This window comes from Leptodactylus fuscus, chromosome 11 (assembly GCF_031893055.1).
Source record: "Leptodactylus fuscus isolate aLepFus1 chromosome 11, aLepFus1.hap2, whole genome shotgun sequence".
In the NCBI taxonomy this organism is placed as follows: Eukaryota; Metazoa; Chordata; class Amphibia; order Anura; family Leptodactylidae; genus Leptodactylus; species Leptodactylus fuscus.
In genome coordinates, this window is record NC_134275.1 from 50,279,142 (window position 1) to 50,340,089 (window position 60,948).

Sequence of the window (60,948 nt, forward strand, 5' to 3'; positions counted from 1 at the left end):
AGTGGCCCCTGCACACAGTATTATGCCCCATAGTGGCCCCTGCACACAGTATTGTGTCCCATAGTGGCCCCTGCACTCACTACTATGTCCCATAGTGGCCCCTGCACACAGTATTATACCCATAGTGTCCCCTGCACTCAGTATTATGCCCCATAGTGGCCCCTGCACACAGTATTATACCCCATAGTGGCCCCTGCACACAGTATTATACCCCATAGTGGCCCCTGCACACAGTATTATACCCCATAGTGGCCCCTGCACACAGTATTATCTCCGATAGTGGCCCCTGCACACAGAATTAGGCCCCATAGTGGCCCCTGCACACAGTATTATGTCCCATAGTGGCCCCTGCACACAGTATCATGTCCCATAGTGGCCCCTGCACACAGTATTATGTCCCATAGTGACCCTGCACACAGTATTGTGTCCCATTGTGGCCCCTGCACACAGTATTATGCCCCATAGTGGCCCAGAGTATAATGATTGACGGTTCAGGGGAGGTGGTTAAACAAAAAAAAACAACAATGTTACTTACCTCTCCTGGGCTACAGCACAACTCCTTACATCAGTGTCATTATGCATCATAATATCGGCTTAGGGGGCGTGGCTTGGCCATGGAGGAGTGAGGACGTGTGTTGCCTCTGCTCCGTCTCTGGCCCTAGGTGAACCGCCTTATACTGCTGACCGACACGGCTCTACACCTACCTGGAGATGGGGAAGAACCGCAAGTCTTCCCAGCGCTCCTCTTCAACCCCTCCGAGACCGTCTGGATCCTCATCCATTGCCCGCTTCCTCCGGGTGCCGCGCTGTGAAGAGGCTCCCTCCCCGGCCGGATCCAAGATGGCGCCCGCCGCTGCAGCTTCTCCACGCGGCCGGCCCGCCGCTTCGCTGACTCGCTCCCCGGCTGTCTGTGATCCTGCAGGAAGCCGCTCTCCTGTCTCCAGCGATGACCCGGATGCCTTGCCACCTGGGGATCCCCGTTCTCCAGCGCTTCTCCTCAGCAGCCCCGCTCTCCTATCCCCTGGAGTGTGTGATGCCGGACAGGTAGGCCGCGACTCTCCTGTGCCCTCCCTCCTGCCTGTGGTCCGGACAGCTCCTGGCCGTCTCTGCCGCCCTCTCCTGCAGCCCCTCTGTTGTCCCCATCCCTGGAACCAGTGCCTGCTGCCTCCATGGACCTTGCCTGGGGTGAGGACAGACCCACCTGGCTCACTCATACGTCCCCCCCTTCGCAGTTGGCCCCTGCTGCCCTTCCAGGTTCTGCCTGTGTGTCCCTGGATCCTATACAAACAAGAAAATATATATATATACCGAGCAACCCAGATGATTCCCAAATATACACTTAAATATATTTGAAAAGATCGTGTACCAAACACAAGGGAGATTTACAGCAGCAGTAATAACATCCAAATACCCCTTAGGGAACGATAAATGAAGAAGAAAGACCGATGGATGCGAGGATAAACTGCGCTACTCTCTTGAGATAAAATACGTTCTTTATTCCACTTTTCTTAAAAACACGACGCTACATACAGCGTTTCGGGGGATTCCCCTTTCTCAAGTGTTACAGAAACACACAATGTACCAGACACAAAGTCAGGAGCAGGGATCAGGAGCAGAAGCTTCCCTGCTGGGGTATGGTTGTGATACTTGTGATACACAGCGTGGAGTGAATCCACCACGTGTGTAACGCGGACTTTTACCTGCAGGTAAAAGCCCGCGTTACACACGTGGTGGATTCACTCCACGCTGTGTATCACAAGTATCACAACCATACCCCAGCAGGGAAGCTTCTGCTCCTGATCCCTGCTCCTGACTTTGTGTCTGGTACATTGTGTGTTTCTGTAACACTTGAGAAAGGGGAATCCCCCGAAACGCTGTATGTAGCGTCGTGTTTTTAAGAAAAGCGGAATAAAGAACGTATTTTATCTCAAGAGAGTAGCGCAGTTTATCCTCGCATCCATCGGTCTTTCTTCTTCATTTATGGATCCTATACAAGCTCCTCTACTTCACTTGGCCCCGGACTGTGACCAGCCTGAGGACTGTGGCCTATCCCCCTTGTCTGTTGTTCCCAGGGGTTCTGGCTCCCTCCCTGTTTCTCCCTCCCGGCCTCTCCTGGGCCGTCCAGCTGTGTCTGTTTCCATGCCGGTCCCTCCTGGATTGCCTTCAGCTCCTGTGGATTGTGGGCCTCGATTTTGTATTGCTACTGACTCTGCTGGTTCTGGTGCTTCCCCTGCCTCCATTGCGGATACTCTTGTGGAGCTGCGCCGCCTTAGCGCCCACTTGGTGGCAGTCCCCACCAAGTCTGATATGGAAGATTATGTGGTGCGCCTTGAGCAGTCTTACAAATCGGAACTCTCCGCTGTCCGTTCCTCTGTGCAACAATTGGAAACCAAGGTGGATTCCCTTGAGGCGGCTTCTGCCTCCCACGAGTCTCAGCTTTCCTCCCATGAGGCTACCATTGCTTCCCACACTCAACAGCTGCGGTTTCTGTCCGATATGTTGGATGACCTGGAGAATCGCAATCGGCGAAATAACATTAGAGTGCGGGGTCTTCCTGAATCCGTTGAGTCACAAAATTTGGATACTACCTTGCGCACCATCTTCAATTCCATTTTGGGGGCCCCCTTGGATTCGCCCCTTGAACTTGACCGCGCGCATCGCTCATTGGGTGCGCGCCCTCCTGGCGACAATAGGCCTCGTGATATCATTTGCAGGGTTCACCGCTATCAGCTGAAAGAGGCGATTATGCGCAAAGCCCGGGAAGCCCCGAAGGTTCTGTTTCAGGACACTGAGTTGCAGCTGCTTCCGGATTTGTCTCGCCTCACCCTTGCTAAACGGAGGGCACTGAAACCCCTCTTGGAAGTTCTCAACCAGCACCAAGTGCCGTATACATGGGGCTTCCCTTTCCGCCTACAGGTCCGTCATGGTGGTCGTGTTGTCTCCATGTCCCATCTGGATGAACTATACAATTTTGCTTCTGCCTTGGGTCTCCCGTCGGTTCCCGCCCTCTCCTGGCCTCCGTTCCCTGGTGATCTTCTGTCGGCTCCTCCTGCTCGTCCTCAGAGGCGCTATGGAAGGCGTCGTAAGACCCGCTCCCCGGAGGGGGCGGACCTGTCTCTGGCTGCTTCTGGCGCTTCCACCTGATTGCTGAAGTGTCTGCTGCTATTCCTGTTTGCTAGAAGTGGACTCTCTTCTCCCCTTTTCTTTGGGTGGACATTCGTGGGAGGGTTTTGGGACATGTTTTGCTTGTGTCTTTTTCCTTTTTAGGGTTCCCACCCTCTCTACGGATTTGTTATTTTGTTTGGTCCGCCTGCATCATTCCTTCTATTTTTGCAAAGATGCCCTAGGTGGCGTCGTGCGGACCCTTGTTGTTATATTTTGTTGGTCAGCATTTTATTTTGTGTCAGAATATTCATGGTTTAGGTGTTTTTGCCTGGGGGCCTGGGATGGGGTGCCGGCTTCTTTATCTGGAAAAGCCCGTTTCCCACTGGGGTCTCCACGCTTCCTGTTTGCGTGGTCTTTGGCAACTTTTTTCTTTGCTGTCTCCCCACCTTCTTGTGTGGAGTTCTTTCCTCCACCCCACTTAGTTGGTTTTGTTTTTCTTGCTTTTCTTTCTTCTGTGTCTCTCTTCAGTTTGTTTTTCCTCCCCCTTTCCCCCTCTGGTTTGTACTCCTTGATTGTTCTCTGTTGGTCTCTTGGTTTTGTCCCTTTCTTCTTTCTGCTCTTTTCTCTTGGCCATGTCCTCTGTCAACTTTTGCACCCTCAATGCTAGGGGCCTAAATGTCCCCCAGAAGCGTAACCAGATTTTGTATCAGTTGCATAAACAGCGCTCACATGTCCTTGTTTTGCAGGAGACCCATTTTAAGAAGGATCACGTCCCGGATATCCGCAGTCGTCACTACCCTAAGTGGTTCCACAGCGTCAATCCAGTTGCTAAGTCCAAGGGAGTCTCGATTGCTCTCCACCGTTCTTTGCAGCATGAGGTCCTGGACTCCTGTATCGACCCCGAGGGTAGGTTCCTCTTCCTGAAATTGCGCACGGGCGGTACGGTTCTTACCGTGGCCGGTTGTTATCTCCCGAATCAGGGTCAGCTAGCATTCTGTAGGTCCCTTATCCGCAGATTGGCAGACTTCAGCGAGGGGGTTGTGGTTTTGGGTGGTGATTTTAACTTCGTCCTGGACCCTCAGGTTGACTCCTCCCCCCCGCGTCCCTCCCACGCTCCCTCACAATTGCGCCGTTTGCTGTCGGCCCTTCATAATTCTCAATTGGTTGATGTTTGGCATATCCTACACCCTCAGGGCCGGGATTATACTTACTTTTCCCCGGCTCATAACTCGCATAGTCGCATTGACTTTTTCTTGACCAGTCATCACGCCCTGTCTTGGTCCCCGGTAGTCCGTATTGGCTCGGCTCTTTGGTCAGACCATGCTCCTGTCCATTTGTCCTTGGACATTCCTGGTTTGTCGCGGCGTCCTTTCAACTGGCGCTTGAACGAGGGCCTACTGAAGGATATCCCTTTTAAGGAGGCTGTCGGGGAGACCATCCGGAATTTTTGGCTGGATCACGCTTCTGATCCTACTTCCCTCCCTATGCAATGGGAGGCTCTGAAATGCGTGGTGAGGGGGGTTCTTATCCAGCATGGCTCTCGCCTTAAGAGGGAGCGAGCCGTTGGGATTACTACCCTCCTGAATCGGATCCATGACCTGGAGTTGTCTCATAAGCAGTCCGGCTCTCGCTCAACCTTTACAGAGCTTATTAATGCTAGGGAGGAACTTCGCACCCTTTTAGACGGGAAATATCTGCGCTTCAGGGACCGCGTTAAAAAACATTATTATGAGTTTGCTGATAAATGTGGTCGTTTGTTAGCTCGTCGTCTTCATCCGCGAGATTCCCCAGCGTACGTCCCGCGCTTGCGTACGGGTTCGGGTGGTCTTGTTCATAATCCTTCTGACATTGCCGCGGAGTTCCGCTCATTTTACTCTGACTTGTACAATATTTGCGGTCATTACGCGGACTTGGTTCCGTCGGTGCTTAGGGATAAGATCCGTCAGTATGTCTTTGACACTGCTCTTCCTTCCCTCTCTTGTTCTGACGCGGAAGCCCTTGAGACGCTGTTCTTGTTAGAGGAAGTCGCCGCGGTAATCCAGTCTACACCTGCGGGTAAGGCGCCGGGTCCCGACGGGTTTACCGCTCGTTTTTTTAAGTGTTTCAGCCCTCTCCTTTCCCCGGATTTGGCGCGGGTGTTTAATAGTGTGGGGGATTCGTCTCCGTTCTCTGCGCAATCCCTGTCTGCTCTGATCACTGTGATTCCTAAGCCTGGTAAGGATCCTGTATGCCTGGGGAGTTACCGGCCTATCTCCTTAATTAATATTGATGTGAAATTGTATGCGAAATTGTTGGCGAATCGTCTTTCTCCCTTCATGCCCGCTTTGGTTCATAGTGATCAGGTCGGCTTTATTCCGGGTCGTGAGGCGCGTGATAATGTTTGCAAAACTGTTTTAGCCGTCTCTGCTGCCCGCTCCTCTGGGGTTCCTCTTTGCCTGCTTTCGATTGATGCCGAAAAGGCGTTCGATCGCATCCACTGGGGATTTCTTAGGGCGACTCTCGCACAGATCGGGGTTGGCTCGGGATTTTTGGGAAAGATCTTGGCTCTCTATGGCACTGCGTTGGCGCGTGTTCGAGCGAACGGAGTAATTTCGGATCCCTTTCCGGTCCGTAACGGTTGCCCCCTCTCGCCGTTGCTTTTTGCTTTGGTGATGGAGCACCTGGCGGTAGCACTGAGCCGTTGCCCCGATGTTCACGGTATACAGTTGGGATCCCGCATGGTGAAGGCAGCGTTATATGCGGACGACCTTCTGCTGTACGTCTCCAAACCGCGGGTATCTTTTCCGGCGGTCTTACGCGAATTTTCCCGTTTTGGTGCCCTTAGTAACTTTAAGGTGAACTTATCCAAGAGTGAGGCCCTTAATGTCTCGCTTCCCTCTTCCGAGGCTGAATTCCTGGCGCGGTCCTTCCCTTTCAGGTGGCAACCTTCCTCCTTCACATACTTGGGGATTCACATTTCCCCTGATCCTTCCTCCCTGTTCCAACTTAATTACAGTCCTATGAAAAAGTTTGGGCATTGAAATGAGGTTTATTGTACTAACAGAAAATGTGCAATATGCATTAAACCAAAATTTGACCGGTGCAAAAGTATGGGCACCTCAACAGAAAAGTGACATTAATATTTAGTAGATCCTCCTTTTGCAAAGGTAACAGCCTCTAGTCGCTTCCTGTAGCTTTTAATCAGTTCCTGGATCCTGGATAAAGGTATTTTGGACAAACAATTCAAGTTCAGTTAAGTTAGATGGTCGCCGAGCATGGACAGCCCAAATCATCCCACAGATGTTCAATGATATTCAGGTCTGGGGACTGGGATGGCCATTCCAGAACATTGTAATTGTTCCTCTGCATGAATGCCTGAGGATTTGGAGCGGTGTTTTGGATCATTGTCTTGCTGAAATATCCATCCCCGGCGTAACTTCAACTTCGTCACTGATTCTTGAACATTATTCTCAAGAATCTGCTGATACTGAGTGGAATCCATGCGACTCTCAACTTTAACAAGATTCCTGATGCCGGCATTGGCCACACAGCCCCAAAGCATGATGGAACCTCCACCAGATTTTACAGTGGGTAGCATGTGTTTTTCTTGGAATGCTGTTTCTTTTTGGACGCCATGCATAACGCCTTTTTTTATAACCAAACAACTCAATTTTTGTTTCCAAAATGAAGCTGCCTTGTCCAAATGTGCTTTTTCATACCTCAGGCAACTCTATTTGTGGCGTACGTGCAGAAACGGCTTCTTTCTCATCACTCTCCCATACAGCTTCTATTTGTGCAAAGTGCGCTGTATAGTTGACCGATGCACAGTGACACCATCTGCAGCAAGATGATGCTGCAGCTCTTTGGAGGTGGTCTGTGGATTGTCCTTGACTGTTCTCACCATTCTTCTTCTCTGCCTTTCTGATATTTTTCTTGGCCTGCCACTTCTGGGCTTAACAAGAACTGTCCCTGTGGTCTTCCATTTCCTTACTATGTTCCTCACAGTGGAAACTGACAGGTTAAATCTCTGAGACAACGTTTTGTATCCTTCCCCTGAACAACTATGTTGAACAATCTTTGTTTTCAGATCATTTGAGAGCGGGCTGTCCATGTTCGGCGACCATCAAACTTAACTGAACTTGAATTGTTTTGTAGAAAGAAATGGTCCAAAATACCTTCATCCAGGATCCAGGAACTGATTAAAAGCTACAGGAAGCGACTAGAGGCTGTTATCTTTGCAAAAGGAGGATGTACTAAATATTAATGTCACTTTTCTGTTGAGGTGCCCATATTTTTGCACCGGTCAAATTTTGGTTTAATGCATATTGCGCATTTTCTGTTAGTACAATAAACCTCATTTCAATCCTGAAATATTACTGTGTCCATCAGTTATTAGATATATCAAACTGAAATGGCTGTTGCAAACACCAAAATATTTAGAACTAAAAATGATTAAGATTAATAGGGGTGCCCAAACTTTTTCATAGGACTGTATATCCTGCTTCTGGATACCATTGCTACTGATCTACGTTCTTATGGCGCCCGTCTCCCCTCCTGGTTTAGCCGAATTCATGCCCTTAAGATGGATGTCCTCCCTCGGTTCCTGTATTTATTCCAGGCCCTTCCCATCCCTCTCCCACGCGCTTTTTTAGCTCGGGTGCAATCTCTGTTTGGGAAGTTTGTGTGGGGTTCCTCTCGGAGCAGACTTGGGTTTAGTACTCTTGTCCGGCGTAAGTGCAGGGGAGGTGTTGGCCTCCCGGATGTGCGCCTTTACTATCGCGCTTCGGTCTTGCTTCGTCTGTTTGATTGGCAGTTCCGTCGCCGTGATAAGCAGTGGGTTTCCATCGAATTCGATATGATTTCGTCCTCGCTGTCCTCTTGGCCGTGGATTCCACCGCATTTTCGTCCCAAATCCCCTGGCCTTTACATTCTCCCTTCGCATTTCCTGAAAGTGTGGGATCTGGTTTGTTCTTCTGGCCGCTTGGCCCGTGTCCCGGGCCCGTTGACTCCCCTCTTTGACAACCCAATGTTCCCCCCTGGCTGTTCGGTTGATCGGTTCCTTTGTTGGGACAGACTGGATTGTACCTGTCTTCAGGAGGTGGCGGGTGATTCCCCGCTCCTTCCCTTTGCCCAACTGTGTAGCTCTCACCCTGATTTGCGCCTCTCATGGTTGGAGTATGCCCAACTTCAATCTTTTCTGAAGCAGTTCTCGCTCTCCCCTTGCCTCTCTTCTCCAGCCTTAGCTCTAGAATCTTATGTCGGGCATCGGACCTCCCCCCCTCGTGCCCTTTCACTGTTGTACGACGTGCTCCTCTCGGATGTTACTGCGGAACTCCCCCCCTTCGTCGCCGCCTGGAATACCGACCTTCCTGTGAGTCTGTCATCTGCGGATTGGGACAGGTCCTTCTTGCTTTCTCACAAGATGGCCCTCCCGTGTAGCGCTCAGGAGAGAAATTATAAGTTTCTGTCCCGGTGGTATAGGTGTCCGGTACTTCTTCATAGGATCTTTCCTGCTGCTTCGGACTTATGTTAGCGCTGTGGTTCCGCTAGGGGTACCATGCTACACATTTGGTGGGATTGTGACGTTCTGCGCCCCTTCTGGGACGCGGTGTTTTCTTTGTATTCCAGGGTCAGTGGGCGCTCGGTGGCTGTTTCTCCTCAGCTGGCTCTTCTGTCGGTCATCCCTGGCCGTCTGTCGGAGATTAAGAAGGACCTTCTGGGGCACTTTCTAACGGCCGCCAGGGCTGTCATTCCGAGACGCTGGTGCAGCCCTACCCCTCCCTCTATGCTTGACTTCCTCCAGGAGTTCCTTCTTATTCAGCGGATGGAGTCTTTGGTGGCGGAGGACTCTCCCGCTTATTCCAAGTTTGAACTTCGATGGCGTCCCTGGGTTATGTTCCAGGAATCGTCTGCCTTCTCTACTGCCTTCGCATGAGTGTAACATGGCCGTCTGTTTTCTTTTCTCCTGTTTTCTTTTCTCCTTCTTTTCCTTGCTTTTCTTGTCTTATTTGTGGTTTCTCTGTCTATGTTTTGTGCTCGCTTGTTTGTTCTGTGTCCCTTTCTCGTTCCCCTTTCCTTTCTGTTGTTGAGCTGTATATGGTTTGTGCGGAGGGGGGTCTTTTTGGCTTCCCTGCCCGCTGATATGTATGCTCCTGCATTTTTGCTCGACTGCATTTCTTTTGCTCGTTCTGTATTTTATTGAAAAATCTTTAATAAAACCCGTTTAAGTATAATATCGGCTTAAGCTACGTGAGAGTCGCGTTGGAGCCCAGGAGAGGTAATTAGATAGAGGAGTAGGTGGGAGACAGGGACTGTTAATACCATCGATAACTATATATTCCCAGCAGTCATCTCCTGTATACTGTCCTGCAGTGATTATAGTACAGGACCGTATATATCACTGGGGGGGGCTCCTAATACCATATATAACTATATACTGCTAGGAGTCCTCTCCAGTATACTGTCCTGCAGTGATTATAGTACAGGACAGTATATACCACTGGGGGGCTCCTAATATCATATATAACTATATACTGCAAGGGGTCCTCTCCTGTATACTGTATTGTAGTGATTGTAGTACAGGACAGTATATATCACTGGGGGGGGCTCCTAATATCATACATAACTATATACTGCAAGGAGTCCTCTCCTGTATACTGTCCTGCAGTGATTATAGTACAGGACAGTATATATCACTGGGGGGGGGCACTCCTAATATCATATATAACTACTGTATATACTGCTAGGAGTCCTCTCCTGTATACTGTCCTGCAGTGATTATAGTATAGGACAGTATATATCACTGGGGGGGGGGCTCCTAATATCATATATAACTATATACTGCTAGGAGTCCTCTCCTGTATACTGTCCTGTAGTGATTATAGTACAGGACAGTATATATCACTGGGGGGGCTCCTAATACCATATATAACTATATAAGATAAGATAAGTGGGGAAATTTCAGTATGTTTCAGCTGCATAGTAATACAGATACATGATAATACACAGTAAATATTACAGAAGTAGTAGACACACATATGCTGAGAAAGATATACTAGGAGTCCTAAGAAACAGAGCAGCTACGAAACAGAGAAAAAAGAAGGAGGACATTCATAATCATTAGTTCTCTGTGCGGAGTGTCTCCGTTTGGTCTGATGTAGATTATACAGCCTGGTCGCAGTTGGAAGGAAGGACTTGCGATAGCGCTCCTTCTCACACTTGGGGTGAAGCAGATGGTCACTTACAGTGCTGCCAAGTGCCATCAAGGTCCCATACATGGGGACTGCTAGGAGTCCTCTCCTGGTATACGGTGCAGGCCCAGGTGACATTAGCTCATGTCCATGTAGCCTGAGGCTTCTTCTGCTTAGAGACCTTTTTGCTTTCATTGTGTGATTTCCATATGAAGCCTTACATTGCTTTGTCTGTATTATTTAGGGTCAGGGGCCATTACCTCTTTAGCTCCGGAGTCTTGTATGTCTGGTTGTATTGAAGCTTGTACAATGGTAGTTTGCATTTGCCTTTACTATAAAGTTGTCTGACATTAGCCCCTGACTATGCCATTAGGGTTTCTCACACTCCAATGTTATTCTCCTTCTTGTGCTAATGGGGAACTTTACATATACAAGGACTAGTGACAATAGGTGAGACTGAGTAATCCTAAATCTGCCATAGTACCTGCTACATATATTATGCAGCCAATGTACATATAGTTACATAGTCACATCGTAGATGAGGTTGGATAAAGACATTAGTCCATCAAGTCCAACCTATAATCCTACAATCCCTACAGTGTTTATCCAAGGGAAGGCAAACCCCCCCAGTAAACAGTCCATACATTATGTGCACAGGATATACACCCAACCTTTTCACATACTAGAATACTAGTTTTCATTGGGGCACCCCCCAAATAATTTACATTGTTCAACTTGTAAAATCGTAAAAATCCCATCAGAGTTTCCTGCATTTCTTTCAATACAGTTTGTAACTGCGCCCTAAAGGCAACTCCATCCTATACTTTCACCCCGCACACATACCAAATGTCCTTGTTTGCTTTGCAGACTCAAATGTACAGGGGTTTTTTATTCTTACTGGTCACTGAGCAAATCTTTATTATACGGATCCATATTTAGGACATTTATTTTAGTCATTTCTAATAACAGACATTCTCAGGCTCTGTTCACATCTGCAGCGCAGAAACCGCTAGAAATTGACAGAGAGAAAAGTCCTCCCTGGAGACTCTTCTCTCCGCTGGTTTCAGTCTTGTAGTCAATGGGGCCCCTCTGAAGGAAGTGAGAACTTCATGTAACCGTATGGTCATCAGTCTCCAGTATCAGATTAATATGTGAATTGCCCCTATGGCTTAGTCCTTACAGAGATTTGGGATTTCATTAACTGATTTTACCTATGAAGCCATATACTGCTTTGTCTGTATTTTTTACATGGCGGCTGTCGCTTGATGCCTAGAACCTCTGTAGACCTGGTCGGTGATATGTAGTGTAGTGATATGTAGTGGGGATCAGTAAGTAAGAGCAGCAAGAGAATTTGTTGAGCGAACCCCAACAAATACTGCAATGATTATACTCTGGGGTCTCTTCAGATCCCCGAATATAATGATCGAAGGCCCAGGGGACACTTAAGAATTCTCACTTAGTAATGCTCCCCAGTTCCCCCAGACACTTAGTATTATGCCCCATAGTGGCCCCTGCACACAGTATTATCCCCCATAGTGGCCCCTGAACACAGTATTATGCCCCATAGTGGCCCCTGCACACAGTATTATCCCCCATAGTGGCCCCTCCACACAGTATTATGTCCCATAGTGGCCCCTGCACACAGTATTATGTCCCATAGTGGCCCCTCCATACAGTATTATGTCCCATAGTGGCCCCTGCACACAGTATTATCCCCCATAGTGGCCCCTGCACACAGTATTATGTCCCATAGTGGCCCCTGCACACAGTATTATGTCCCATAGTGGCCCCTGCAAACAGTATTAGGCCCCATAGTGGCCCCTGCACACCGTATTATGCCCCATAGAGGTCCCTGCACACAGTATAATGTTCCATACTGACCCCTGGGGGGGGCTCCTAATATCATAGATAACTATACTGCTAGGAGTCCTCTTCTGTATACTGTCCTGCAGTGATTATAGTACAGGACAGTATACATCACTGGGGGAGGGGGCTCCTAATACCATATATAACTATATACTGCTAGCAGTCCTCTCCTGTATACTGTTCTGCAGTGATTATAGTACAGGACAGTATACATCACTGGGGGGGGGCTCCTAATACCATTTATAACTATATACTGCTAGCAGTCCTCTCCTGTACACTGTCCTGTAGTGATTATAGTACAGGACAGTATAGATCACTGGGGGGGCTCCTAATACCAAATATAACTATATACTGCTAGGAGTCCTCTCCTGGTATACAGTGCAGGTGACATTAGTTCATGTCCATGTAGCCTGAGGCTTCTTCTGCTTAGAGACCTTTTTGCTTTCATTATGTGATTTCCATATGAAGCCTTACATTGTTTTGTCTGTATTATTTAGGGTCAGGGGTTGTTAACACCTCTGTAGCCCCGGAGTCTTGTATGTCTGGTTGTATTGAAGCTTGTACAATGGTAGTTTGCATTTGCCTTTACCATAAAGTTGTCTGACATTAGCCCCTGACTGTGCCATTAGGGTTTCTCACACTCCAATGTTATTCTCCTTCTTGTGCTAATGGAGAACTTTACATATACAAGGATTATGACAAAAGGCGAGACTGAGTAATCCTAAATCTGCCATAGTACCTGCTACATATATTATGCAGCCAATGTACATATAGTTACATAGTCACATAGTAGATGAGGTTGGATAAAGACATTAGTCCATCAAGCCAAAAACTTTATGCGTGTTATAAGTTTCGATGTAGTTAGGAATTCTGTCCATTGTTATTCCCGTCCATTCTTATGTGCTGTAATTCACTCCTAGATGACCCACCCAAGGGCAGAGGTAACTAGTCAGATCTAGGATGTCCATTCAATTGTACATAATCCTATTAATAATGCGAAGAACACAATGTCATTGTCTGGAGTTTTGGGTGAGACAAAAGGACTGGGGGACAGTTGAAGACCATGAGCCTGCAATAGGAAATTTCTATATGAAACACAGGAAAAATCTAAACCATCCATGTTATAAATCATGTTTTATCCAGTCTACCTGCAGGAATATAGCTTGGGAACCCAGCACCAAGCTTCAGTACCAGGGTGTGGAGTCAGAGTCATAGGCCCAGATTTACTAATAGACAGTGCAAACGTAGACGGACAGTCTGAAAATACGCCAAATTTCTGGTAAACCTGAAGTGTCTTTAGACCGTCTAGTCTGCAGTTCTACCTCCCTTTTCGTTGGCTTAGTTTTAGAAAGACATTTTCATCACTAAAGAACCCGTAGGACTATCAAGTTGAAAGATTTTAGCCCAAACTAGATGCACCAAATTTATGTCAGTCAATAATATATCTGGGCCATGGAGTTTTGTGTCGGACTAGCTTTGGTTGAAGTCAGTACCTTGATGGCTTCCAAATCAAATTACATTATTTTTAATTATACAATATTTAATATTGAACAATTAATTAAATGTATAGTCTAATACAAATATGCTTCCATAGGGATCAATCACTGGATTATTAATGAGATTATAGAATTAGTAATAAATTAGATGTAGAGTCTGTTACATATTTACTATCATAGGGATCAGTCACTGGATTATTAATGAGATTATAGAATTAGTATTGTATAATCAGATGTATAGTCTGTTACATATTTACTATCATAGGGATCAGTCACTGGATTATTAATGAGATTATACAATTAGTAATGTTATAGAATTAGATGTAGAGTCTGTTACATATTTACTATCATAGGGATCAATCACTGGATTATTAATGAGATTATACAATTAGTAATGTTATAGAATTAGATGTAGAGTCTGTTACATATTTACTATCATAGGGATCAATCACTGGATTATTAATGAGATTATACAATTAGTAATGTTATAGAATTAGATGTAGAGTCTGTTACATATCTACTATCATAGGGATCAATCACTGGATTATTAATGAGATTATACAATTAGTAATATAGAATTAGATGTAGAGTCTGTTACATATTTACTATCATAGGGATCAGTCACTGGATTATTAATGAGATTATACAATTAGTATTGTATAATTAGATGTAGAGTCTGTTACATATCTACTATCATAGGGATCAATCACTGGATTATTAATGAGATTATACAATTAGTAATGTTATAGAATTAGATGTAGAGTCTGTTACATATTTACTATCATAGGGATCAATCACTGGATTATTAATGAGATTATACAATTAGTAATGTTATAGAATTAGATGTAGAGTCTGTTACATATCTACTATCATAGGGATCAATCACTGGATTATTGATGAGATTATAGAATTAGTAATGTTATAGAATTAGATGTAGAGTCTGTTACATATCTACTATCATAGGGATCAATCACTGGATTATTAATGAGATTATACAATTAGTAATATAGAATTAGATGTAGAGTCTGTTACATATTTACTATCATAGGGATCAGTCACTGGATTATTAATGAGATTATACAATTAGTATTGTATAATTAGATGTAGAGTCTGTTACATATCTACTATCATAGGGATCAATCACTGGATTATTGATGAGATTATAGAATTAGTAATGTTATAGAATTAGATGTAGAGTCTGTTACATATCTACTATCATAGGGATCAATCACTGGATTATTAATGAGATTATAGAATTAGTAATATAGAATTAGATGTAGAGTCTGTTACATATTTACTATCATAGGGATCAGTCAGTGGATTATTAATGAGATTATACAATTAGTAATATAGAATTAGATGTAGAGTCTGTTACATATTTACTATCATAGGGATCAATCACTGGATTATTAATGAGATTATGGGATTAGTAATGTTATATAATTAGATGTAGAGTCTGTTACATATCTACTATCATAGGGATCAATCACTGGATTATTGATGAGATTATAGAATTAGTAATATAGAATTAGATGTAGAGTCTGTTACATATTTACTATCATAGGGATCAGTCACTGGATTATTGATGAGATTATAGAATTAGTAATGTTATAGAATTAGATGTAGAGTCTGTTACATATCTACTATCATAGGGATCAATCACTGGATTATTAATGAGATTATACAATTAGTAATGTTATAGAATTAGATGTAGAGTCTGTTACATATCTACTATCATAGGGATCAATCACTGGATTATTAATGAGATTATACAATTAGTAATGTTATAGAATTAGATGTAGAGTCTGTTACATATCTACTATCATAGGGATCAATCACTGGATTATTAATGAGATTATAGAATTAGTAATATAGAATTAGATGTAGAGTCTGTTACATATTTACTATCATAGGGATCAATCACTGGATTATTAATGAGATTATAGGATTAGTAATGTTATATAATTAGATGTAGAGTCTGTTACATATCTACTATCATAGGGATCAATCACGGGATTATTAATGAGATTATAGAATTAGTAATATAGAATTAGATGTAGAGTCTGTTACATATTTACTATCATAGGGATCAATCACTGGATTATTAATGAGATTATATAATTAGTAATGTTATAGAATTAGATGTAGAGTCTGTTACATATCTACTATCATAGGGATTAATCACTGGATTATTGATGAGATTATAGAATTAGTAATGTTATAGAATTAGATGTAGAGTCTGTTACATATTTACTATCATAGGGATCAATCACTGGATTATTAATGAGATTATACAATTAGTAATGTTATAGAATTAGATGTAGAGTCTGTTACATATCTACTATCATAGGGATCAATCACTGGATTATTAATGAGATTATACAATTAGTAATATAGAATTAGATGTAGAGTCTGTTACATATTTACTATCATAGGGATCAGTCAGTGGATTATTAATGAGATTATACAATTAGTATTGTATAATTAGATGTAGAGTCTGTTACATATCTACTATCATAGGGATCAATCACTGGATTATTAATGAGATTATACAATTAGTAATGTTATAGAATTAGATGTAGAGTCTGTTACATATTTACTATCATAGGGATCAATCACTGGATTATTAATGAGATTATACAATTAGTAATGTTATAGAATTAGATGTAGAGTCTGTTACATATCTACTATCATAGGGATCAATCACTGGATTATTGATGAGATTATAGAATTAGTAATGTTATAGAATTAGATGTAGAGTCTGTTACATATCTACTATCATAGGGATCAATCACTGGATTATTAATGAGATTATACAATTAGTAATATAGAATTAGATGTAGAGTCTGTTACATATTTACTATCATAGGGATCAGTCACTGGATTATTAATGAGATTATACAATTAGTATTGTATAATTAGATGTAGAGTCTGTTACATATCTACTATCATAGGGATCAATCACTGGATTATTGATGAGATTATAGAATTAGTAATGTTATAGAATTAGATGTAGAGTCTGTTACATATCTACTATCATAGGGATCAATCACTGGATTATTAATGAGATTATAGAATTAGTAATATAGAATTAGATGTAGAGTCTGTTACATATTTACTATCATAGGGATCAGTCAGTGGATTATTAATGAGATTATACAATTAGTAATATAGAATTAGATGTAGAGTCTGTTACATATTTACTATCATAGGGATCAATCACTGGATTATTAATGAGATTATGGGATTAGTAATGTTATATAATTAGATGTAGAGTCTGTTACATATCTACTATCATAGGGATCAATCACTGGATTATTGATGAGATTATAGAATTAGTAATATAGAATTAGATGTAGAGTCTGTTACATATTTACTATCATAGGGATCAGTCACTGGATTATTGATGAGATTATAGAATTAGTAATGTTATAGAATTAGATGTAGAGTCTGTTACATATCTACTATCATAGGGATCAATCACTGGATTATTAATGAGATTATACAATTAGTAATGTTATAGAATTAGATGTAGAGTCTGTTACATATCTACTATCATAGGGATCAATCACTGGATTATTAATGAGATTATACAATTAGTAATGTTATAGAATTAGATGTAGAGTCTGTTACATATCTACTATCATAGGGATCAATCACTGGATTATTAATGAGATTATAGAATTAGTAATATAGAATTAGATGTAGAGTCTGTTACATATTTACTATCATAGGGATCAATCACTGGATTATTAATGAGATTATAGGATTAGTAATGTTATATAATTAGATGTAGAGTCTGTTACATATCTACTATCATAGGGATCAATCACGGGATTATTAATGAGATTATAGAATTAGTAATATAGAATTAGATGTAGAGTCTGTTACATATTTACTATCATAGGGATCAATCACTGGATTATTAATGAGATTATATAATTAGTAATGTTATAGAATTAGATGTAGAGTCTGTTACATATCTACTATCATAGGGATTAATCACTGGATTATTGATGAGATTATAGAATTAGTAATGTTATAGAATTAGATGTAGAGTCTGTTACATATTTACTATCATAGGGATCAATCACTGGATTATTAATAAATTGGAGGATTTTTACTGTTTCTGACTTACTTTGACTTGCTGCCATTTATAAGTCAGATCTGTTTCCAATCACCAAAGTGACATATCTGCGGAGCGATTACTTATTTCTTCTTCATGTTTGGTATGTCTGGACTTGTAAAAATATTCTGCATCATTTTCTGGGCATTTCATTCATATATCAGGTACAGACACAGAGTTATGGAATATCCTAAATTTAAGTCCTATTACTATTTACTTGTTGCATATCATTAGCCCGCCCTAGTCACAGGTGGGAAGTTCCCAAAAGAGGGCGGAGCTAAGGTCCCTTTAAAAGTTGGGCATGAACAAGACCTGCCTTCACATACCTGAGGATACAAGAGAGATTGTTGTCTGTGCCTTCACATACCTGAGGATACCAAAGATTATCATCTGGTGAAATTTTCTGCTAATCTCTACAGGGAATCCTTTGTCAGGCCCATTGGTAAGTGTTCTCTTTTAGTTCTTCCTCCCTTTTACTGTTTTGCTTGTTTGGATGTCTTTGCACGACAAATGTTCGTCTTTTGTAACTATTGACTTTTTGTCTTTAATAATTTTGAAATCGACTTTATTAACTAATGTTGGCTCTGTTCTGTTTGTATTCTTGTCTCTGGCTCCCTATTGCGAGCTGTCCCCACTTCTCTCTGTGTTCAGTGTATCTGCTTATATAATGCAAGGAAATGGATGGGGTCAAGGCAAACCATTATGTCTTGGGCATTGTAAAACATCAGAGAGTGCAAATTTATTTTCTTACAAAAGATGAAAAATCTCGTCTTTCATGCGACACAAGAAGCACCTTGAATGTTTTATAATGTTTAGGACACATAACTGTCTGAAGTGACCCCCTCCTCTTAATTTTCCCTGCACAATCCTGTACACTGTACACAGAGAGAAACCTGAGAAAGCTCTTGAGAGAAGCAAGAATATAGAAAGTAAGAAAGGGATTTACAGAAAGGAGATTTGTTAGTAAATTATATTGCAAAATGTAGTAATGAGAGATATTGACCGAAAATCTAAAGATGTCAAAGTTTAGTTATACTTTAAATGTAATATAGTTCTAAGGTCTTCCCACAATCCCAAAGAAGGAAACCACATCTTATTGTATATGCTAAGGTGCTACCTGTCCAGTGTGACGCCAGAGGGTGCAGGCCTGAGATGTCTTGGTAAATCAGTGTCTTGCCTACTGTTTGTGGTGGGGTTGGCAGCTTTTGGGGCGCTTCAGTCCTTTGTAATCTTCTGTTTACAGTCACATCTAGAGTCTCGTGTACTTGTGTGGCTGGAGAGTTGTTTCTATCCCTGAAAGGGAATATGAAATTATTAATGTACTTACAAACGTTTTTGCTTTCATTATGTGATTTCCATATGAAGCCTTACATTGCTTTGTCTGTATTATTTAGGGTCAGGGGCCCTTACCTCTGTAGCCCTGGTGTCTTGTATGTCTGGTTGTATTGAAGCTTGTACAATTGTAGTTTGCATTTGCCTTTACTATAAAGTTGTCTGACATTAGCCCCTGACTGTGCCATTAGGATTTCTCACACTCCATTGTTATTCTCCTTCTTGTGCGAGAGGCCAACTGGTTGTATACTTTCTTATAATCACCTTATGTTAAGCTCTTTATAATACTACACTTTGAGCGCTCGGTGTCTCTCCCCTTTTGTTTTTACACTCTTGTGCTAATGGAGAACTTTACATATACAAGGACTAGTGACAATAGGCGAGACTGAGTAATCCTAAATCTGCCATAGTACCTGCTACATATATTATGCAGCCAATGTATACAGTAAACAGTCCGTACATTATGATATTTAGTAATGCTCCCCAGTTCCCCAGACACTTAGTAATGCTCCCCAGATATTTAGTAATGCTCCCCAGATGCTTAGTAATGCTCCCCAGATATTTAGTAATGCTCCCCAGATGCTTAGTAATGCTCCCCAGATGCTTAGTAATGCTCCCCAGTTCCCCAGATATTCAGATATTTAGTAATGCTCCCCAGTTTCCCAGATACTTAGTAATGCTCCACCACATTATCCTCTGTACACCCCGCAGTGCTATCTCCCCACATTATCCTCTGTACACCCCACAATGCTATCTCCCCCACATTATCCTCTGTACACCCCGCAGTGCTATCTCCCCCACATTATCCTCTGTACACCCCGCAGTGCTATCTCCCCCACATTATCCTCTGTACACCCCGCAGTGCTATCTCCCCACATTATCCTCTGAACACTCCGCAGTGCCATCTCCCCCACATTATCCTCTGTACACCCCGCAGTGCTATCTCCTCCACATTATCCTCTGTACACCCCGCAGTGCTATCTCCCCACATTATCCTCTATACACCCCGCAGTGCTATCTCCCCCACATTCTCCTCTGTACACCCTGCAGTGCTACCTCCCCCACATTATCCTTTGTACACCCCGCAGTGCTATATCTCCCACATTATCCTCTGTACACCCCGCAGTGCTATATCTCCCACATTATCCTCTGTACACCCCGCAGTGCCATCTCCCCCCACATTCTCCTCTGTACACTCCGCAGTGCTATCTCCCCCATATTATCCTCTGCACACCCCGCAGTGCTATCTACCCCATATTATCCTCTGTACACCCCGCAGTGCTATCTCCCCCATATTATCCTCTGTACACCCCGCAGTGCTATCTCCCCCACATTATCCTCTGTAGACCCCGCAGTGCTATCTCCCCACATTATCCTCTGTACACCCCGCAGTGCTATCTCCCCACATTATCCTTTATACACCCCACAATGCTATCTCCCCACATTATCCTCTGCACACCCCGCAGTGCTATCTCCCCCACATTATCCTCTGTACACCCCGCAGTGCTATCTTCCCACATTATCCTTTATACACCCCACAGTGCTATCTCCCCCACATTATCCTCTGTACACCCCGCAGTGCTATCTCCCCACATTATCCTCTACACCCCGCAGTGCTATCTCCCCCACATTATCCTCTGTACACCCCGCAGTGCTATCTCCCCACATTATCCTCTGTACACCCCGCAGTGCTATCTCCCCACATTATCCTCTATATACCCCGCAGTGCTATCTCCCCACATTATCCTCTGTACACCCCGCAGTGCTATCTTCCCACATTATCCTTTATACACCCCACAGTGCTATCTCCCCCACATTATCCTCTGTACACCCCGCAGTGCTATCTCCCCACATTATCCTCTACACCCCGCAGTGCTATCTCCCCCACATTATCCTCTGTACACCCCGCAGTGCTATCTCCCCACATTATCCTCTGTACACCCCGCAGTGCTATCTCCCCACATTATCCTCTGTACACCCCGCAGTGCTATCTCCCCACATTATCCTCTATATACCCCGCAGTGCTATCTCCCCACATTATCCTCTGTACACCCCGCAGTGCTATCTCCCCACATTATCCTTTATACACCCCACAGTGCTATCTCCCCACATTATCCTCTGCACACCCCGCAGTGCTATCTCCCCCACATTATCCTCTGTACACCCCGCAGTGCTATCTCCCCCCATTATCCTCTGTACACCCCGCAGTGCTATCTCCCCCCCACATTATCCTCTGTACACCCCGCAGTGCTATCTCCCCCATTATCCTCTGTACACCCCGCAGTGCTATCTCCCCCACATTATCCTCTGTACACCCCGCAGTGCTATCTCCCCACATTATCCTCTGTACACCCCGCAGTGCTATCTCCCCCCATTATCCTCTGTACACCCCGCAGTGCTATCTCCCCCCATTATCCTCTGTACACCCCGCAGTGCTATCTCCCCCCATTATCCTCTGTACACCCCGCAGTGCTATCTCCCCCCCACATTATCCTCTGTACACCCCGCAGTGCTATCTCCCCCCATTATCCTCTGTACACCCCGCAGTGCTATCTCCCCCACATTATCCTCTGTACACCCCGCAGTGCTATCTCCCCACATTATCCTCTGTACACCCCGCAGTGCTATCTCCCCACATTATCCTCTGTACACCCTGCAGTGCTATCTCCCCCCATTATCCTCTGTACACCCCGCAGTGCTATCTCCCCACATTATCCTCTGTACACCCCGCAGTGCTATCTCCCCCCATTATCCTCTGTACACCCCGCAGTGCTATCTCCCCACATTATCCTCTGTACACCCTGCAGTGCTATCTCCCCCCATTATCCTCTGTACACCCCGCAGTGCTATCTCCCCACATTATCCTCTGTACATCCCGCAGTGCTATCTCCCCCCCACATTATCCTCTGTACACCCTGCAGTGCTATCTCCCCACATTATCCTCTGTACACCCCGCAGTGCTATCTCCCCACATTATCCTCTGTACACCCCGCAGTGCTATATCTCCCACATTATCCTCTGTACACCCCGCAGTGCCATCTCCCCCCACATTCTCCTCTGTACACTCCGCAGTGCTATCTCCCCCATATTATCCTCTGCACACCCCGCAGTGCTATCTACCCCATATTATCCTCTGTACACCCCGCAGTGCTATCTCCCCCATATTATCCTCTGTACACCCCGCAGTGCTATCTCCCCCACATTATCCTCTGTACACCCCGCAGTGCTATCTCCCCACATTATCCTCTGTACACCCCGCAGTGCTATCTCCCCACATTATCCTCTATATACCCCGCAGTGCTATCTCCCCACATTATCCTCTGTACACCCCGCAGTGCTATCTTCCCACATTATCCTTTATACACCCCACAGTGCTATCTCCCCACATTATCCTCTGTACACCCTGCAGTGCTATCTCCCCCACATTATCCTCTGTACACCCCGCAGTGCTATCTCCCCACATTATCCTCTGTACACCCCGCAGTGCTATCTCCCCACATTATCCTCTATATACCCCGCAGTGCTATCTCCCCACATTATCCTCTGTACACCCCGCAGTGCTATCTCCCCACATTATCCTTTATACACCCCACAGTGCTATCTCCCCACATTATCCTCTGCACACCCCGCAGTGCTATCTCCCCCACATTATCCTCTGTACACCCCGCAGTGCTATCTCCCCCCCATTATCCTCTGTACACCCCGCAGTGCTATCTCCCCCCATTATCCTCTGTACACCCCGCAGTGCTATCTCCCCCCCACATTATCCTCTGTACACCCCGCAGTGCTATCTCCCCCCATTATCCTCTGTACACCCCGCAGTGCTATCTCCCCCACATTATCCTCTGTACACCCCGCAGTGCTATCTCCCCACATTATCCTCTGTACACCCCGCAGTGCTATCTCCCCACATTATCCTCTGTACACCCCGCAGTGCTATCTCCCCACATTATCCTCTGTACACCCCGCAGTGCTATCTCCCCCCATTATCCTCTGTACACCCCGCAGTGCTATCTCCCCCCATTATCCTCTGTACACCCCGCAGTGCTATCTCCCCCCCACATTATCCTCTGTACACCCCGCAGTGCTATCTCCCCCCATTATCCTCTGTACACCCCGCAGTGCTATCTCCCCCACATTATCCTCTGTACACCCCGCAGTGCTATCTCCCCACATTATCCTCTGTACACCCCGCAGTGCTATCTCCCCACATTATCCTCTGTACACCCCGCAGTGCTATCTCCCCCCCACATTATCCTCTGTACACCCCGCAGTGCTATCTCCCCACATTATCCTCTGTACACCCCGCAGTGCTATCTCCCCCCATTATCCTCTGTACACCCCGCAGTGCTATCTCCCCACATTATCCTCTGTACACCCTGCAGTGCTATCTCCCCCCATTATCCTCTGTACACCCCGCAGTGCTATCTCCCCACATTATCCTCTGTACACCCCGCAGTGCTATCTCCCCACATTATCCTCTGTACACCCCGCAGTGCTATCTCCCCACATTATCCTCTGTACACCCCGCAGTGCTATCTCCCCACATTATCCTCTGTACACCCCGCAGTGCTATCTCCCCACATTATCCTCTGTACACCCCGCAGTGCCATCTCCCCCCCACATTATCCTCTGTACACCCCGCAGTGCCATCTCCCCCCCACATTATCCTCTGTACACCCCGCAGTGCTATCTCCCCCCCACATTATCCTCTGTACACCCCGCAGTGCTATCTCCCCACATTATCCTCTGTACACCCCGCAGTGCTATCTCCCCACATTATCCTCTGTACACCCCGCAGTGCTATCTCCCCACATTATCCTCTGTACACCCCGCAGTGCTATCTCCCCCCCACATTATCCTCTGTACACCCCGCAGTGCTATCTCCCCACATTATCCTCTGTACACCCCGCAGTGCTATCTCCCCCCCACATTATCCTCTGTACACCCCGCAGTGCTATCTCCCCACATTATCCTCTGTACACCCCGCAGTGCTATCTCCCCACATTATCCTCTGTACACCCTGCAGTGCTATCTCCCCACATTATCCTCTGTACACTTTACAATGATAGGGTTTAGTACATTTCCTAGTTTATTGGCACACTTGGGTTTACATGGTATGACTACAATTCCCGGCATTCCTGATCGGGCAGGGCGTGCTGGGAGTTGTAGTGTAACAGCAGAATGCCTTTGACCCTATTACCGCAGCGGTTTTGTGGTCTCGTTCTCATTTATCGGCCTCACCACAGGCTACAGTTAGCCAAAAACCAAGTACCGGCTCCGCGCCCACAATAAACATGTCCGCCGCTGCCTCCCCGGCTCACGTAACCCTAGCATGGAGGACGTCTCTCGAAGCCCCGCCCCACACGGTCTGCCGTAAAGGGGGCGTGGTCTTACAGAGGAAGACGCATGTTATTGAAGCCGGAAGTCAGAGCAGGGCAGCAGGTGAGCGGGGATTAGCAGGGGTAGTTACAGGGGTGTGTACAAGGGTGCAGGGGTAGTTACAGGGGGCGTGTACATGGGTGCAGGGGTAGTTACAGGGGGCGTGTACATGGGTGCAGGGGTAGTTACAGGGGGAGTGTACATGGGTGCAGGGGTAGTTACAGATGTGTGTACGAATAGTTGCAGGGGTAGTTATAGGGGTGTAGGGGTATGTACATGAGTGTAGAGGTAGTTGCAGAGGTGCAGAGTAGGGGGCGGTCATGCTGTATACAGCCTGTGGGCTGCTGCATGGTGGCGCAGGTAGTGGTTTGGCACAGATGATGGGGCGGGTGTTCTCTCTGACGTTCTGCCTCGTGTGTTCCTCTGCAGCTCTGCTTGCTGTCAGTGAATGTGCACATGGTGCTGTTATCTGCTCTGGATAGAATTGTAGCAAACCCTCAGCTGCATGAAATTATTTATTATGCTTATATAGCACCATCATATTCCGCAGTGATTTACAGATATTGTCAGTCACTGTCCCATATATAGGGCTCACAATCTACATTCCATATCAGTATGTTTTTGGTGTGTGGGAGGAAACCGGAGTACCTGGAGGAAACCCACGCAAACACGGGGAGAACATACAAACTCCTTGCAGATGTTGTCCTTGGCAGGATTTGATCCTAGGACTATAGTGCTGCAAGGCTAACCACTGAGCCACCGTGCTGCCCGAAATGAAACAACCCCCAGCTGGTATCCAACAGGCTTCAATTTAGATAAGGGCTTCATGGCGGCTTTGGCTGTGGCTCCCATCGCCTGATCAAAGATCTGTTACCTGCGACTCCTTCACTAATGTCACATCAGCCCCACGACCTCTTTAATGTCTGACATTTCTAGTACATCGGCTTCCTGTCACTGCATTGAGATTATTACTCGTCACAGCTGAGGGTTTGCTACAATAAGGTTTATAACTTTGCCTGTCGCTCCTGTTATGTTGTCAAAGATTTGCAGGTCACCCCATGACTCCTTCCTTAATACTAGTGAACGTCATTGCATTGTTAACCCCTGGAGTGCCACAACTTCTAGTTGCATTATTCCACTAAGAGCTGCAGTCGTGGGACACTAGGGGTCAAAATACAAGTCCATTCACTAGCATTAGGATCGCAGGGTGATCATGCAGTGGGATATTCCCGTCCTTGGTGTTCCTTTCCTAATAAAGTTGTATATGTAAACCTTGATCTTGATGTTTTTCAGAAAGAAGATACCCCTTGGATTCTGCCTGGGACCTCTGCTTACAGCAATGGTAAGTCTATCCTATAATCTCCTTGCATCATCAACAGTTTCATACTTCTTGGGTTAGGCTCACATGGTGAGATTTGGAGAGGAATTTCAGGCAGTATTCCACTTCTCCAAATTCCAGCCCTGTGGTTTTGTTACTGAATAGCCTTAAACACGCTGCGATTAATCCACCTGAGCAAGGAGTCGCGGGTTCTGCGGCTGAATCGGCGGTGGAATGCGCGGTAGGATTGAGCAGGATGCTTAGTTTTTCACTGCCTCTAATTAAAAGCAATGGGAGACAGAATATGGAGCAGAGGCGGAATCTGCCGTAGTATCAACTCCAAATTCCATCATGTGAACTTGGGTTTAGATTGATGTTCATTGAACCTATTGACTTTGTTGGGACCAGTCATCTCTCTAAAGTGTATGCGGGTGGGGTTACCCTGATCTGGTGGGGAGATACGGATTTCGGCATGCATCTCCTATCCATTTTTATTGTGTGACTCTTTGGGATGAGCTGTGGAATTGATGGGTGTCATTGTATCGTCACAGGCTTCTGTACTAGATATGAAGTCCAAAGAAGAGAAGGATGCCGAGCTGGATAGAAAGATTGAAGCCCTGCGTAAGAAGAATGAAGCTCTGGTCAGGAGACACCAGGTAACTATACCCTCTGTGTTCTGGAACCTGAGCAGCCTTCTTAATGAGTGGATATTCTAATTATTCTAGATGGATTTAAAATCTGTATTCTTTACTGTACTATAGACATACCCTCTCCTTATTAGCATCTCCCCCATCACATTGACGAGTTTGTCTTTTTAGCTCTATTTTAGCATGTTCCTTTTCTTCTTTCCCTCTCAGATGATTGAGGAGGACCGGAAGAGGGCTGAACAAGAGGGAATTGCTGTGACCACCGCACGGAAAGCCAGACACTCAGACAGCGAGCCAGACAAAGCCCGAAAGGAGAAGGAGAATTTCTCAATCACTCTTGATGTTTCTGCTGGGGTGAGAGGATTTGTATATATGATCTATAGGTTGACACGTTACAAAGTGCATGTGATAGTGACACGTGGGTCTCCAGTTTAGTTGGATCCACAAGAAAGCAAGACTTGCATTTTACAATACTAGGATTTGTCAAGTTTGTACAACTTAAAGGGATCCTATCAGTCAGACACAATTTTTTTCTAGGTACCACATCGGAATAGCCTTAAGAAAGGCTATTCATCTCCTACCTTTCGTCGTCTTCTCCGTGCCACCGTTTGCCTACAATCCCAATTCTTGTCGGTATGTAATTGAGTTCTTTCACAGCACTGGGGACGGCCTCAATGCTGCGAGAGAACTCTCTCCAGCGCCGTCTCCATCTTCTTCAGCAGCGTCATCTTCAGCCTCTTCTTCCGGCGATGGATTGTAACTTCTAGGCCGCGGGCCTTGAGACTGCGCATGCCCACAGGCCACGAGAAAATGGCCGCTTACAATACTGTGCAAGCAGACATTTTCTCATGTCTCCCAGCGCTGTTTGAGCGCTGGGGCCTACCCCCAGTGCTGCAAAATAACTTATTTACATACCGACAAGAACCTTGGATTGTAGGCGAACGGCGGCGCGGAGAGGACGACGAAAGGTAGGAGAAAGAATAGCCTTTCTTAAGGCTATTCCGACATTGTACCTACAAAAAATAGTGTCTGACTGATAGGATCCCTTTAAAGGGGTTGTCCAGTATTCCTGTAGTATGCAGTGCACAAAGCTGCTCCATGGTTTGTGTAGTGGTCAGGTCCTGTTCATCTGCCCCGGCTCTCATTGACGTGAATGAGTTGAGCTGCAGTAAATTCATTTGTGATGATCTAGATGAAAGGCAGGAGTCAGACGCTGCAAAAAATTGTGAGACCATGAGAAAATACCTCATCAATATAGCTAAAAGTTTTTAAGGAGTGATGGTCTCTCTTCATCATGTTGTGTGTTTGTGTATACAGATGTGTGTCTTCATGGTTACAGACTGGGCAGTGTGGTCTGACTCAGGTGTCATGTGTAACCCTAATTCTCTTACCCTACACCATATTAAGAGGGGACAACACTTGCCGTACCCAGATGGATTAGGTTGTGATCTGTACCCACGGATACACATTGCTCCGCCTGTTAGTTATATACAAACAACATTACTATTATTATTTTTCATAGTTGACTATTTCATACGTTGCTTAGCTTCAGATGTTATGCAGAAATAAAACTAGTTGTACAATTATAACCACCTTTGTAGTACTAGCAACAAAAAGATACCTCGTAATTGGGAATTCCTTCCTCCTTACATAACCTATTATCTTATCGGTTTTTTTGTTTGTTTGTTTTTTCAGGAGAAGAGAATAGTAAATGATGGCAAATCGCCTAAAACCGCGCACTCGTCTCGCTCAGAAACATCTCAGAGAAGTCCCACCAACAGGACCAGTGGCCGAACAGGCCATTTTACAGGTGGGCGACCCTCCCAAGGGGATAAATCAGTGGAACCGTTCAAAGCCGAAGGAGATGGCGCTCATCCATCTGAAAGGCCGACAAGAGGAAGGAGGCCTCAAGGTACGGACATGTCCAGGAGAAGTCCAAGGATTCCTAATGATGATTCTCATGGAGAGCGGCGGTCTGCACCCACCAGAGCAGCAGACAGAGGTGGAAGAGGACCAGGCAGGGGCGGTGGCATGGGAGGTAGAGGGGCTGGCCACGGAGGATTGCCGGATGGCGTTCCAGGACCTGACAGAAAAGTTAAGGTATTGAATTGAGCTGATCATAAATTTCTTCAATGTTCTTTTAATGCAAACTTTGGTAAAAGCTCCACAACATGGTGGATCAGTGGTTAGCAGGGATGGAGTGCCGGTGTCCTGGGTTTGAATGTGACGAAGGACAAAATCTTTGCTCTTTTCTTGCTTGGGTCGGTTTCCTCAAGTTTCCATGGGTTTCTTCAGGGTACTAGCATCCTATGAAACTGTCCTAGTGTCTTCTGGGATGCTGCTATTGATAGCCTAATGTTAAGACTTAGATCTGACACCCAGCACTGCCATGACAGCTTTGTGTTTTGGATGAGCGCTGTGGCCTTCTCGCTGCTTATCAATGCCATGCACTGTGTTGTGGGCGTCTTCAGTATTTCAGCCCAGTCCACTTCTTTTAAATGGAACTGAGCTCCAAATTTGTCATGTGACAGATGAGCATGATGCCCCTTGTGTGAGTGCCATGATTGCTTCTCAGTCCAGTTTGTGGATTGTATTCAGTACCGTTGGCATATATGTAACGGACACATTTCTCTGCAGGTGTCTGGTGAGCTTGCATGATTTGTGGTCTTAGCTAAAAAAAAAAAAATTTCCTTTGCTTTTCAGGAATGGGAAGAGAAGAGGAAACAGAATATTGAAAAGATGAATGAAGAGATGGAGAAAATTGCAGAATATGAGAGAAGCCAAAGGGTGAGTATTGGCCTGTACCCCTCCTGTCACTTGGTGCCATTGTGTGCCGCATTGGTAACCATTTTTTAGAACAGAAATGGTCAAATATTGTGAATATTCAAAGGCAACTCCTTTTGATGGCTGTCTAAAAAAACAAATCTGCTGGTTGTCACTGGAAACGGTCAGCGAGCTTGTTGTCAGATGCACCACAACACTGTCTGAGCTTTTCTGTCTGGTTGGACTTGGTCTTTCTTCCATCAAATTGCTGTCCCTCTTAGGATGTAAACCACAAGAATAATTTTAGTGGATTCCAGGATAGCAAAGATTTCTGGATGATATTAGCTCTGAAGGTTGCAGTAATTTAAATGCAGCACTCCACTATAATACCTTTAAGGCTAAGGCCCCACTTTGCAGATACGCAGCTTTTTTTGTTGCAAAATTTGCTGCAGTTTTTTGAGCCAAAGCTAAGAGTGGCTACAAAAGGAATGGGAAATAGGAACTTCTTATACTTCTCCCTACTGCTCAATCCACTCCTGGCTTTGGCTCAAAAAACTGCAGCAAAATCTGCAACAAATCTTAAGCCTAAAGGGATTGTCCCATCTCAAGGATCCTATCTATACTGGTAACTTTTGTAAATTGAAGCCTTTTCCTAAATATATTGCTTTAGAAATGCTGCTTTGTTTTCCTGCTATGTGACCTTATTCCTCCCATTGTTCACACATCGTTGCTATCACCGCAGACCTATAGGACAAGTGACATCACTTACTCACTGTTCTTGCTGGCAGGACAATCAGCTCATTCACTGATTAATGCAGTTTTGCTGATAAAGCCTGCTCTGTTATCTCTCTATGTAAAAACACAGATAACACTGAGCCTGTTCTGTACAAGCATCTGCATATTATCTGACCTGCATAAGTGTTCTGCGTCCTGTTCAGCAGGAGGGAGAAATACAGGGAGTGAGAAGAAGAGACACTGAGATCGGAAGACCCCTTTAATGCTAATAATCGCTTGCAGATCACCAGTGACTAAAGTGATAGGCGCACATGGTTTAGGTTTTCCACATATATATCCTTTTCTACAGCTGAATGTTTATCTTCCTTGTAGGATGGCGTAAGGGAGAAAAATCCAATCCGCAACTTTCTTGATGATCCCAGAAGGACAGGCCCCATCGTAGAAGTTGACAGGAAGGAGGGAAGCCGCCGCCACAATAGAAATTGGGGTGGCCCTGATTTTGAGAAGGTGAAAACTGGTATGGATCGTGAAAAGGAGAGCCACGTAAGTATATGCCTTCTGACGTGTCTGTTCATTGCTATGGATCCGCTGGTTTTTGCCAATCCTCATGATCTGCTTTATTTAAAAAAAGGGTCGAAGATCGGGAGGAAAGAATCAGATGGATATGACCATGTCCATGACTGGCAAAGAACGGGCAGAATACGTGCGGTGGAAACAAGAGCGAGACCAGATTGATCAGGAGAGACTGGCACGACACAGAAAGCCTACTGGGCAATGGAGGAGAGAGTGGGATGCAGAGAAAACAGATTCTATGTAGGTGTTCAGATGATGTCTAGTATACAGTGTATATGAGCTGTAACCAGTCACTCTAGTTCTTATAGCTGTATTTTTTATATTCTGTATAATTTTATAAGCTGTATATTTTTTTTCTTCACAGGTTTAAGGAAGGTGTTGCTCCCCCTGTAGAGGAAGAACCTATTGGCAGAAGAGGTAAATATGTCTTCATACTATATATAGTGAGCACTGTATCTAATATACTGGTATCCTACGCTCTGTATTGATCCCACCTGACAAAAGCAATGTTACGCACCTTTTTATACGGTTATGGTGATACATCACACTATCCCATTAGTTAATAAGTCCCATGCATAAATACCCCCCCCCCATTACAAGGGAACAGTAACACCATTGTCAATGTCGTCATTTGTATTCAAGGCAGGATAATGGAGGAACACTGACACGTACAGTGTTGAGAAATGGTACCTTGAAATATATAGGCGTGGTCTAGCAGCGATTGTCAGACATAAAGCATGGTGACTGGTCCTGACAAATGACTTGTATAGAAAAGAAATGGCCCCTGTTCTTATACTAGATTTTGCATAAGACCAACCAAAGCTGGGGCCTGTCCCTCAGGGACCTGCCTAGGTGCAAGGAGTGTTTTTCTTCTCTTGCATATCTGAGCCACATGAAATCCTAGACTTCGGCTTCTGCATTTAAGCACAAATGTTATCCATACACTTATGGTCAGCAGCCATCTTGAAAAGGTAGAAGATATGAAGCAAAGCGTGATGCAAAGATTTATCTGATTCTTTCATTCTATCACATGATCCGCGGTTGTTATGATGTCTAGTTCATTGCAATGCTTTGCTTGTTTCTCTGACAGACCAAGGAAAACGCGGGGCTCCCAAACCTCCCACTATGGCCGAGTTCCTCCCAGAGAGCCTTAAAAGGCCAACACAAAGGCGGAATCAGAAAAGGGGAAGGTCTGGAAATAAACCATACAGGTGAGCGTCCTTAAAACTGGAGTGTAGAAAATATCCTTGTTAAACCATTCAAGCACCAGATTAGGATTTGTTACTTTGAACATTCTACCCACTCCCCCGAATGCTATACACTGTATAGCATTCGGCAAATCAACGCTGGTTCTGCAGCAGGCTCGTCCTTGCTAGTCAGGAGAGCTGGCAGCTTGCTGTTACGAGGTAGCTTACTTTTTCTCATAGGAATGCATTGGCCAGTGTTGATTGGCCAGTGTACAGCATTCAGCCAATCAACACTGGTTCTGAGTCTAAGATCGGACCACAGCAGTCTCCATTGTGGTCCGATCTTAGACTCCGCCTCCTCAGACTCCCAGCGTTGATTGGCCGAATGTTGTACATTGGCCAATCAACGTTGGTCAATGCATTCCTATGAGAAAAAGTAATCTCCCGCATAAACGCAAGCTGCCAGCTCTCCCTGTACAGTACGTGATTTAGTGTGCAGCGGGGAAGACTGTACTTACTGTGTATGGTACAGTTACGTATGGCATAACTGTACGCCGGTACAATTACCGGCGTAAACCGTTTTACGCCGCTGCATAGGAACGGATCAACGTCATAAGTCGAGGACTAACTGTATATGGTTGTAGCAGAATATGTGATCTGTTGCACAGGGGGCTTAAAGGGATGTTTCTGTTCTTTCTCTTACAGCATGCATGACAGCCGGTGGGAAGAAGCGGAGGAGGAGGAGGATGTTGGAAATGATAAAGACAAACCTCTGCCATCAGAAGAGCGAGAGAAGGAGACTTGTGTAGAGAAAGCAGTAAGTTTTTATTCCATAGTGTGTATACTTCTCAACAGCAGAGCAGTCTAGCAGTGTTGTAAAAGGACTTTACATTGATGATCTGTACTAAGGATAGACCATCAATGTGTATCTGAAGGGTCACCGCTGCTGAAAAGATGGAATATTGGTGCAGGGTCAGAAGCTGAAGAATCTTGGTGCTTTACCTCAAACTTGACCTATAGACGTCTGTTCCTGCATATCGGCCTATTCAAGCAAATGGGACCTGTGCATGGATGTCACTGTCAGGGACTGCAACAATCCCAATAGGTAGCCGAGAGAAATATATAAGTGGGAGAAGGGCCCTCTACTAACCACACACTGTCTATATTATTCAGTTGTCAGGTCTCTACTGATGAAATCAAGGTAGCAAAATAAAACCTTTATTCAGAAATATCTAAAACGTAACAAACGTTCAGCGTCCGGACAGACTGATAAAATATGCTGCATTATCTATCTCGTGGTCCCTTTGTTAATTAGACATGTAGTCACTAGTAATACAACAACCCCCTAGATTGTATGGGTGCATCTTGCCCAAGGATTTTTATTCTGTATCCTATATGTACAGCACAGGGCATTGAGAGGTTAAACTTCTTTTATTGATTGTAATGTCTGTTGCTGTCTTCTGTCATAGGGTGACGGCAAAGGACATTAAACTGTTGTAGAGAACAGACAGATTGGTTCTGTCTCTGTTCCCATTGACACTAATGTAGACAACTTGATGGACGATGCCCACTGTCAAGTTTGTTTACTTTTGTAACAAGATAAAGTTGTGCAAGCAGGAAGATAGGTTATGTTTATATGGGAACAGACACTGTATCGGTCTGTCCGTTCTCTGCAACAGTTTCATGTCCATTGCTGTCATCCTATGACGGAAGATCGTAATGGACTATAACAACGGTATTGTGAACCCATCCTAAGGCTCCTTGAACACAAGTGTGTGTGTTTTCCCATGTACCTGTAGACGCACACATTCATGTAGCCTAAGGATGAGGGCTTGGCAGACCTTGTGGTTGAGGGTTTCAGTTGTCATATCCTCGCCAGTCTCACTTTTCTGACCCATTCACCTATGTGTAATCTGGCCTAAGTAGGTTTCAGGCATGTATATATGATCTCACCTGTATACCTTGCTGTATGGCGTATTAGAAAATGTTTCATTATGGACACTAACATGTAACTGAGTAAAATCCCACTCACCTTACTTTGATTCCTTTATTCCAGGAGCTTAAGAAAGCAGAGGAACCTTCGAAACCGATATCGGAAGTGTCCACGGCTCAGAAAAATGAAAATATAAACCATGAATGCGAAGATGATGAGTGGACGGATGCAAGTGGTGAAGTTGAAGAGGAAGATGTGGAGGAGGAGGAGGAAGAAGATTCTTTAGAAGCTGAGGAAGATCCTCCTCAAGCCAGCACTCCTCCAGTGACTCCAAAAGAACAAAGGCTTCCAAAACACGTGGAGACCCCCAAGCTGACCATACCTTCTCCAGATGTGACCAGCGATGACCGAGTCATAGAGTCCAAACCCACCAGCCCATTCTCTCCTGATGGACACTGTCCAGTAACAGACTGGGGTGAGGAGATGGAGCTTCTGTCTCCTCCAGGAAGCAGCAACGAGGACAGTCCTCTTCAGACTGATAGTACGAGGGGCTTCAGTGAAGACGCAAGATCTAACTCAGGTCAGTGAACACTAAAGATGGCACGTGCCAGCAGCATTGACAATGTATGTGTAGGAGTTGTCCAGACTGATTCTGTGTCCGTTCCCATTGACACTAATGTAAACAACATGGCGGACGATGTCTTCCTTACGTTTGGGACAGTTGTGCACACAGTGAGATAGAAGATGGCTTCTGTCTTGCTTATATTGGTGTAAATGATAACAGACACAGAATCGGTTTGCGTCTTCCTACGACGGAAGACAGCAATGGACTTTTCACTTTTCCCAGTTGTTTCGATGTTTTATTGAGCTGCCCCTGCTGTAGAGAATTCTGCATGAAATGCCTGGACACCGTCCTCCTGTATAACTCTATGTATTTTATATTCTGAGTGAGTTTTCTATAGTAGTTGATGGTATCGGCAGCCTCGTGTACTCGGGCTCCACATTTTTTTTATATATTTATTTATTTTTTACATGGACTGAAGTTTTTGTTCTTCCTAAATCCGCAGGCTATGACAGGAGACAGCACAGAGACAGCTAGTAACCCTTCAGCTTCCAGCCAGGTGTCCTCCCGCAGCGCTTGTGAATGCTTAGCCTTGTGCATTTTATCCCGAATATTCCCATTTATACATGTCGTCGTACACGGAACCGCGTGGCTGACCTCAGGGGCTTTGGTGCCTTCGCCTACTATGAATTGTCTTGTACTAATGTTGCCGCTGATGCTTTTATTTCTAATATTCTGTAACCGGTCTATTCTATTTTATGGGCTGTGGATTCAGTAAGGGGCATGTCTAATCTTCTGTCTTACCTACGCATACTCTCCTATCGATAGAAATTATACTTTGGGTGGGATAGGGTTGATCATGTGCAAGGTAAGCTCGTCCCATATATATAGAAAATTATATATAAAGAATAGTGTGGCCCTATAAAGCTAATTCTATAGCTTTGATTTACTGTGTGCCCATTACATGTAGCCGTTTACTTGCTGCCATTACTGTCCTGCATTGATGGCTTTTCGTCGGTGACCGTGAAATGACAGCAGGACTCTGGTTGCTTTGTCTTAAAGTGGCTTTCCGACCATAACTGCTCATGGCACATCGATGAGATACGGGATCAGCGTCTGGTTGGTGATGGGCTAACTGCTGGGATAAAGTGGCATGGGAGCGCTTTTGGCTGCTACTTAAGATGGCGCAGAGTGCTGTTAGTCGCACCGAGTGGTTATGATGGGGAAACCCTTTAAAGGCGATGTCCACCTTTGCAATCAAATGATTTATTGTCCTAAAGATTTCATACTTTTGCCCTCTATCCGCACAGAAGTTGTAGACAGACTACACAGTGATGTGAGGCTAAGGCCACACGGGCCGGAAACACTGCGCTAAAGCTGTTGGTTTTTTTGCATATAATGCAAATAATTTGATTCTGAAGGTGGATATCGCTTTTAAAGCCCGAGCTAACTCCTCCCATATTTGCATTGTGGATCCCTTTCTCTTTACTCGCCCCAAGACTTAGCGTTCAAACGATTAGACTTTGGTAAAACTGCTGATGTTAGATGTAAATCCTCTGTAATATAATGAAAATAAAGCCAATCCTTTATATAAAGTTATAGCAATGACTGCAAGACCCTGAATAGACGAGATGTTGCGATTGCCGGGATCTTCTATTGATTCAATGTAATCAGTAAACAAGGGCTGCAGAATTGGGGGGATGGGGGGTAGTTGGGGGGGGGGGGGCAGCTGAGCTGGGCTTGTGTTGGGATGGCTGTCAGCGCTCGCTGTCACAGGTTTTGTTTTGAGGACGGAAAACCCCTTAAATCTTGTTTACTACAATACATAGAACCTGATTTACCCAAATGTATTGCTGGTCTGTAGCGTCTCCATGAAATCTTGTTTGCTTGTACAGTATCAGGAACCTTTGCTTTTATTATGTATAGACTGATCTGATGCTTTTATTATATGACGGTGACATCACAGGCGGCCACAAACCAAGAGGGACAATGCAAACATTCTGAATAATTTCTATTGTTTTTTTGTTTTTTATTTTTTTTTTGTAAATTATGAACTTTGTAAATTTTGGATATTAGTTGTAATATTGCATTAAAGAAACACTCGAGCCAGTGATAAAACGTATGTGCCTGATGTTCTTTCCCTTTTTTTTATCAATTCTCTAATTCTGGCTTGATTTTTGGGGCATTTGGCAACCTCTTGTACCTCTAGCCCCTTCAGGACGTGACGAGAAGGAGTACACTTACCGTATATACTCGAGTATAAGGGTTCGTTCACACGTGAACAAAGGGGCGGATTTTGACAGCGGATTTCGCTTCAAAATCCGCCCCTTTACAATGGTGGTCTATGCAGACCGCCGGGCTTCTTTTTTCCAGTAGCGGCGGGCTGCTGCTAGCGGAGAAAAGAAGCGACATTTCCTTTCTTCAGACTGAAGCCGCGGCACGCTGGAACACGGCTTCCGCCTAGCGGCAGCACCCTCCTGTGTCGGCTCATTCATTTGAGCCAACATAGGAGGGGAAAGCCGCGACCGCGATGGTCGTGGCAGGTGGGTTTTGACCAGAGAGAGACGCGGCTCGCCGCGGCTCTCTCTGTGTCAAAACCCGCGCGGGCGCCCCACATGTGAACTAACCCTTATATACAAAAAGAGTGAGGTGGCACTACTTAATGCAGGTTTGAAGTAACAAGGTAGGATGAGGGGAATACATTATTGAATGCTCCTATGGTGGTGCTCTCAGTAAACAACATAGTCAATATAAAGAAAAAGAAAAGGGCACTCACCATTAAGAGGATACAATAAAACTTTACAACTTTATTTTAAAAAATCCATTAAAAGTATACACGGGAGGAGGCACGCCTGAGAAGAGGGAGCGACAGCCGTTTCGTGCTGTTTTAGCACTTTTTCAAGCTCAATGTCAATATTTCTCCCATGCGTTGAATTGGGGGAAAATCCAAGCGGCCCAATGGTTGATTTTTCAACACTTTGCCTCCTGTAAAAAAGATCAAACCATCAGAACTTCCCCAAAATGATATAAATGAAAACGTCATCTTGTCCCACATAAAGACGCCGTGCCTGAATAGGAAAAAAGTTCCAGGTGGCAGCATGTGATTTTATTTTATTTTTTTCTATTTTGCAAAGCTTTTCATTTTTCTAAAGGTGTCAAAACATTACAAATCCTCCCTAAGGCCACACGGGCCACAATTGCAGCGCTAAAGTACGCCGGCGTTTCCATAGATATAATTGACATGCTGCTATTTGCAAAGCCGTTGCGGCTTTGCAAATCGCAGCATGTCCGCGCTGTGTTCTTTCCCTGAAAGTGGGCATGGGATTCACGTGAATCCCATCCCCTTTGCTTGCACTGTAAAACGCCGCTATTTTTCCGGCAGCGTCTCTGCTGCGGGCAAATTGCGGCATTTACGTCCCGTGGGGCCCCGGCCTAAATGTGGCCGTGATGGTCCTTCCCCACACAATACAGCGAACGTCATTACCACATAGTGAATGCCATCCTATTAATATTATAAATTTGCATGTTTGGATGTTTGTTCCTCAATCATGCAAAAACCCGCTCGACCAATTTGGTTGAAAGTTTCCACAAACATAGTTAATACACCCGATTGCGCAATAGGCTACTTTTCGTCACAATAGCGCACATACGTTTGTGCCAGGACCCCCACAAAACCACAACTCACACCACCAGCTCTGCAATCCCACACACTTTGGACCATAGCAAGCCCCAAAATTCATATTGCCCTCTACAGCCTTCGCCCCTAACCCCACTCAATCACATATACATATACTTTACCACTTTGCCCCTCACCTTAACGATACTCCAGGAGGCTCTCTTTAACGCTCCGGAGCAGCCATGTCTGCCGACCCCCATCGCTCTGACAATCCGCGACACCGCCCACCCATGTCAATACCCCTAGGCGGTCTAAGAAATGTAAAAACAAAAACACAAAAAAGGGAAAAAAAAATGAAAAATAAAAAGTATTACAAATTCAAATCCCCCCCTTTCCCTAGAATACATATAAAAGTAGTTAAATACTGTGAAACACATACATGTTAGGTATCCCTGTGTCCAAAATCGCCTGCTCTACAAAGCTAGACAAATATTTTGCCTGGATGCTTAATGTCGTAGCGGCAAACATACTGAAAAGTCCAAAACAGCTGTTTTTTCACTATTTTCATTATCATACAAATATCAATCAAAAGTGATCAAACCAATAGCATTTCCCGAAAATGCAACAACTACAAACTACACCCGGCCCCGCAAAAAAAGACATCCCCCAACACAGACAAATAAAAAAGTGACTGCTGTCCAGAATATGGCAACTTTTACAAACAAAAAAATGTCAACACACTACTGGCAGAAAATAACAAATCATACAATGTCGTATATCGAGGTATCTTAACTTGTAATACCTCTGTCCCAAAGACACTGTACAGTTTATACCAGCACCGTATAGCAGCTCAAATACAAATTACATTCAACACAAAAGTCTCATGTGCTCTCAGAGTTATAGCAACAACAAGATACACAGTTACATTTCATATCCCATCCCTTATACACAGTACGAAAACCTTACCCGCGCCTGTATATACCCACTTCTACAATCACCGCAGACGAAGTCGCGGGTACCAGCTAGTAAAAAATAAACCCATAAGAAATTGGTGCCAATGCCGAATTTTTTCCTCCAATTCGTCATTTGAAATGTATTTTTTTTCCCCAGTACATTCTGCAGGGTATCCTGCAAACCATAAGCCATCGTGGGACTCTGTGAACTGAAACTGAACCGTGTATACTTTTAATGGATTTTTGAAAATAAAGTTGTAAAGTTTTATTGTATCCTCTTAATGGTGAGTGCCCAGTTTTTTTTGTTTTTTTTCTTCTTCTTTTATATTTTATATATACTCGAGTATAAGCCGACCCGAATATAAGCCGAGACCCCTAATTTTACTACAAAAAACTGGGAAAATTCATTGACTCGAGTATAAGCCAAGGGGGGAAATCCACCATTGCAGATGAGTCTGGTCATGTTCATTGCAGCTTAGTAACTCCATGGCGATCATAGTAATAGCAGTTAACCCCATCATGTCCCTCACATTAACCCCCTGTGTGCCTCACATAAGAGTTACTGATATGTGGGACATATGGAGGTAATAATTAAGGTCCTTCATTAGTACCCCCATGTGTCTCACATATTAGTAACCCTTATATGGGGCACACAGGGGTTAATATGAGGGGCATGATGGGGTTAACTGTTATTAATGTGAGGCACATGGAGTTACTGAAACTAAATTAATAACCCCAAATGCCTGACATTAATAGGCAGAATAACTAAAGGAAGGTCCCTGTGTGTGTCACGTTACTGTAGCTTCCTCTCCTCCATACAACAGACATCTTCCATAAGACACAATGAATCCTGGCCACTCATCTGCAGGGGAGATGCTAAATCCTAGTGGGCTAAAGGACCTCTGATGACGTCATGACCATGTGATCGGACTCTGGGGTGGGTGGAGCTACTAGGATTTAGACTCAACCTTATCTGCAGAAGTTACATACCAGTGGCTACAGGACCTTCAATGATTGCACAGTCACGTGACCTCATGACAAGCCAATCACAGAGCAGTAGCACTAAAGGACCTCCCCCTTCCAGGTCCTTCCAGTTTTCTGTGCTCCGTGGACCCTGACTTGTGTATAAGCAGAGGAGAGCATGAAAAATGTGCTGGAAAAGTCGGCTTATACTTGAGTATATACGGTACATTATAATGATTGGAGTCCTCCTTTTAATGATATACTTGGTGATTACTGTCATCTAAGGCAAGTACGATCTTCCTGAAGTGACATCAAGGCCCCACGGCTAAAAAGCGCTGCGGGGAAAAATGTGGCGTCAACACATCGCCGTTCTTCCCACACCGCTTCAGACAGATAGTTCAGAGGTTTCCTCTGCGGTCTGTTTCAATTCCACCTATGGGGAAACCACCAGGGTTCCGTAGATATAATTGACGTGCTGCAATTTCCAAAACGCTGGTATGTCCGCATCGCTGTTTTTACTGCAAAGTGGGCATGGAGTTCGCTAGAATCCCAACCACTTTGCCCTGACTGTAAAAGCCGCAATTTTTTCCTTTGGCTGCCACGTGGGGCCCCGGCCTAAGGAAGTTTTTAAAGGGATTCTACCACTAAAACCTCTTTTTTTGTGGATAAGACGTCGGAATAGCCTTTAGAAAGGCTATTCATCTCTTACCTTTAGATGTGATCTTCGCCGCGCTGTTCCTTAGAAATACCGTTTTTTACCGGTATGTAAATTAGTTCTCTGGCAGCGATGGGGGCATCCCCACTGCTGCTCGAGTACATGATCCTGCGACGCCTCTATCTTCGGCTGGATCCTCCCCTTCTCTGTCGTCTTCCTCCTGCATCACCTCCGACGCCTGCACAGTTAGCTCTGCCAGTGAGACACTAGTATAGCCGACTGCGCATGCCGGCTGGCGGCCATTTTTGGGTGGCCGCTCTTGCTCTTGTAGTTCAATGCAGGAGCGGCCTCCCAAAAAATGGCTGCCAGCCGGCATTTGCACTTGGCTCTGTTGGTGTCTCACTGGTAGAGCCAACTGCTCAGGCGTTGGAGGAGACGCAGGAGGAAGACGACAGAGAAGGGGAGGATCCAGCCGAAGATAGAGGCGTCGCAGGATCGTGTTCTCGAGCTGCAGTGGGGACGCTCCCATCGCATTTTCAGCACTGGGGCCCACTCCCATCGCTGTGAGAGAACTAATTTGCATACCGGTAAAAACCGGTATTTCTAAGGAATGGCGCGGCGGAGATCACATCTAAAGGTAAGAGACAAATAGCCTTCCTAAAGGCTATTCCGATGTCTTATCCACAAAAAAAGGTTTTAATGGTAGAATCCCTTCAAGGAGTTTTTCTTTTTTGCAGGATTTTTTTTTTTATTTGTAACAATAATGATGCAATATAAAGCTGAGCCCTCTCCGTACACATCAGATGCCGTCTGTATAATATAGCCAGCGCTAACCACTGCAATCAGAGCCAACACTGAGCGCAGGCTCTAAGGCTAAGTTCACACAGGTTTTTTTTTGGATCGGAACCTGAGGCAGCTTCAGGTTCCAATTGAAAAACCTGGAAAGCCAGTACACTGCACCGGCATCCAGCCGCGTGCTCCGCTCCGGATTAGGCCCAATGAATGGGCCTAGTCCGGAGGAGGGAGTGTCTTCAGGCCGAATCGCAAGGCGACAGAAGAAACGGCTCTCAGATAAAGCTCCTGAGCGGTTCCCTTTGATTTCCATGGGAGCTGTATCCGCTTCAAAATCCTGACCAAAAAAAATCTGTGTGAACTTACCCTAACACTTTAGATGCCGTGGTTAAACGTGACCTAAAGTGTGCAGGTGCCAATAGCGTCACCATCTATAACCGATTGCTCCCCTGGAATGTGATTGGAGGGTGGAGATCGGTTGCCATGACAGCCGGGGGCCTATTGAGGGTTCCCAGGCTTGTCATTGCTATAGCAGCATGTAATAGAAGTGATTGGATTGCACTATACACGGCAGTACATTAGTATTGCACTATACAGTACGAGTGATCACCCAAGGGTTCAAGGTCCCTAGGAGATCGAAGAATAAAACTGACACAATAAAAAGATTAAGATTTTAAAAATATTTCTCCCATGCGTTAAATCGCCATGCGTTAAATCGGGGGGGAAATCCAAGCGGCCCAATGGTTGATTTTTTCAACACTTTGCCTCCTATAAAAAGATCAAACCATCAGAACTTCCCCAAAATGATAAGTGGCCGACTGCCGGGAAAGCCTGTGTGTCGGCCGCTTCCATTCATTTCTATGGGAGCGTGCCATTCGAAACAGCTGTTTCGAATAGTGTTCGCTCATCTCTAATAGAGAGCAATAACTTTGTTTCCAGCCTGTGATGCTCGTTCAAACTCACTGGCAAGTAACAGGTGTGGGCAATACAAAAAAAAAAAAAAAAACAGCTGAAAGCAGATACAAAGGAGAGAACGCACTAAGCACAGAGAACAGAAAGAGCCCCTTCACACGGAGTATACGCTCGCTGATTCTGAGCGTGTAGCACCTCCCGAATCAGCGGTGTTAAAATAGATCCCATTGCTGGCATACACGCGTATCACATTGAAAGCAATAGGGAAAAAAGCAGCCCATTACTTTCTGTGGGGAGCACACGTATGCTGGCTCCCATAGAAAGCAATGGGATCTGTTTTAACGCCGCTGATTCGGAACTTGTTACGCGTTCAGAATCAGCGAGCGTATGCTCCGTGTGAAGGGGCCCAAAGGATCCATTCACATGGAGTAAATGTGTGCTCATTTTGGCAAAATACACGTGTAAAAATAAGACTCCCATTGACTTCAATGACATTTTTTTACACGTGTAAAAAAAAAAAACCACTTCAAAATACACGTGTAAAATGTCATTGAAGTCAATGGGAGTCTTATTTTTACACGTGTATTTTGCCAAAATGAGCGCGCGTTTACTCCGTGTGAATGGACACGCTAAAGCGCTGCAGAAAAAAACGCTGCGTGAACGCACTGCAGTTCTTTCTGCAGCGCTTTCAACAGAAAGTTCTCATAGCTTTCCTCTGCGGACTTTCTCTTCCCATTATATCTACGGGAAAGCCGCCGGCGTTTCCATGGATATAATTGACATGCTGCGATTTGCAAAGCCGCAATGGCTTTGCAAATCGCAGCGTAACCGCACTGTGTTTTTTTCCGCAAAGAGGGCTTCACATGAATCCCATCCCCGTTGCTTGCAATGTAAAATGCCGCGATTTTTCCCACAGCGTTTCCGCTGCGGGCAAATCGCGGCGTTTACGTCCCGTGGGGGCCCCAGCCTGAAGGTGTCCATTAAATAAAAAAGGAGCCTATCATAACAGACAGCGCCGCACCTCCCATGAGGCGACTTGAAGCGACCACTTCAGGCGGCGCTATGCCAGGGCCCCGGGAAGGGCGGCATTTTTGCTTACCTAAGCCAGTCCAGGACAAGCTGTCCTGGACTGGCTTAGCACTGAGCGGTGGATTGGGGAGGCCACTGGAGCAGCGCTGCTCCAGCGGCCTCCCCTTACGCTCAGGCAGAGAGCAGGTCCTCTCCCTGCCTGCGAACGCTGCTAAGCCCCGCCCCTTCACTTTGCCCTGCCCCCTCCGCTCCGCCCCTTCCTTCTTGAGGGGGGGAGGGGTGGCTTTCTGTCGTCCGCCTCGGGCGGCGAAAAGGGCAGGTTCACCCCCGATAACAGACATTAATGGACACTAACTGATGTTAATGTGTCTGTTTTCTTATTTGATCCATGTAATGGACACCCCAGCATCAGTTAGTGTTTTTTTTGTGGGTTTTTTTTTTTATACTGCCTGTTTTTTATTTCTGCGTTCTGAGCATGTGCAGAAAACAACGGACACAAAATAATGGATAGTAACTGATGTTAAAAAATAGAAATAACGGACACTTGCGGTTCATCAAGAATCCGGTTTTTCAAATGGACACAAAAGTCCTGCACGTAGGATTTTTTTTTTGTCCGCTGGAAAAAAAAGACTTTCGACGGACGCAGGATAAAATCCCATTGAAATTAATGGAAATGTTAACAGGTTTTTGACGGTTTCGCTAGTGTCCGTTGCTAAAATCTTGTAATGGACAATAGCTACAGACACTACTTAGGTCACCAATGGTAGTGTCACCGCCCCCTAAGAGTCCGAGGATCTGAGAACCAAAATTGTGGAAAAATATCAACAATCTCAAGACTACAAATCCATCTCCAGAGATCTGCGGTGCACTACAGAATGCAGAAGTTTCCACCCTGTGGCCCTGTAGTGAATTGTCCTGGACGGAAGAGAAAAACTGATGAAAGGTTGTAACGCAGGATAGTCAGGATGAGGAGGAGCAGCCCCAACCAACGGCCAGAGACATCCAAGTGTCCTGAGGAGACCAAGACTGAGCTTTACATCCTTCTATAGATTACCAAAAAAGGAATGAGACCTACAAAGAAAAGCGCAGCAGACCCGCAGTCACAGACCGGGGAGGAAGGAAGATGTTTTGAGGTTGTTTTGCTGCTTCTGGCACTGATAGCCATGACTGTATATCTCCACCTATATATTCACCTATATATTCACCTTTATCAACTGCATTATAGTTTCTTATAGTAGGAATCTGCTTAAAATGCTGAGTAACTGATTTACGTATCTTGTACTTAGAGCCTGCGAAATACTCCAGAGCTGAATTTATAGTTCTACAAGCTCTCTAACACCAGACACTGTACAGTAAGCGAATCAAGTAAATGTATAGCTTCTCTCCTCTATCATATACCCCTATATATCACACAACTCAGCTTCTCTCCTCTGTTATATAACCCTATATATCACACAGCTCAGCTTCTCTCCTCTATCTTATACCCCTATATATCACAGAGCTCAGCTTCTCTCCTCTATCATATACCCCTATATATAACAGAGCTCAGCTTCTCTCCTCTATCATATTCCCCTATATATCACACAGCTCAGCTTCTCTCCTCTATCATATAATCTTACAGTCCTATGAAAAAGTTTGGGCACCCCTATTAATCTTAATCATTTTTAGTTCTAAATATTTTGGTGTTTGCAACAGCCATTTCAGTTTGATATATCTAATAACTGATGGACACAGTAATATTTCAGGATTGAAATGAGGTTTATTGTATTAACAGAAAATGTGCAATATGCATTAAACCAAAATTTGACCGGTGCAAAAGTATGGGCACCTCAACAGAAAAGTGACATTAATATTTAGTACATCCTCCTTTTGCAACGATAACAGCCTCTAGTCGCTTCCTGTAGCTTTTAATCAGTCCCTGGATCCTGGATGAAGGTATTTTGGACCATTCCTCTTTACAAAACAGTACAAGTTCAGTTAAGTTTGATGGTCGCCAAGCATGGACAGTCCGCTCTCAAATGATCTGAAAACAAAGATTGTTCAACATAGTTGTTCAGGGGAAAGATACAAAAAGTTGTCTCAGAGATTTAACCTGTCAGTTTCCACTGTGAGAAACATAGTAAGGAAATGGAAGACCACAGGGACAGTTCTTGTTAAGCCCAGAAGTGGCAGGACAAGAAAAATATCAGAAAGGCAGAGAAGAAGAATGGACAGTCAAGGACAACCCACAGATCACCTCCAAAGAGCTGCAGCATCATCTTGCTGCAGATGGTGTCACTGTGCATCGGTCAACAATACAGCGCACTTTGCACAAGGAGAAGCTGTATGGGAGAGTGATGAGAAAGAAGCCGTTTCTGCAAGCATGCCACAAACAGAGTCGCCTGAGGTATGTAAAAGCACATTTGGACAAGGCAGCTTCATTTTGGAAGAAGGTCCTGTGGACTGATGAAACAAAGATTGAGTTGTTTGGTCATACAAAAAGGCGTTATGCATGGCGTCCAAAAAAACAGCATTCCAAAAAGAACACTTGCTACCCACTGTAAAATTTGGTGGAGGTTCCATCATGCTTTGGGGCTGTGTATAGCCAATGCCGGCATCGGGAATCTTGTTAAAGTTGAGGGCCGCATGGATTCCACTCAGTATCAGCAGATTCTTGAGAATAATGTTCAAGAATCAGTGACGAAGTTGAAGTTACGCCGGGGATGGATATTTCAGCAAGACAATGATCCAAAACACCGCTCCAAATCGACTCAGGCATTCATGCAGAGGAACAATTACAATGTTCTGGAATGGCCATCCCAGTCCACAGACCTGAATATCATTGAACATCTGTGGGATGATTGGAAGTGGGCTCGGCGACCATCAAACTTAACTGAACTTGAATTGTTTTGTAAAGAGGAATGGTCCAGAATACCTTCATCCAGGATCCAGGAACTGATTAAAAGCTACAGGAAGCGACTAGAGGCTGTTATCTTTGCAAAAGGAGGATGTACTAAATATTAATGTCACTTTTCTGTTGAGGTGCCCATACTTTTGCACAGGTCAAATTTTGGTTTAATGCATATTGCACATTTTCTGTTAGTACAATAAACCTCATTTCAATCCTGAAATATTACTGTGTCCATCAGTTATTAGATATATCAAACTGAAATGGCTGTGGTAAACACCAAAATATTTAGAACTAAAAATGATTAAGATTAATAGGGGTGCCCAAACTTTTTCATAGGACTGTATATATCACAGAGCTCAGCTTCTCTCCTCTATCATATACCCCTATATATCACAGAGCTCAGCTTCTCTCTTCTATCATATAACCCTATATATCACACAGCTCAGCTTCTCTCCTCTATCATATAACCCTATATATCACAGAGCTCAGCTTCTCTCCTTCTATCATATAACCCAATATATCACAGAGCTCAGCTTCTCTCCTCTATCATATAACCCTATATATCACAGAGCTCAGCTTCTCTCCTCTATCATATACCCCTATATATCACAGAGCTCAGCTTCTCTCCTCTATCATATACCCCTATATATCACACAGCTCAGCTTCTCTCCTCTATCCTATACCCCTATATATCACAGAGCTCAGCTTCTCTCCTCTATCATATACCCCTATATATCACAGAGCTCAGCTTCTCTCTTCTATCATATAACCCTATATATCACACAGCTCAGCTTCTCTCCTCTATCATATAACCCTATATATCACAGAGCTCAGCTTCTCTCCTTCTATCATATAACCCAATATATCACAGAGCTCAGCTTCTCTCCTCTATCATATAACCCTATATATCACAGAGCTCAGCTTCTCTCCTCTATCATATACCCCTATATATCACAGAGCTCAGCTTCTCTCCTCTATCATATAACCCTATATATCACACAGCTCAGCTTCTCTCCTCTATCCTATACCCCTATATATCACAGAGCTCAGCTTCTCTCCTCTATCATATACCCCTATATATCACAGAGCTCAGTTTTTCTCCTCTATCATATACCCCTATATATCACAGAGCTCAGCTTCTCTCTTCTATCATATAACCCTATATATCACAGAGCTCAGCTTCTCTCCTCTATCATATAACCCTATATATCACAGAGCTCAGCTTCTCTCCTCTATCATATACCCCTATATATCACAGAGCTCAGCTTCTCTCCTCTATCATATAACCCTATATATCACACAGCTCAGCTTCTCTCCTCTATCCTATACCCCTATATATCACAGAGCTCAGCTTCTCTCCTCTATCATATACCCCTATATATCACACAGCTCAGCTTCTCTCCTCTATCATATAACCCTATATATCACACAGCTCAGTTTCTCTCCTCTAGCATATAACCCTATATATCACACAGCTCAGTTTCTCTCCTATCCTGTAACCCTATATATCACAGAGCTCAGCTTCTCTCCTCTATCATATAACCCTATATATCACAGAGCTCAGCTTCTCTCCTCTATCATATACCCCTATATATCACAGAGCTCAGCTTCTCTCCTCTATCATATAACCCTATATATCACACAGCTCAGTTTCTCTCCTATCCTGTAACCCTATATATCACAGAGCTCAGCTTCTCTCCTTCTATCCTATACCCCTATATATCACAGAGCTTAGCTTCTCTCCTCTATCATATAACCCTATATATCACAAATCTCAGCTTCTCTCCTCTATCATATAACCCTATATATCACACAGCGCAGCTTCTCTCCTCTATCCTATAACCCTATATATCACAGAGCTCAGCTTCTCTCCTTCTATCCTATACCCCTATATATCACAGAGCTCAGCTTCTCTCCTCCATCATATACCCCTGTATATCACACAGCTCAGCTTCTTTCCTTTTATATATCTATAATACAATTTTTCTAGTTGGTAAATATCCAGAGATTGAGCCATTTACATTGACCATCTCCTTTGGTATCTGCTTCATGCTGCATTGAGTACAGGTGTACAGATAGAGCCTCCCTGGTAATGCTGGAGGGAATCTTACAGCCTGTTTTCTATTCCAAAGAAGTTAATTAGGTTAATATATTACACAAACCATCACCACTCCCCCCCCACACAACAGCAATAAATAAAATGAGAGTGACGCTAGGTTCACACCTGCGTTCATCTGTCCGTTCTGAGCTTTCCGTCTTCTGCATGCCAGAAGTCGGAAAGCTCAGACCGGGTCCAGCCGTGAGCGGCGGTGAGCGTTTTATGCTCTCCGCCGCGAAACCGGATTTTTTTATCCGGACACAGAGTACTGCATGTCCGACTCTGTGTCCGGATTATAAAACCCGGTTTCTCACGGCTGGACATCTCTCTCACCCATTCAAATGAATGGGTGAGAGAGACTCCTGCAGGTTTCCGTCTCCTCCTCTGTTTTAGGCAGGAAACGGAAACCTGAACTACGGAGTTCACAACGCTGATGTGAACGAGCCCTTACACTGTATAGATAGAGATATAACCTTCCATTTTAGTTTTTCAGGAGCAAACGATGTCCTGTGTGTCTGAGCGCTCTAGTAAGTAATCGTGTTTGTAATTTACAGGCCCTACCGAGAACCAAAATCCAGCCCCTTCTCCGGTGAAGAATTTAACCCCTGTTCTAGAATCTGTGTCCGTTCATTGCACTGAAATAGAGACAATCATGGAGCAAACATCACTAGAGAAACTTCCAGAAGGAAATGTGGAGAGCAGTATGAGCCCAGGTAACGTATTCAGACCTCATGTATGTTATACTGAGCTGTTGTATGGGACACATAGAAGTCCATGGCCGCTGTATACATCTGTCTGCATTGAGCTCCCCCTAGTGGGAGCTGAAGGTAACACCTAAGACAAGCAGCAGTTCAGTGCAACTGACCTGTTTTATCTGGTGTCTGTTAGTTTCCGTTTACACCAAAACTGTCACATGTCCGTTATTTTTTTTTGTGGACAAAAAGTCTGAAATTCAGGACTTTTGTGCCTGTAAAAAATAACAGTTTCATGACAGATGTCAAGTGTCCATTATTTTTCAACATTAAAATCAATGGGTAACGGATCGTCCTTAGTAACCGTCCATTATTTGGCGTCCCTTTATTTTCTGAGCATGATGACTCTGAGGGGACATGTGGAAATTCATGTAAAAAAATGATGGTCATGCCCAAAAATAAGATATACTATAAAGAAAAGTAAGTGTTTTTATTAAAAATAATAATTTTGTCATTCTAATTATGTATTGGTCAGTGGAGGCCTCCTCGGTGGGTTAAGGTCTTGGCGTACACTTTGGCCACTGAAGATCCCTCCACTGACTCCAATTACAAAACACAAGCAGAGGCAAAGATGACGCTTCTGGTTTCTGTAAATGCATCGACAATGGAATAAAGTGGAAAAAAGGGACATAATACTGTGTGGAGGGGCCACTATGGGACATAATACTGTGTGGAGGGGCCACTATGGGACATAATACTGTGTGGAGGGGCCACTATGGGACATATTACTGTGTGCAGGGGCCAGTATGGGGCATAATACTGTGTGCAGGGGCCACTATGGGACATAATACTGTGTGCAGGGGGCACTATGGGACATTATACTGTGTGCAGGGGCCACTATGGGACATTATACTGTGTGGAGGGGCCACTATGGGACATAATACTGTGTGCAGGGGCCACTATGGGGACATAATACTGTGTGCAGGGGCCACTATGGGGACATAATACTGTGTGCAGGGGCCACTATGGGGCATAATACTGTGTGCAGGGGCCACTAAGGGACATAATACTGTGTGCAGGGGCCACTATGGGGGATAATACTGTGTGCAGGGGCCACTATGGGGGATAATACTGTGTGCAGGGGCCACTATGGGGACATAATACTGAGTGCAGGGGCCACTAAGGGACATAATACTGTGTGCAGGGGCCACTATGGGGGATAATACTGTGTGCAGGGGCCACTATGGGGGATAATACTGTGTGCAGGGGCCACTATGGGGACATAATACTGAGTGCAGGGGCCACTAAGGGACATAATACTGTGTGCAGGGGCCACTCCTTATTTTCTCCTTATTTTCAGCTGTGTTTTAGTGTTCACTGTTTTTAGAATAGTGTGATTTTAATTTTGCTAACAATTTGCATGTAGGCCCCTCTTGACTTTGAGGCCCTAGGCTGAAACCTAGTTAGCTTAATGGTAAACCCGGCCCTGAGAATAGCAGCACTGGTTGTACACCTCTGATCTACACACTCTGCAACTATTTGTAAAAGAGGCCCCACTGGCCGGATACAGCTACAATATTAATGTCAGCCAATATTACAATTATAATTGTACATAAACTTAGAATTACCCATAAAACTGTGCCAACCCCATAGCAGTCCATAGCAGTGGGAGCCCTGGCTGCAGGCGAGAGACTGACACAATACACCCATCACTTGTATTGGACTGATTTTCACATGGATGTCTCTTCCTGTGCCAGGCTTAGCAGTCACAAATACTGGACAGTAAGGATCTTGGATATGTTGGGGAGATGTCAGTGCAGAGCCCTGGACCACTGTTTCACGTGTTAGGTAGTGAAGAGTTGAATGTCGCTTTTGAGGCTTTTTGTAGCTTCTCTGGTAATATAATCTATGATTCTTCAATTTATTTTCAGAAGAAACCTCTCCAGTTAATAAAGACACTTCCCTGTCCCAAGAAAGGTCCTCCCCAGCTGAAGAAGGGACTACCCCCGCTGAAGAAGAACCCTCCCCACCTGTAAAAGGAACCTCCTTAGATGAGACAGTGGCCACCCCAATAATAGAAGGGACCTCACCAGCTGTCAAAGAAACCCCTCCAACTGCAGAGGAGACCTCACCACCAGCAGAAAGTTTCTCAGCAGTCTCAGACCAGGCTCAAAAAGTCACACGGGAGACCTCGCCCACCATGGAAGTAATGGAAGCAGCTGCAAAATCTGTGCACATTGCTGACTTTGAAACGGTTTGTTACAGAAAGACCTCTGTGTGAACTGTCATCTCCTTTCTTGCATCTGTGTGGCATGTCACCATTCTGCATCATGTTGCTGTCGCTGTGGGGCTGTAATGTTGGCAGTATTAACTATCTGCGCTTCCTCTCTGCATGCTTTGTCTAATTCAGATCCATTAAGATTGTTGGTACCAGCCGCGCACCATAAATGACCTGCTATGAGTAGTGGGGGGAAGGGCAGTGACACATGGCATGAGTGCTTGGGGTCCAAGTCCGTTCAATATTTGTTTAGTAAAATCTGGTGGAATATTTTATTGTGCAGCAGAAGGCCCCAGTGCAAACTTTGTACCAGGCTTCCCAACCATAGTGTATAGTACTGGTCTCCCCAAATGGTGAAGTGACACCATGTGGGCCCCTAAGGCTTCGGTGCCCAGGCTGCAACCGCTTCCACTTATTCCCCTGTTCATCAGTATTTACTACTGGAATCTGCTGAGCGTAGACAAGATAGGAACTTTTCTGTTTTAGGAAATCCTTTTTTTTTTGCATTTGGAACCCTCATTGTCTGGGAAAACTGTGAGTCTGCTGGTTGCACCCAATCGGCTTGTACAGTTTCATCAGGAACAAACATGTCCGAACCAAAACTGCTATTATACTGTGGCTTCTGAAAAGTATAATAAGCAGAGTTGAGCAAACATAAAAAACCATGGGACTCACCTCTCCTGGAAACCAATGTGACTCCCTGCTGTCTCCGATTCTTCTGACTGCCTGTGATTGGGCCTCAACAGGTCAGGTGGTGTTGTGACATACAGACACAATCACAGGCCTCAGCGGTCCCTGATGTCAGTCAGAAGAATCGGAGACAGCAGGGAGTCCAGGAGCGGTGAGTAACATGTTTGCTCACCTCCCCTGGGCCTCAGTTTATTATTCTCTTCAGACCCACAATATAATAGCAGTTTCGGTTCAGCCATGTTTGGTGCAAACAAAAGTGCCAGGTAAACCTTATATACTCATACTGTAAAAGGGGCGTGACCCAAATAATTGCCATTAATTGTAATTGAGGTAAAATGCCTAAATTATCACATTTTTAATTTAGGCCATAATACTCCAGCTCTGTCGTTAACCCATTATTGCCAAGGGAGGACTTGAATGCTTAGACACTGTTGATTTTCACTGTGGGGCCGATTCACTGAGCGTATAATCCACTAAAACATAAAATATTCAGATAAAAATGGAGCTCAGTTCACACTGGAAACGAAAGAAATGCAGCAACTGAAACAAAATGATTGTTCCTCTAATAATGGTCCCAACACATTTCTCTGTAGCTCATCAGGAGGAGAAGATCTGAGGACGACGTAATGTAGAAATTCTCTTATTAGACCCGGGATCGATCACTTAGTGTTAATTCACACTTCAAATGGCCGCTGCGTATCTACACCCTGCTCTGGAGATTACTGCTCCCATGTATGAACACCCCACCCCACTATAGGACCAAAACTGCCCCATTCAAGAGAGAGCATCCTGGCAATAAACTGCAGTAAAAACTGCCTTTCCCAGCGCCATAAAGGTGGGCGCAGGTCCCTGGATGTCGGCTGCTATAAAGGTGGGCGCAGGTCCTTGGATGCCGGCTGCCATAAAGGTGGGCACAGGTCCTTGGATGTCGGCTGCCATAAAGGTGGGCACAGGTCCTTGGATGTCGGCTGCCATAAAGGTGGGTACAGGTCCTTGGATGTTTTCTGCCCTAAAGGTGGGTGCAGGTCCTTGGATGTAGGCTGCTATAAAGGTGGGCGCAGGTGCTTGGACATCGGCTGCCGTAAAGGTGGGCGCAGGTCCTTGGATGTCGGCTGCCGTAAAGGTGGGCGCAGGTCCTTGGACATCGGCTGCCGTAAAGGTGGGCGCAGGTCCTTGGATGTTGGCTGCCATAAAGGTGGGCGCAGGTCCCTGGATGCCGGCTGCCATAAAGGTGGGCACAGGTCCTTGGATGCCGGCTGCCATAAAGGTGGGCACAGGTCCTTGGATGTCGGCTGCCATAAAGGTGGGCACAGGTCCTTGGATGTCGGCTGCCATAAAGGTGGGTGCAGGTCCTTGGATGTTTTCTGCCCTAAAGGTGGGTGCAGGTCCTTGGATGTAGGCTGCTATAAAGGTGGGCGCAGGTGCTTGGACATCGGCTGCCGTAAAGGTGGGCGCAGGTCCTTGGATGTCGGCTGCCGTAAAGGTGGGCGCAGGTCCTTGGACATCGGCTGCCGTAAAGGTGGGCGCAGGTCCTTGGATGTTGGCTGCCATAAAGGTGGGCGCAGGTCCTTGGATGTCGGCTGCTGTAAAGGTGGGCGCAGGTCCTTGGATGTCGGCAGCCATAAAGGTGGGCGCAGGTCCTTGGATGTCAGCTGCCATAAAGGTGGGTGCAGGTCCTTGGATGTCGGCAGCCATAAAGGTGGGCGCAGGTCCTTGGCTGTCGGCTGATCTCTCTTGAAGGGGGCAGTTTTGGTCCTGTAGTGGAAGTGCAGAGTTCATGCATGGAATGAGTAATGTCCAGAGCTGGGGGCATTATAGCATCACAATAAATGGGGGGTGGTATATTATCAGTGCTATCCACTCACTGTGACCACTAGTATCAGACATTTTTCCACCCATCCAGCCTTAAAAACTCACCCGAAATCCTGCCCAGGCAATGGAAGTGTGAACTAAGACTGAGGGATGGAACCGGGGTCTGCTAAGAGCATTTCTACATTATGTCGTACTCAGATCTTTTCCTGATGAGTGGCGGTGAAACACGTTGAGGGACAATTATTTTTTTTCAGCTGCCGCACTTCTTTCATTTCCAGTGTGAACTGAGCTCCATTGTTATCTGAATATATCAATAAAAGTTATATTTTCGTGGATTTTACCTCTCAGCGAATCCTTAGATACTGTTGAGCCTTTTAACATCTGAGCCATGTCCAACTTATGTAGTCACGTGAACGTCTTGAATTTGCTTTTTGTTTGCAATATACATGATCATTGCAATTGAATCACCGTATATAGCATTGCCTGCGCTCTCCAGCGCATGGAAAGGGCAATTACTGTATTTTATACACTGCTTAGCCTGAACTATATATATGCTTGTATACGTCTATAGCAAATGGTTTCCAGGCTAGATATTGTGTACCAAGGTTTTCCCACACGCCCTGTAATAGTCCATAGACCCTATTGGTATGGTCTTGGGCGGTATATTGTATTGTTATACTATATGTGAGGTATGTCTAGTTATCTAGTTTACTTACGGTATATAGCGCCATAATATTCTGCAGTGTTTAACGTTGTCACTGTCCCGTATAGGGTTTGCAATTGTTGGGGGAACGCCCTGGGAATGAAAGAAATATAGATGACGAGCTCGGAGAACACAAAGACGCGTATACTCAGGTGCAGGATATCAGAAGTGTTCTGAGATTTATTACATGTTATTTAGCTTATAAAGAGGAATAATGACTTTATGCTAATTTCAGCGTAACAAATGACATCACATAGAAATATGAATTATCATTGGTCAGAGTATAGAATGGGCATATACATCTACAATACGTGCATACATGATCCATGAGCTAACACATGATTGTCCGTATCCACCAATATAGCCCCCTAATCATGTTAGCACAGTCTGTCAATATATATGCTACGGCCTTCAATAATGGAGGATATACAGTATATAACAAAATGGAGCATACACACCAAGATGGCCGAAAAACGACTTTCTCTCTCTTTGCACAGATATTTTTCCCCTCACATAATCTACATTCCCAATCAGACCCCTGGCAGGTGTTGTCTGTGCTCAGATGTGGACCTGGGACTCCAGCGCTGTAAGGCTATAGCGCTAACCACTGAGCCACCATCTTGCCCCCTCTATGGAGTTGATACACCATCACCTTCTTTAGGTTTTTGTGTAAAATACTGTCTGCAAATCCTGTTTTATCATAGTTTGCAAATAAATAATTGATCCAATGTGTGAATGAGTGTTGTATAATAGTGGCACCCATCCCCCCATCCCCGTGCCATTACCCAGATCTCTGCATGTTGCTGATGCTTGCTTACATCAGGTCATTTGGGTTTCAGGTAGTTTTTGTTCACATTGCCATTTGGCACCAGGTCTGCTGGCTCACCCGGTTATAAGTCACCGGGTCCCCTGTATGTTGGAGTGAAGGCTCAGATGGAAGCCATGATCTTATAGGGGACTTCATGGAGCCTGATAAATTAGGAATGATAGATTGTTCTAGAGAGATGATGGATCATCTTCTGCCGCCACAGCATTTACATGGTTACTCAGGAAGTGAGATTTCCACATTACACAGTTTATGTCTTTTCCCTGTTTCTTAAAAGCTGCACATAGTGAGACGTGATGAATAATTCATGTTTAGTGCCGCAGCGTCCTCTCCTACATTGTCCATTAATGTGCTGATGTTATGGTGATTTACAGTATTGCTGCAGGAAGGCGGGTACATGTGCCCAAACATACACATAGGTGGGTACGTCTGCTCCGGCATACACATAAGTGGGTACATGTGACCGGATATACACATAGGTGGGTACGTCTGCTCCGGCATACACATAAGTGGGTACATGTGACCGGATATACACATAGGTGGGTACATGTGACCGGATATACACATAGGTGGGTACGTGTGGCCAGGTATATACATAGGTGAGTATGTGTGACCAGGTATTTACATAGGTGAGTATGTGTGACCAGGTATATACATAGGTGAGTATGTAAGACCAGGTATATACATAGGTGAGTACGTGTGACCAGGTATATACATAGGTGAGTACGTGTGACCAGGTATATACATAGGTGAGTACGTGTGACCAGGTATATACATAGGTGAGTATGTGTGACTAGGTATATACATAGGTGAGTATGTAAGACCAGGTATATACATAGGTGAGTACGTGTGACCAGGTATATACATAGGTGAGTACGTGTGACCAGGTATATACATAGGTGAGTATGTGTGACCAGGTATATACATAGGTGAGTACGTGTGACCAGGTATATACACTCACCGGCCACTTTATTAGGTACACCATGCTAGTAACGGGTTGGACCCCCTTTTGCCTTCAGAACTGCCTCAATTCTTCGTGGCATAGATTCAACAAGGTGCTGGAAGCATTCCTCAGAGATTTTGGTCCATATTGACATGATGGCATCACACAGTTGCCGCAGATTTGTCGGCTGCACATCCATGATGCGAATCTCCCGTTCCACCACATCCCAAAGATGCTCTATTGGATTGAGATCTGGTGACTGTGGAGGCCATTGGAGTACAGTGAACTCATTGTCATGTTCAAAAAACCAGTCTGAGATGATTCCAGCTTTATGACATGGCGCATTATCCTGCTGAAAGTAGCCATCAGATGTTGGGTACATTGTGGTCATAAAGGGATGGACATGGTCAGCAACAATACTCAGGAAGGCTTTGGCGTTGCAACGATGCTCAATTGGTACCAAGGGGCCCAAAGAGTGCCAAGAAAATATTCCCCACACCATGACACCACCACCACCAGCCTGAACCGTTGATACAAGGCAGGATGGATCCATGCTTTCATGTTGTTGACGCCAAATTCTGACCCTACCATCCGAATGTCGCAGCAGAAATCGAGACTCATCAGACCAGGCAACATTTTTCCAATCTTCAATTGTCCAATTTCGATGAGCTTGTGCAAATTGTAGCCTCAGTTTCCTGTTCTTAGCTGAAAGGAGTGGCACCCGGTGTGGTCTTCTGCTGCTGTAGCCCATCTGCCTCAAAGTTGGACATACTGTGCATTCAGAGATGCTCTTCTGGCTACCTTGGTTGTAACGGGTGGCTATTTGAGTCACTGTTGCCTTTCTATCAGCTCGAACCAGTCTGGCCATTCTCCTCTGACCTCTGGCATCATCAACGCATTTCCGCCCACATAACTGCCGCTCACTGGATGTTTTTTCTTTTTCGGACCATTCTCTGTAAACCCTAGAGATGGTTGTGCGTGAAAATCCCAGTAGATCAGCAGTTTCTGAAATACTCAGACCATCCCTTCTGGCACCAACAACCATGCCACGTTCAAAGGCACTCAAATCACCTTTCTTCCCCATACTGATGCTCGGTTTGAACTGCAGGAGATTGTCTTGACCATGTCTACATGCCTAAATGCTATGAGTTGCCACCATGTGATTGGCTGATTAGAAATTAAGTGTTAACGAGCAGTTGGACAGGTGTACCTAATAAAGTGGCCGGTGAGTGTACATAGGTGAGTATGTGTGACCAGGTATATACATAGGTGAGTATGTGTGACCAGGTATATACATAGACCCTCAGCACTATTCTTCTTGTGGTGATGGTTTATCAGTGAAACAAGTTGTAGACATTGGCTACTGACTTGTACTGTCAATCCAAGATGGAGATACTCTCTGTAATATAGAAGTGTGCACTTAATATTTCACATCTGAAATACCTGGAGAGGTTTAGTAATTTTCCTTGGATTTGGAGGCGGATTTCACTCCTGAATCCACAGCAGATTCCACCCAGATTCTGACTCCCATCTCAACAGTGGAAAGCCGTGATGGGATGCCAATGTCCCGCTGGGATGCGTCCGGAAAATGGAAGCAGAAAATGAAGAGGAATTCATTTTCATTATCCACCGTCTGAACTTACCCCAAGGCACTATATGGTGAAGTTATAGCAAATAGCACCTCAAAATCAGCTCCATCCAAAATCTGCCTCCCACTATCCCATATTTGGTTGTGGAATCCCCAATGATTCTGATTAGTTCCATTGTAGCTGGTGGAAACCTGAAGCGCTATTGTATTTGGAGAGGAATTCTAGATGGGAGATCGCCTCAAATTCCTTGTCAAATTCCTACGTGTGAACCTGCCCTATGGGGGTCACGATTTAATGCAGAGTGCTCCAACCTATGGTTCTCCGGATGTATCAAATGTACAACTCCTATCATGCCATCAGGCTCCATATTTAGTAGACGCTTGGCATGTGGAGCTAAGGTTACATACGTGTGCAATGTAAGGTCACAGTGTTGTGCCTAATGATAGTGAATGGAATGACGCGGCGACTGCAGCCTAACTCGAATATAAGTGTAAGACATATCTGCTGAATGCACTGGGACATTATGTCAGCATGGCTTTCCTACGCATGCTATTCATGCTTTACCATCTATATATGATGCATGTTCTAACGTATCTTGTATTTCTGCTTCAACTACACTGTATACAATGCCAAGATCGGGGTGATCGCTATCATCATTACCTTAATAGACCATCTTGTCTTTCTTCTTCCTCCTGTAGCAAAGTACTGAGGCTCCACCATCTTCCTGACCGGTCAAGATCTCCCGTGGAAATTTCTCAGGCATCTCTCCTGACAAGACATGCTTGAGCTATTGCAGACGCCCACAGAAAGCTTTGTCTTGGGTTGGCATGAACACTTCTATCTCCAGTCCACTACAGTATTTATTGCTTCAGATCATAGCCGGTGTTCATATGGCTGGCGCTCTCGCTTGCACTAAGGATCTTTGGCTAATTTCACACAAGTGATGAAGATCTGTTGTTGGGAAGGTCAAGTGTCTTCATTCATGAAACATCTACTTCTAAGAAATCTTGGCGCCATGTCCACGCTCTACACGTAACACATGACACACACCAGATTACTTTTGAAAATGCATTTTAGGACACTTCTTCTTTTTGCAGATTTATTGTTTGCTGTAAAGAGACAATTGTACAACGCTCTGGATTAGTATTGAAGGAATTGTGCGGGACATCGAAAACATAGCTGCTTTCTTCTTCTCAGAAAGTGACTTCATGTCCGTTGGTCACATGACCATCCTACAGCTCAGTCGAATATTGTTTCAAAGGGGCAGAGAGATGGAATTGCCGTGTGACCAACGGAATAAGGTCACTCCCTGAGAAGAAGAAAGCGGCCATGTTTTCGAGGGCCTCACAACCCTGTTTAAAGGGAATATAAGCTATGCCTCTACCTTTATGACTACTAATTAAAGGGAGTCTACCAACACCTACATCTCTTCTAAACCACTTGTATGCTGTTGTAGGGGCTCTTAGTAGCATTTGTCTTTGTACAATGAAGATGCCACCATTGCTCTCATTGCACCTAAGAGCTATTGCTTCCAGCACCTGGTCTCTCCCTCTTTGGTGTGATTCAATTGTACACTACTTGGCCTTGTCAATCATAGACAATGAGACAATGGCGTCATCTTCATTGTACCAAACAAACCACTAGTGTATCAGGATAAAAGCGAATATCTCGGGCACCCATCAAAGATCAGTGTTTTACTCATGTGAACCCGGGTATGTGGAAGTGCTGATAGCTCAATAGGGACTAGTGACTCCCTTGAAGCAGCACGAGTAGCAGAAGACTGTAAAAGGAGACATCTTTTGCAAAATAGTCTAAAAAGTCACAAAATCAACGATTTGCTACTTTTCGACACCTGGAAATTGGTGTATATATCTATGTAGAAGATCTGGAGTTCTGTATTAGAAAAACAAACCTGTGACCACTACAGAGATATTCATTCAGGCAGAATAGAATTTTGTAACGATTTATAGGTCAAAAATGGGGTTTAAGTCTTTCACCAGAACCAGCATATCACCCCAGCCCTGCAGATAGATAGGTTACTGTCACCAGAACCAGCATATCACCCCAGCCCTGCAGATAGATAGGTTAGTGTCACCACAACCAGCATATCACCCCAGCCCTGCAGATAGATAGGTTATTGTCACCAGAACCAGCATATCACCCCAGCCCTGCAGATAGATAGGTTACTGACACCAGAACCAGCATATCACCCCAGCACTGCAGATAGATAGGTTACTGTCACCAGGACCAGCATATCACCCCAGCCCTGCAGATAGATAGGTTATTGTCACCAGCACCAGCATATCACCCCAGTCCTGCAGATAGATAGGTTAGTGTCACCAGAACCAGCATATCACCCCAGCCGCACAGATAGACAGGTTACTGTCACCAGAACCAGCATATCACCCCAGTCCTGCAGATAGATAGGTTAGTGTCACCAGAACCAGCATATCACCCCAGTCCTGCAGATAGATAGGTTACTGTCACCAGAACCAGCATATCACCCCAGTCCTGCAGATAGATAGGTTAGTGTCACCAGAACCAGCATATCACCCCAGTCCTGCAGATAGATAGGTTACTGTCACCAGAACCAGCCTATCACCCCAGCCCTGCAGATAGATAGGTTAGTGTTACCAGAACCAGAATATCACCAGTCCTGCAGATAGATAGGTTAGTGTCACCAGAACCAGTATATCACCCCAGCCCTACCTATGTGCAGGGCTGGGGTGATATGCTGTTTCTGGTGACAGTAACCTATCTATCTGCAGGGCTGGGGTGATATGCTGGTTCTGGTGACAGTAACCTATCTATCTGCAGGACTGGGGTAATATGCTGGTTCTGGTGACAGTAACCTATCTATCTGCAGGACTGGGGTAATATGCTGGTTCTGGTGACAGTAACCTATCTATCTGCAGGGCTGGGGTGATAGGTTAGTGTCACAAGAACCAGCCTATCTATCTGCAAGGCTGGGGTGATATGCTGGTTCTGGTGACAGTAACCTATCTATCTGCAGGGCTGGGGTGATATGCTGGTTCTGGTGACAGTAACCTATCTATCTGCAGGGCTGGGGTGATATGCTGGTTCTGGTGACAGTAACCTATCTATCTGCAGGGCTGGGGTGATATTCTGGTTTTAATGATAAACTCCCTTTAAGTGTTGACTTTTAGTTTACCATTCAGAAAATGCAGATTTCATTATTTTTGTATTGCTTTATTATTTTATAGTAAGACCCTTCTTTTTATTCAGTGTTTCTCCTTCAGACGGTGGGACGTGACGTGCGGGTGCTGCCGTCTCTCAAGCACTTTGGCACTAT

At 44.8% G+C, this 60,948-nt stretch overlaps 1 protein-coding gene across 3 annotated transcripts; it reads left to right on the top strand.

Moving 5' to 3' along the window:
* The first annotated feature begins 24,483 nt into the window (after window positions 1-24,483).
* CCDC9 (coiled-coil domain containing 9) lies at window positions 24,484-59,755 on the top strand. Of its 3 annotated transcripts, none has more exons than XM_075260113.1 (15): window positions 24,484-24,539; window positions 25,770-25,818; window positions 26,346-26,450; window positions 26,652-26,795; window positions 28,137-28,541; window positions 29,145-29,228; window positions 30,312-30,482; window positions 30,571-30,752; window positions 30,877-30,929; window positions 31,603-31,723; window positions 32,405-32,516; window positions 33,756-34,212; window positions 48,657-48,815; window positions 50,729-51,048; window positions 58,334-59,755. In XM_075260113.1, exons 2-15 carry the CDS (start codon window positions 25,816-25,818, stop codon window positions 58,361-58,363), a joined length of 2,346 nt encoding a protein of 781 aa, XP_075116214.1. In that variant the 5' UTR covers window positions 24,484-24,539; window positions 25,770-25,815; the 3' UTR covers window positions 58,364-59,755. The 3 variants fall into 3 exon arrangements, with proteins under 3 accessions (XP_075116214.1, XP_075116213.1, XP_075116215.1); XM_075260112.1 differs by having other exon boundaries at window positions 50,726-51,048; window positions 58,334-59,754; XM_075260114.1 differs by lacking the exons at window positions 48,657-48,815; window positions 50,729-51,048; window positions 58,334-59,755 and adding an exon at window positions 34,700-34,766.
* Window positions 59,756-60,948: the final 1,193 nt, after the last annotated feature.

What these genes read in the sequence shown, in the direction of transcription:
- CCDC9 (XM_075260112.1), top strand. An exon ending in AGACTTGTGTAGAGAAAGCA is followed by an intron (nt 32,517 to 33,755) that starts GTAAGTTTTTAT and finishes CCTTTATTCCAG; the next exon opens with GAGCTTAAGAAAGCAGAGGA. An exon ending in GGAGAGCAGTATGAGCCCAG is followed by an intron (nt 48,816 to 50,725) that starts GTAACGTATTCA and finishes ATTTATTTTCAG; the next exon opens with AAGAAACCTCTCCAGTTAAT.